Source organism: Ailuropoda melanoleuca, chromosome 14, assembly GCF_002007445.2.
Source record: "Ailuropoda melanoleuca isolate Jingjing chromosome 14, ASM200744v2, whole genome shotgun sequence".
Lineage (NCBI taxonomy): Eukaryota > Metazoa > Chordata > Mammalia > Carnivora > Ursidae > Ailuropoda > Ailuropoda melanoleuca.
Window position 1 is genome coordinate 96675837 of NC_048231.1, and position 72089 is coordinate 96747925.

The 72089-nt window shown below is 39.1% G+C and overlaps 1 protein-coding gene across 1 annotated transcript; it reads right to left on the reverse strand.

Moving 5' to 3' along the window:
- Positions 1–23070: 23070 nt before the first annotated feature.
- DSEL (dermatan sulfate epimerase like) lies at positions 23071–34071 on the reverse strand. The gene is made up of 2 exons (XM_002922053.4): positions 33676–34071; positions 23071–32852 (listed from the first exon to the last, which is right to left on the reverse strand). Exon 2 carries the CDS (start codon positions 31959–31961, stop codon positions 28323–28325), a length of 3639 nt encoding a protein of 1212 aa, XP_002922099.1. The 5' UTR covers positions 31962–32852; positions 33676–34071; the 3' UTR covers positions 23071–28322.
- Between the last annotated feature and the right edge of the window lie 38018 nt (positions 34072–72089).

Below are 72089 nucleotides of genomic sequence, written 5' to 3' on the forward strand. Positions count from 1 at the left end.
TGCTTTTATTTATTTGAGCCTTCTATTTTTTCTTGATAAGTTTAGCTAAAGGTTTGTCAATTTTGCTTATCTTTCAGAGATGGTATTAGTATTAGTATACTTGTAACTTAGCCCTGTTAATCTTTTCTATTGTTTACTATTCTCTCATTTATTTCTATACAAATCTTTTATTATTTTCTTCCATCTAATACATTTGGGTTTAATTTCTTCTTTTTCTAGTTCCTTGAGATGTAATGTTAGGCTGTTTACTTGAGATCTTTCTTTTTTTTTTTCTTAATGTAGTCACTTATAGCTATAACCTTCCTTTTACAACTGTTTTTGATGCATCTATTAAGTTTTTGTATGTTGTGTTCCAGTTCGTTTGTCTCAAGATATATTTTTATATCCTTTCTTAAATTACTTCTTTGATCAATTGGCATTTCAGTATTGTGTAGTTTGATTTCCATGTATTTGTGAATTTTCCAGCTTTCCTCCTCTTATTGACTTCTCTTGAAATCAATAGGTGGGCGGAGTCACTGGCTGGTACCAAGCAGGAATGCCGTCCACCATGATCTGAATACTGGTTTCTCTGAAGTCCCACCCTTCTTGTCTCTTTCCCTGATTAACATTTATCGAGCCCCACAGATCTTTCAGTGATCTCGGCAAGGCAAAACCTGAGTGAGCCTCCTGGGAAGCAGTTCACAATGCAGGGAAGCTGGATACGTATCTTGGGCTCTCTTTTGCCAGCGGACAACCTACAGCTAGGGAGCCCCACCTGGTGTAACAATGTGCCAGCCTTGGGGATGGTGATGAGGTCGGGGTGTGGCCTCTCCTCTTACCCACTTGTAATGCTTTCCTCTCCATCTCCCGAGTCCAGAGAGGTGCTGCAGCTTCACCCCCAGGTTCTGAGTGTTTCATAATGGTATCTTGTCGACAAATCATTGCTAGTGGTTCTTCCTGTGTGAGGGACTGCAGTCAGGAATGTCCTATGTCACCATCTGCCTTGAGGACTGATGTGTGATGCACTGTGGTAGAGATTAGGGACACCAATCTGGGTAAGGGTCGTTCTTGTCCTATGCAGCCTGCTGCCTTACCACTTGCTCTGCATAAGAAGGAGCTGAATTTCCTGAAGGAGAAGCTGGGGGCAGTTCTGTTGGCAGAGCCAGAGCTGGAGCCAGAGCCAGAACACCTGTTTTTGGTATTGCAGCTGCCACCAAAGGCTACCATAGTTTTTCATGAACTTTTAGCACAAAACCAATATCATTCATTAAAAAAAAAAAAAAGAATACTTTTACTGCTGGTTGCAGAAGTTCAATCAGCCTCCTGTTAATATTTGAAAGTAAGTTATCTACAATGCCTTATAAAATAATATTTCATTGATTGTGAGACATATCATAATTACAATAGCAAGTAACCGAGGTTCATCTTTACTGAAAAACTTGGGTAAAATAATACTTGAACAATAATGATCTGGGCTCAGGAGAGGATGTATACATCATGAATCCTCTAAATTATTCAATTTGGAAGTTACTCTATCATTTCTATGAAAGATAATAAAGAACTAGGAACAAAAGAGGCAAAGTTAATGATGAGACCTGGGATTTATCCTTTTTTTGCATTAATTGTCCCAGTTCTTTACTGAAAGTGTGAGAATAAATACCAAGGATGCTTGTGTAAGTGGAGTCTGTCCGAATAGGATTGAGTCTCCATGCTGAATGGTCCCTATAAACTTCGGAGTACATATCATTAGCATATCAAAAATCTTCCAAATTGTTTGGAAGATTTTTTTTTTCTCTTATTGCAGGTTTTCTCTGGAAGGGGCTAGTAAGGAGTGTATCCTGGCATATGAGTTTTATTTCAAGGTTATTGAAGAATCACAGGAGTGCAGTCAAATGGAAAACTGATGAATAATACCCAGAGGGCACTTCTTAGCAAGAGAACCCCATAGTTTCAAGACACTTGAAAAATGATAAGGAAACATTTTAAATCTAGTCTGTTGCTAGTGAGAATAAAAATATTTTTTGACAGACAACCAACTCTTTTATCCAAGTTTAACTATAAATTGTAGATTTGTAACCTTCCAATTCACAATGAATAGCTATCATTTTGCAGTAATAAACTGTCATGTTCCAGAAATATTTAGTCTTTAAAACGGATTTGTTGCCAAAAATAATATAAAATAAAATATATTTAAGACTATTTAGATATGCATGTATTTTTGTTTAATAGTAAGTATTTGGGTGATTTTCAAGATGTTTTTACATACCAATTTTACAAATGACAATGTATCATTTGGAAAGATCCCTCTGTAACCTAGGTATTATTTTTTGTATAGCCAGACTGGGTGATGGCAAAGATTCCTTCCAACTCTAAATTTATTTCTTTCCAGTTGAACACTTTGTTATTGACTGTTATCTAGAAATTAAAAACACCCAACCTCATAAAGTACCCTTAAGATACACTAACTCATAAATATAAACAAAATAATATACATGAAAATGTGAATAAACATGTACTCATCAACCAGCTAAAGAAAACAAATATTATTTTATTTTATCTTTGGAGACCCTTGTGTGGATCTAAGAAAGTTAGTCTTACATTCAGTGTGTAAGACAGCCAGAAAAACGGCATGCTTACCCTTTTGAGGGATGACAAGATAGATGTCATGCCTACAACTGAATTGAGAAAATTAGAAAGAGAGAGAAGTACAGGAAAGAAAACCATGGGAGAGCAGGACCAAATTCTGCATGTAAACTCTGGCCAAATTTCTGGCAGATCCAAAGACTAGGATGGTACATAAGGGCATGCCAGATAAGGCCAAAGGAACTAAAGGCGTATTTCAGCCACTGTTGACAACAGAGAGGCAGAATTTGTGGTACCCATTTAGTCAAGCTAACCTTTTAAAATAAAGGTTTAAATACCCATGTGAATTTACTCCTAGAATAGGAGGGAAAATATATCTGAAGATCAGTGGACAAAATTTCTCTCAGTTTGATGAAAGGCATACATTTACAGATTTAAGAAGTTCATCAATGTCAAGCAGAATAAATACAAATAAAACAACCCACAGGCAAATCATAATAAACTGTTGACAATCAAGCCAAAAAAAACCTTTCAAAGTAGAGATTTAAAATGAACACTTTAAAAGTACATGGGGGAAATTGTATGAACGATTGATGACCTTTCATCAAAATCAATAGAAACCAGAAGATACATTTCAAAATTTCTTTCAAATATCCTTCAAAAATTAAAGGAAAATGAAAATATTTTCCAGTGGGAGAAAGAGTGAGAGAATGCTTTCTCAGCAGTTTTGTACTAGAAGTTTTAAGGAAGTCGTTCAGGCTGAAGGGAATAGGAAGGATATACATTATATGAGCAAATGATGTAATTGACAATTATAAAATATTTCACCTAACAATATCAGCATATTCATTCTTTCCAAGTGCACAAAGTACAGTTAACAAGATAGACCATATTCTAGGCTTGAAATGATACTAAGCATCTTATCTACCCACAATGAAATAAGATTATAATAAAAGAAATAAAAGAAAGGAAACCTCTAAATATTTGAAAACTAAATGCACACTTCTAACTGTCCTATGATTAGATAATGAGTAATAATTAAAGAATAAAAAATTCTAAAGGCTTATAATCATTTACTCCTAGCCATGTCTGGTTCTGCTGCAGTGTACCCCTCTTAAAAGCAGGAGTGACATAGAATACCAAGAATTAAAAGTGTCTCTGAAGAGAATTCACCACAATCCCATTCATTGTCATCACCATCTGGTCTAAGGCAAAAGCTAGGACTCTAGGAGAATCCTACCATTAAGGACCGAATATGAAATAATAAATCACGAGTGACATGGTTGGCAATGATATTTTTGATCTATTTCTTTTTCATTCACAATACCTTAAAACAGCAGTCACCCAGTTCATTTTCAAAGTTTGGTGCTGACTGCTTACTCTGCTTGCTACTGACTATTAGACAGGACAGGGATTGGATTGAGCTGTTCTCTGGCCATTTTATTTTTTTAGCTGTTTCTTGGAATAATCTGGATCATGTCCTTAGAATCTTTCACTTTACCTGGTCATAGTTGTCATTTCATAAATGGTCATTAAAGGAAAAGAGGAAGAAAAAGGGAAAAAAAAGGAAAAAAGAAATTAAATATGTTCCTATTTCTGTAAATTATAAAAAGAAAACTTCACAAAATCAGTCTAATTAAGCTTTAAATTGTGTCCTCTGAAATATGTTTTAAATTAATGAATTAGATTTATTTGGAACTTAATTTGAGCTGGAAGCATTGAATGAAAGGCTATTCACATCTTTTAGGTTTTAAATATCTACTGCCATTTATTATTCATGAAAATTCTGTGAACAGCAGCAGTATGTAAAAGCATTTATTTTATTTAAAAAAATAAAATCATCTGTTTTCAAAATAATTTATTGTTTTGGGGCAAAAAGTCTGATTTCAAGTTGTCATAACTTTTGAGATTGAACAGTTATTCATTTGCTTAATAGCCATTTTAACTCAGTTTCTAAAATTTGTATTTAATCCTCTGAGAATACCTTTTTGGGGGGAATACTTTGATATGTTTTTCTTTACGTTTTCAATTAGTTTCTTCCATTATTTTAAAACAATTATTCTAATAACATCACAGATAAGCATAAGGAAAAATAAAAACATTCATCTGAAATTTCGATACCCAAAGATAACCACTGCTAACATTTGACCCATAATAATCCAGAAGTATGTGTGTATAAAATATGACTGTATAAGTAGATAATTCAAACATAGATGGATATAAACATAAGAGTGAATAATTTGAAATTACTGATATTTAGTCATTGTTGACCTATTAAAATGACCATCTGACATAGTTCAGTCTAATATAGAGATATAAATTTGTTCAATATTAAAATAAGATTCTTTTATAGTTGTTTCACAATTAATTAATAAAAATTATCACAAGGATTTTTCTAGTAAGCTACTATATATCTTCATTGATCTTTCTTTCCCCTTTAGGAAGTTTCAATGTCTTGTTATGATAAAGGACACTTGTAATGAATATACTTAATATATACATCTTTCACGTTTCTTTTTTGTTTTCCTACGGAATAAGATGCTTGAAATGGGAATTCTGGGCCAAAAGGCAACATGTGGTGGTGAAAGGGAAGATCTTTAAAATACCTAGCATAGAGCCAAGTTGCTTTTAACAAAGAATATATACTTATATTTCCAAAGTTATAGCTGGTACTTTACTTTTTGCTATAGCCATCAAAATGGGTGTTCTTTTTCTTGCTCTATAAATTAAGATATAATATTGATTTCTTCTTAATTTGAATTTATCAAATTAATAATGGCATTGATGGTGTTAATATTTCTTGGTCAGTTGTATTTTTTGACTTTCTGGGTTGCTCTTTATCCAGGCAGAAGATGCATTCTATTCCCACACTGTGTAAATCAAGAAATAAACCAAAGAAACACAGTTTTAGCATAACTGTAGTGTTAATATAAATTGGTGCCTATTTGCTTGAGACAAGGAAGCTTCTGTGGGTTGAGGAAAGGAAGTCCCTCACCTATGGTTTGGGACACCAAGCTAGTCACTATGATGACTGATTTCTTTACTGAAGGACCCAGGACATCTGTGAAAACACAGTGACCTATACCAATCCTTCTTTTTCAAAACTTGAAAGTAGAGAGACCTTGATATTTGGTTCAGCGTGACCGCCAAAACTACTGTGTGTGCAAAAAAGGGCAAGAAAATACCAGAAATAAGATTACCGTGAGAGGGGATTTAGACTGGTGATTCAGGCTCAACAGTAGTGCCTGGTATTTTTGTTTTTGTTGTTCAGGGTTGAGGAGGGATGGATGGGTGGTTTCTGCATGATATCTACCTAACCTAGCCAGCTTTTCTAGACCCAATAACAGTGGTCCAGTAAATTGTGCTTTTGAGACTATAATTAAGAAAAAGGAGAGAGAGTGAAAGCAAAATGAATTGGATTTTTGTGCAAGGGTCAACAATGTGAACTGCACAGAAACAGTGTAAGCATGCAATTCTAGCCCCTGGAGACAAGCGTCAGTTGTTGGGTTGGGCAGGACCAGTCATCTGTAATGACACTTTATACCAGTGAGAAGCAGGGAAAGTTTTGGCCACATGGGATTATAGCTCTTTCATCCTTTTATGTTTGGAAGTAGTCCTGAAACCTTTTGATTAAATCCCAAGGAATTTTGAGACATCTTTTCCTGTATTTAGTAGTGGGAGAATAGTACTTAAGGGGAAATAATTTGAAGCTTAAACTATGAATTGTAAAATAAAAGGAAAGTAACAGGATTTGTACTTAGAATTGGTGAAACAAATTATCTGCTTTAAGCATGTCTTAACGCTTTTAAGTTCTCTTTTAAAGTTGCGATAAATCATTTTTTGCCTACAGATACACAGATCTTTTTCTACATTAAAGACTTTAACTCTTTACTTGTTTATAGTGAAATTGTGTTTTCTAATTTGGTGCTCCTTTTTAATGCTCTTATTGTTATTTTTTTTTTTTTTTGACATAGAGAAGATTTAAAAATATTCATGCAAATCTCTTGGTCTTTTCTTATCTGGTTTCTGTCTTTGATATTGTGATTAGTTAGTCCTGCCCTCTTTGCCCACAATATTATATGAACAATTATTTCCTCTTTGTCATTTCAAATGCCTGTGTTTACACTGCTATCATTAATGCACCTGAAACATATTTTAGGGTACTTGGGGAAAAAATAAGATTGGTTCCTATTACAGACAATACACCTCACCCTCTAATTACTGAATTGGATGTCCTGACAACAACGACTTCAAAAAGCCATTGAGAAAGATAAACTTGCAATATACCTAAAGAAATTAGCAATTAGGTCAATAGTTAGAATTAATATTACTGGGCCTACATTTACCTACTAACTGAAAATTAGATTCAAGTTAGATCCCAGTTCAGAACACTTTATCTTTATAAACCTGAAAGTAAAAGGACACGGTCAGATGTTAACAGAAGCTGATTCTCAGTGAGGGATTTTTGGCTGTTCTTCAAATTTGTCTATGCTTTCAAAACTTTCTGTAAAGAATACATTTTTTAAAATCGGAACTCCCCTCTCAATGCCTCATTGAAAATAAAGAATATTACTCTTAAAAAGTGCTGAAAAATGAAGGAAAGGGTAAGTTACACACAAACATCTTCATAAGGTATAGAAACAAAGAGCCGGGCAGAATCTCTGGTGATGTTCCTTGAGTCAGGGGGCACTCAGGTGCCCAGAAGTGGGGTGGCCGTGGAAGCCATTTTCCGGGCAGAGATCTCTGGAAGATCGAAGAGTCAGATAGTAGAGAAAAGAACTTGAGATACAGTTGATCCTTGGTATTTGCAGATTCTGTCTTGGCAAACTTGTTTACTCTCTAATCAATGATCATGACGCGTGTCGTATGTGGATATGAACAGACGGGCAAAAGATCGGAGTCGCCTCATGTGCGCCCCGCTGAGGTTCAAGGTGGGGCTGTGTCTTGTTTCGGCTCCCCTACCGTGAACAAGTGTACTAGTGCTCTTCACCCCAACAACCCCAAGACTATGCCGTTATTCCTCTTTGGCTAGACTCTAAAACCAAGTGATACTGTTCAAATCTATTTCCGACCCTTCTCCGGCTCCTGAAAACTTGGCGCTGTGCTCTCGGGAACTCAGCACGTATTTTCCTCCGCATCCCCCTTGTCTCCTCTGCACGTGCCTTTTCCTCTCTTGTCCCCGCTATAAAACTTGGCTAACCCCAGAAGGCATTTCTTCTTTGAATTTCATTCAAGGGTTGTCTATGCTCTCTTTCGCTCTCCTCCTGCCTGGTTGGAAGGTGCCCTAGATTTTATTGTAAGCAGTAATTTCCATGTTTTGGTCATTTCAGTTCCAAGGATCTCGGTCTTAAAGCATTGCTTCCTACTTTACCAGTGAGTTTGTTCCTGATAAAAGTCTCTGGTGCCACTAGACTCTAGGGTCCTTTATAACCCTGTGTCCTAAATCTCACTTCCTCATGAGTCTCTCCCCCTACAATCCACCCCCACACACAACCTCACCTCATTCTTTTATCCCGTCACTTCACTGTGACACTGCCACTTTCTGGTCAGTCCGGCGTTCCAGTGTTTTTCACACTTGCATGGGTGCAGCTGCACAAGGCTGAGAGAAACTGTGTGTCTAAATGCAGGGCCATTCCTGTCAAGGGGGTCCTGAGGGCTGCGGGCAATGGTGCGACACTTCCCCTCCCACCGTCTTTATGCTCTCATCTCCTACATGACCATGTTATACCTTCTATCGCCTCCAACCTCTAATACCTCTTCCCCCATACCATTCTCAGCCATCGATCTTGCTACCGATTTCACAAAGGAAACAGAAATAGCCAAAGAGTTTACTGGGATAATGGATTCAAAGTGCTGTTAACCTAGGACTGTGTGCGCAACAAACCTATGTGAGTGAGTGACAAAAAAAGACAAATTTTTAGGCCAACAAAAATTGAGAAAAATATTAAAATACACTTAAAATGGAAAAAGAATAGATACAGATGAAAAACTTTGACAGATGCCACAGAAAGGGAAAAAAGTAAATACATGGATAATTATAAACAAATACTGCATATTTACTTTTCATTTTGCTATAAGCCTCAAAATAATAGAAATAGGATACGTTGCTTCTAAACCAGTAAAAGGGACAATTGTTTCAAAATAATTCAAGAAAGAAGAAAATTAAAAAGGAATATAGTAAATAGAGGTATAAACAGAAAGTACATACTAATTATGTTAAATAAATCCAAGCAGATGAATAATCACAATGAAATCAAAAGATTAAACACTTGAGATAACAAAAATAATGATTTTTAGAATAAGAATAAAAATCCAATTACATTCTATTTACGAGATGTATTTTAAAAATATAAGGCCGCGGGCCTGGGTGGCTGAGTTGGTTAAGCATCTGACTCTTGGATTCAGCTCAGGTCGTGATCTCAAGGTCTTGAGATCAAGCCCTGCCCGGGGTCTGGGCATGGAGCCTGCTTAAGATCCTCTCTCTCTTTGCCCCTCCCCCCATGCTCTCTCTCAATAAATAAATAAATGGCCAAAAATGTTTTAAAACATCAAGATGAAAATTACATGACAGGCTAATACTAAACAAAGGGGAAGCTTGTTATCTAGTATCATCCAAAAAACACTGTTTAAACCAAAAGCAATGCTAGAGAAAAGAGGGTCACTATATTAAGGCTCTAGTCATAAAATGTATAATAAATACTAAATATAACATGCATATGCCTTTAATGGAATAAAGCTTTTATAGTAATTGAAAGATTGGGAAAAACTGATATGGATACACGTTTGAATAAGAAAATTGTCAAGTCAGAGCCTGCAGATTTTCAGAATATCTTACCCAAGTGGAGAATATCCACTATTTTTACACAACACATAGACCATTTATAAAAATTTACCAGATACCAGTCCATATCCAGGCAGAGAGCCTTACATTTGACAGAATTAGTGCCCTACAGTTCATAGTTTCCGACTGCAATGTACTGAAGATAAAAAGTGACAGCAAGAGGTAACTTAGAGAAACTCTATAAATACACGAGTACGCATGGTTGTAGAAGAGATCACACTGGGATTCAGAAAATACTTAGAAGGGATAATGGGAAAACTACACCTTAAAATGTGTGAATACAACCAATATGATTTGACAGGTAAATTGGTAGTCTTTGATTAACATAATAAAAAGAATAAATATTTTTAAATGAAAATCAAAAACAACTCTGAGCCTCCAGAAGCTGGCCTGCTGCCATCGGTGAGGTCTGGTGTCCTCCTGTTGACCATAAATTATTTCAAAGAGCAGAGCAACTCTGTGACCAAGACAGATCAAGACAAAAACAAGACCACTCCATAACTCTGTCTGGAGCCAGAAAAAACATGAATATTTTTCAAACCATAGAATACTATACGCATCCCTCTCTTCTAGCTAATAGGAGTGACATCTATTTCTTAACTAATTACAGAGTTGGCCTCTAGTTTTCCCTCTTTCTAGATAAGATTTATTCAGATACCTAATCATAGAATTACCCCACTTCCTGGCAACAGCTAATTTAGAGAAAAGTTGTACTATTTCCATCCCTTTTAGTCTAATAAACAATAAATCCTCTTTGTTCCTGGTGGTTTTTGGGTGGTCGGCAAAGTCATATGATTAAAGATACAAAACAGAACAATAACAGCAAATTAGAGAAAATAAATAAAATAGTTTAAAGGGAATATGTGAAATCAAGAGCCAGAATTATGCAATATCAAATAAACATAAAATAATAAGCCAAAGACAAACAGCCAAAAGTTAGTCTTTGAAAAGACTTATATAAAAGGCAAGCCCTGATAAAGGAACAAAATAAACAAGGCACACATACTAGGAATGGAAAAAATTTGTGTGGGGGCTGGATAATTGGAGAGAAGCAGCAGAATGCATTTTGAGCAAATTTAGGTCAATATATGTGAACATTTAAAAGGACAAATTCTTCTGTCCAAAATAGGCTTCAAAATAAACACATGACCTCAATAAAATAAGCCCAAACCAACAGTTGTATACATAGTCAAAATGTTTCCACAAAGAAAACACAATGACCAGTTGGTTTTACAAATAAGTTCTAACATTCTCAGTGTTAGACCATTTCAATCCTAGGCAAACTCTTCCAGAGAATATAAAAATAGGACATCCTCAATTTATTTTATGTGACAAGTAAGCCGACTTCAAAATTAGATAAGTACAGTGTGAGAAAATCACAATTACAAGTGTTGATGTCAACATTGTAACTTAAATATTGACACAATCTAGCAACATATAGAAATATAATGAATCATTCCCAGGCTGGTTTTATCCTTACGAATCAAGTTTGGTTTAATCTCAAAAGAAAAAAAAAAAAAGATATTTTCACATATGTGTACTCCATTAACAGATAAAGGTGAAGAAACACGTGGCTATCAAAATAAATGCAAGAAAAGCACTGAATAAACCTCATCATGCACTGATGATAAAAGGTCATTTCTCAAACTAGGAATAGAAGGGAACACCACAAAGTGAGAAGGTGAATCTTCCATGTGCTCAGTGGTGAAGTGCAAAAGCATTCCGTCCACATTAGGAACAGTGCAAGAACATTCACTATGACTAAATCCATTTAGTATTTTATAAGAGGCCCTAACAAATGCACTAAGGGCATTAAAAAGTTATAAGAAGGAAGGGAATAAAATTCTCATTAATTACACATTACACAACCCCCTATGTAAGTATTTTGAAAGAATTTACAGGTACATTATTAAATTTGTAGGAGGATTTAATAAGTTCCCTGATACAATAGAAATACACAAACATCAATTGCATTTTCTGTATACTAGCAGCAGTTAGGATTTATGATTAAAAATAAATATCGGAAGGAGGAGGTTAAGATGGCGGAGGAGTAGGGGACCCCTTTTTCAGCCGGTCCCCTGAGTTGAGCTGGATAGGTACCAGGACCAGCAGGAATATCCACGGAATCAGCCTGAGACGCAGGAAGATACATCTGGATCTCTACAAATGAACATCTCCAGCGCTGAGTATCGAGGTACGAAGCGGGGAGCCGTGAAACCGCGCACAGATATCGGAAGCTAAACAGAAGGGGGAGGGAGCCGCCGTGTCAGGGCGCCGGGAAGCGGTAGCCACCTGCAAGGGGGAGCGGACAGACCGCGGACCCGCACGCTTGAGACAGCAGGCTGAGAAGGGAGCTCCGGGAGCGCACGCGGGACGGCTGGCGGTTGGCGGGCCACCTGCACGGGGGAGCAGGCGGACTCGCGGACGGCACCCGCGAGACAACAGACTTAGAACGCGAGCTCCAGGAGCGCGCGCGCAGGGCGGCTGGCGGGCCACCTGCACCGGGGAGCGGGCGGACCGCGGACCCGCACTCTGGAAACGGCAGACTGAGTCCGTGAGCCGGGAGCGTGCACCACCAAGCATCTCACGGAGCTCCGGAGCTCCGGTGTGCTCACTGGATCGAGGCTGAGACCGGGAGCTCCGGGAGCGTCCGCGGGGCGGCTGGCGGCTGGAGGGCCACCTGCACGGGGGAGCAGGCGGACTCGCGGTCAGCACCCGTGAGACACCAGACTGAGACGGGGAGCTCCGGGAGCCCGCGCGGGGCGGCTGGCGGCTGGCGGGGTTGGAAACACAAAGGACAGAGACGTGCCGGCCCTGGAAGTGAGGGCTGGGACGCCGGGTGTGGGGCGCACAGCCCGGGATGCTGCAGGGTTGAGCAGCACCAACAGAAACAGAGTTAAAGTGGCCAGAACATCAGTGGAGAACGATCCGCGATCCCTCTGTTCTGAGACAGAGGCTGAATTTCAGCCGCTGCTGCTCTCTCAGAAGAGGCATAGCAAACCGCCAGGGAAAGCCGCCAGAGAACAAAAGCCCGGAAATACCGGCTCACAGGGTGCCCATCCCCATCCCCCCTCGCAAGGGACACAGAGACTCTACCCAAACAGGGTTTTCTGAGTACCGGCAGGCAGGCCCCTCCCCCAGAAGGCAGGCTGAAAAATCAAGAAGCCCACAACCCGGAGCGCCTGAGTGGCGCAGTCACCAAGCACCTGTCTTCGGATTAGGGTGTGATCACAACGCTCCGTAAGGAGTCCTTCATCGGGCTTCTCCACCGGGAACCTGCTTCTTCCTCTCCCACTCCTCTGCTTGGGTTCCCTTTCTTGCTGACTGTCTCTCTCTCTCTCAAATAAATAAATAAACTCTTTAAGGAAGAAGCCCACATCCCTAAGATCTCTATAAAACAAGGGCGCACGGCCTGGGTCCCAGTCAACACTTGGGCTCTGGACAACCCTGCAATCTCTCTTCATCAGAATGACGAGAAGGAGAAGTCCCCCCCAGCAAAGAAAAGATAATGAGTCTGTGGCCTCTGCCACAGAATTGGCCTCGGCCACAGAATTAATACATATGGATGTATCCCAATTATCAGAAATGGAATTCAGAGCAACAATGGTCAAGATGATGAGTAAACTTGAAAAAAGCATCAGAGAAAGCGTTGCTGAGAATATAGAATCCCTAAGGGCAGAAATGAGAGCGAATCTGACAGAAATTAAAAACTCAGTGGGCCAAATACAGTCAAAACTAGAGGCTCTGACGGCCAGGGTCACCGAGGCAGAGGAACGCGTTAGCGAATTGGAGGATGGGTTAGTAGAAGAAAAAACGAAAATAGAAGCTGGTCTTAAAAAAATCCACGCCCACGAATGTAGATTACGGGAGATTACTGACTCTATGAAACGATCCAATGTCAGAATCATCGGCATCCCTGAAGGGGTGGAGAAAAACAGAGGTCTAGAAGAGATATTTGAACAAATTGTAGCTGAAAACTTCCCTAATCTAGCAAGGGAAACAAGCATTCGTGTCCAAGAGGCAGAGAGGACCCCATCCAAGCTCAACCAGGACAAACCTACGCCACGGCATGTCATAGTGCAATTCGCAAATATTAGATCCAAGGATACAGTATTGAAAGCGGCCAGGGCAAAGAAATTTCTCACGTACCAAGGCAAAGGTATCAGGATTACGTCAGACCTGTCTACAGAGACCTGGAATGAGAGAAAGGCTTGGGGGGGCATTTTTAAAGCTCTTTCAGAGAAAAACATGCAGCCAAGGATCCTTTATCCAGCAAAGCTGTCATTCAGAATTGATGGAGAAATAAAGACGTTCCAAAATCGCCAATCATTAACCAATTTCGTAACCACGAAACCAGCCCTACAGGAGATATTAAGGGGGGCTCTATAAAGGTAAAAAGGCCCCAAGAGTGATACAGAGCAGCAAGTCACAACCGATACAAAGACTTTAAAGAGAAATGGCATCATTAAAATCATATCTGTCAATAATCTCTATCAATCTAAATGGCTTAAACTCTCCCATAAAACGCCACAGGGTTGCAGATTGGATAAAAAGACATGACCCATCCATTTGCTGTCTACAAGAGACTCATTTTGAACCCAAAGATGCATTCAGACTTAGAGTAAGGGGATGGAGTACCATCTTCCACGCAAATGGACCTCAAAAGAAAGCTGGAGTAGCAATTCTCATATCAGATAGACTGGATTTTAAACTAGAGGCCATAGAGAGAGATACAGAAGGGCACTATATTATTCTTAAAGGAAGTATTCAACAAGTGGATATGACAATTATTAATATATATGCCCCCAACAGGGGAGCAGCAAGATACACAAGCCAACTCTTAACCAAAATAAAGAGACATATAGATAAGAACACAGTAATAGTAGGGGACCTCAACACCCCACTATCAGAAATAGACAGAACACCCTGGCAAAAACTAAGCAAAGAATCAAAGGCTTTGAATGCCATACTCGACGAGTTGGACCTCATAGATATATATAGAACACTACACCCCAGAACCAAAGAATACTCATTCTATTCAAATGCCCATGGAACATTCTCAAGAATAGATCATGCTCTGGGACACAAAACAGGTCTCAGCCAATACCAAAAGATTGAAATTATCCCCTGCATATTCTCAGACCACAACGCTCTGAAATTGGAACTCAACCACAAGGAAAAACCTGGAAGAAACTCAAACACTTGGAGGCTAAGAACCATCCTGCTCAAGAATGACTCGATAAACCAGGAAATCAAAAAACAAATTAAACAATTTATGGAGACCAACGAGAATGAATACACAACGGTCCAAAACCTATGGGATACTGCAAAGGCAGTCCTAAGGGGGAAATACATAGCCATCCAAGCCTCACTCAAAAGAATAGAAAAATCTAAAATGCAGTTTCTATATTCTCACCTCAAGAAACTGGAACAGCAACAGAGGGACAGGCCTAACCCACTGACAAGGAAGGAGTTGACCAAGATTAGAGCAGAAATCAATGAATTAGAGACCAGAACCACAGTAGAGCAGATCAACAGGACTAGAAGCTGGTTCTTTGAGAGAATCCATAAAATTGATAGACCACTGGCAAAACTTGTCCAAAAACAAAGAGAAAGGACTGAGATTATTAAAATTATGACTGAAAAGGGAGAGGTCACGACCAGCACCATTGAAATTGCAAGGATTATTAGAAACTTTTATCAACAGCTATATGCCAAAAAACTAAACAATCTGGAAGAGATGGAGGCCTTCCTGGAAACCTATAAACTACCAAGACTGAAACAGGAAGAAATAGATTTCTTAAATAGGCCAATTAACTATGAAGAAATTGAGTCAGTGATAAACAACCTTCCAAATAATAAAACTCCAGGCCCAGACGGTTTTCCTGGGGAATTCTACCAAACATTCAAAGAAGAAATAATACCTATTCTCCTAAAGCTATTTCAAAAAATAGAAACAGAAGGAAAGCTACCAAACTCATTCTATGAGGCTAATATTACCTTGATCCCCAAACCAGGCAAAGACCCCCTCAAAAAGGAGAATTACAGACCGATTTCTCTAATGAATATGGATGCCAAAATCCTCAACAAGATCCTTGCTAATAGAATCCAACAGTACATTAAAAGGATTATCCATCATGACCAAGTGGGATTCATACCTGGGATGCAAGCATGGTTCAACACTCGCAAATCAATCAATGTGATACATCATATCAACAAGAAAAGACTCAAGAACCATATGATCCTCTCAATTGATGCAGAAAAAGCATTTGACAAAATACAGCATCCTTTCCTGATTAAAACCCTTCAGAGTGTAGGAATAGAGGGTACATTTCTCAATCTCATAAAAGCCATCTATGAAAAGCCTACTGCAAGCATTATTCTCAATGGGGAAAAGCTGGAAGCCTTTCCCTTAAGATCAGGAACACGACAAGGATGCCCACTCTCGCCACTATTATTCAACATAGTACTAGAAGTCCTTGCAACAGCAATCAGAAGACAAAAAGGGATCAAAGGTATCCAAATCGGCAAAGAAGAAGTCAAACTGTCTCTCTTTGCAGATGACATGATACTCTATATGGAAAACCCAAAGGAATCCACTCCCAAACTATTAGAAGTTATAGAACAATTCAGTAAGGTGGCAGGATACAAAATCAATGCCCAGAAATCAGTTGCATTTCTATACACGAATAACGAGACTGAAGAAAGAGAAATTAGGGAATCCATCCCATTTACAATAACACCAAAAACCATGCGTTACCTTGGAATTAACTTAACCAGAGACGTAAAGGACCTATATGCTAGAAACTATAGATCACTTTTGAAAGATATTGAGGAAGACATAAAAAGATGGAAAAATATTCCATGCTCATGGATTGGAAGAATTAACATAGTTAAAATGTCCATACTACCCAGAGCAATCTACACTTTCAATGCTATCCCGATCAAAATACCGAGGACATTTTTCAAAGAACTGGAACAAATAGTCCTTAAATTTGTATGGAACCAGAAAAGGCCCCGAATCTCCAAGGAACTGTTGAAAAGGAAAAACAAAGCTGGGGGCATCACAATGCCGGATTTCGAGCTGTACTACAAAGCTGTGATCACAAAGACAGCATGGTACTGGCACAAAAACAGACACATCGACCAATGGAACAGAATAGAGAACCCAGAAATGGACCCTCGGCTCTTTGGGCAACTAATCTTTGATAAAGCAGGAAAAAACATCCGGTGGAAAAAAGACAGTCTCTTCAATAAATGGTGCTGGGAAAATTGGACAGCTACATGCAAAAGAATGAAACTTGACCACTCTCTCACACCATACACAAAAATAAACTCCAAATGGATGAAAGACCTCAATGTGAGACAGGAATCCATCAAAATTCTAGAGGAGAACATAGGCAACAACTTCTATGACATCGGCCAGAGCAACCTTTTTCACGACACATCTCCAAAGGCAAGAGAAATAAAAGATAAAATGAACTTATGGGACTTTATCAGGATAAAGAGCTTCTGCACAGCCAAGGAAACAGTCAAAAAAACTAAGAGACAGCCCACGGAATGGGAGAATATATTTGCAAAGGACACCACAGATAAAGGACTGGTATCCAAGATCTACAAAGAACTTCTCAAACTCAATACACGAGAAACAAATAAACAAATCATAAAATGGGCAGAAGATATGAACAGACACTTTTCCAATGAAGACATACAAATGGCTAACAGACACATGAAAAAATGTTCAAAATCATTAGCCATCAGGGAAATTCAAATCAAAACCACACTGAGATACCACCTTACGCCAGTTAGAATGGCAAAGATAGACAAGGCAAGAAACAACAATTGTTGGAGAGGATGTGGAGAAAGGGGATCCCTCCTACATTGTTGGTGGGAATGCAAGTTGGTACAGCCACTCTGGAAAACAGTGTGGAGGTCCCTTAAAAAGTTAAAAATTGAACTACCCTATGACCCAGCCATTGCACTACTGGGTGTTTACCCCAAAGATACAGACGTAGTAAAGAGAAGGGCCATATGCACCCCAATGTTCATAGCTGCATTGTCCACAATAGCCAAATCATGGAAGGAGCCGAGATGCCCTTCAACAGATGACTGGATTAAGAAGCTGTGGTCCATATATACAATGGAATATTACTCAGCTATCAGAAAGAACGAATTCTCAACATTTGCTGCAACATGGACGGCACTGGAGGAGATAATGCTAAGTGAAATAAGTCAAGCAGAGAAAGACAATTATCATATGATTTCTCTCATCTATGGAACATAAGAACTAGGAGGATCGGTAGGGGAAGAAAGGGATAAAGAAAAGGGGGGTAATCAGAGGGGGGAATGAAACATGAGAGACTATGGACTATGGGAAACAAACTGGGGACTTCAGAGGGGAGGGGGTGGGGGAAGGGGATGGACTGGTGGTGGGTAGTAAGGAGGGCACGTATTGCATGGTGCACTGGGTGTTATACGCAACTAATGAAGCATCAATTTACATCAGAATCAGGGGATGTACTGTATGGTGATTAACATAATATAATAAAATAAAATTAATTATAAAAAAAATAAAAAAAAATAAATAAATATCATTCACTGCAATAACAATCTATAAAGTGCTCAGACTGAAATCTATCAAAAGATTAACAAATGTAGTATTATATAAAGGAGAAATATCATGCTCCTGGATAGGAGAATTAAGAGGTGAATTCTCCAATATTGATGTAATGCACTTACAATTAACATGTATTGTTCTTTGTTTGTTTTGAGGAACTGTGCAAATTAATTCTAAAATGCATATGGAGGGAAAAGAAAATAAAAAGACTTTCTTGCCAGATCTCAGGCTAACAAAAAGACAATAGTAATTAAGACAGTGTGGTATTATCATTGGCGTAATCAAATTTGCCTGCAGAATGAGATAGCTCAGAAATAGACTCGCACGAAACATAAGGACCTGATGTGTGGTAGAAATGGCATCAAAAGATGGTGGGAAAGAAAAGGTTATTCAATCTTTTCAGTCTAGGACAGCAGATTACTTATATGGGGGAAAAAAATAAAACCTCAGAATCAACACAACAATTAATGTAAAGCAGATTAAATATTTAAATATAAGACAAGATCTGTGGCAAATGGACTCTAAAATGGCTCCCAATTATTGCATCTCCTGGTTTTCATGTCCCTGTGTACTCCCTTTCCTTAGGCTGCGGGTGGGACCTGTGCCTGGGCTCCTAACCAAAACTGGAAAGGTGTCACTTGGATGAATATGCTATGTGGTTAGCACTTTCCCTACTGATGCTCTCTCATCCTGTCTTTTGTGAAGGAAACTGACATACGGATAACTCCATATGGTAAATGACTGAGGACGGTCTCCAGCCAACAGCCAGAGAAGAAAGGAGGCTTTTAGTCCAACAACCCACAAGGAACTGACCCCTGCCAAGATCCGTGTGAGCTCGGAAGCCCGTGCTTCTCCAGGTGAGTCCCAGGTGTGAGGCCCGTCCTAAGCAGCACCTTGCTTGCAGCTCTGTGAGAGACCCTGAGCAAAGACCCAGGTAAGCCATGTCTGAATCCCTGACCCACGGAAACTGTGAGACAGTAAATACATTGTTCTAAGTCATTATGTTTGTGGTAATATTGTTTTGCAGCAATAGATAATGATTAAAAAATTAAAATGCTCAGAATAAAATAGAGGAGAACAATTTCAGTGCTAAGACCTTGGAGAAGACTCTTTAATACAATGCAAAAAAGGTACATATAATAGAGAAAAAACACTGACATATTTTTGTACATTCAAATGAAGAACACTTGTGTATCAAAACACATCCCAAAAGTTATAGTACAAGGATCATGAGAATATAAACTGAAAAGCTAGTCACAACACAGACAACCAAAAAAGGGTTAGTATTATTAATATATGGTAAACTCCATTGAGTCAATAAGAGAAAAGAATGAACTCAATAGAAAAATGGATAGAAGACATGAGCATGGATTTCATTTCACAAAAGAAGAACCACAAATGGAAATAGGAAAAGAGTACTGTCTACGTGCGTGTTCCCACACACACCAGGTGCATGTGCTAAATGTAATTAATAATCAAAGGACTGCAAATAAAAACAAAAAAGTGACACCCTTCACTCCCATCTTTGTCTTTCCACATCCAGAAAAAAAAAATGTGACTCCTTTTCACCCCACCAGGACAGGAAAATATTTAAAAGTTTTGAAAATGTCAAGTATAGGAGAAAACTTGGAGCCACAGAAACTTTTCTATAATGGCTAGTGTCAAATTATACAGACTAGAAAAATACTAACTTGGCACCATCTAGAATAGTTAAGGATGTGCTTTCAGTCCTACACACACACACACACACACACACACACACACACACACACACCCCAGGAAGAAGGTTGGTGTGGGGGTGGTTGGAAAGGTTTGGGTACAAACAAAACACAGCAACAAAATTCTTACATAGGTGCATTATCGAGCATCCACCTTCAAACAACAATATGCATTAGACACACAAAATTTTGAGTAAAGAAAAGCAAATTGCATAAAAATATATGCAGTTACTGTTTACTTAATGTTTGAAACCATGCAAAAATATACATTATGTTGACAAGGATAGACACATATGTGGAACTATAAAGAAAAGCAAGGAAATAGTAAACACAAACACCACAAACCCAGGATAGATGTTCCCTCTGGGATCACTGTTGGGAGAAGAATGTGATAATGGAAAGTCAGATGGAAGACTTAACCACTAGGATAAATTGTGGGAGACAGGTACACTCTTACTCATTTTATTAATTTCTTTTGTATCAAATATCCTTTGTGCCATATTGTAGAGTATGCGAGCATATAAATTCTTGTTCTTCAGTTCCAGCTCTGGCCACAGAAACTCATCAATAACGTAGAGGAGGGCTTCCAACTTCTCGGATAGGGTCAACACAACTTTTCAGTGTCAACATATTACTGTAAGCTATTTTGCATAGCCATAATGCCTACAATTTGGTAAGTGGGGGAAGTAGAGTTGGCATGTGCAAGAATCAACACAAGAGCGATTTCTAATTTGCATACAGTGAACCATACTTAGTAAGAGTGTAGAGCAAATACCCAAGGAAAACTAATCACAGAAATGGAATTCCTGTCTATCAGTGGTATGAACCCAACTGCCATAGGTCTGTGGCAGTTGGATCCAATACAGAGGGGCATTCTCTTTTGCACTCATTGCTGGAAGGCTGGGTTTCCAGCTGGAGGCTCTGGAATTTGCCCCTGGGTCCCAGTGTATAGCCGTGGAAGCAAGAAAGCATCTGAGCTTACAAAGCATCAACTGTAGGATAAGGTACCTCAACCCAAGAATATGTGCGAATGACATGTGATTTAACAGAAAAAAAAATATTCTACACAGATCAGATAATTGTATATTGATGCAGTCCTTGTTAAGTATGGTGTTAAGATGAACAGTCATCATATATGTAATTTGGATATGGTACCTCCAGTTGGCTTCCAATTACATCATCATAGTTTATGGAGTAAATGCAGCGTTCACATATAGTCTTAAATACCTCAGCTTTCATGCTCATTTCACAATAAATAAGTGGAAAAAATAAAATAGAAAAAATAAAGTGGTTACTATAAAGAAGATCACAATTATGTATCTATTGAATGAAGGTATGGGCATAAAGTTACACTTAATGTTATACAAATGGCACTTGTAATATGGAACATAATTTCGATAGCATCATACCTAAATTAAAAATGGTCCCTATCTCAATGAAAATCAGAATATGATATGCTCTGGGGAAAAAACAACAAACATGGCTCTGAAATGACAAAGACATGGAAGCTGAAGTAGGTGAAAGCTGCAATAAAATTTTTTCTTGAAATGTGAACATAAAACACTGCTTCCAATTAATGTATTAAATGTATAATTGTTATTTCACGTTTGTGTGACTCAATTGGCTAGATGCTACTTTAAATACTAAACCAAAATAAAAAGACCAGAGACTTGTAGGTGATCACAAAGAGGAAATAAGTACTGTTCCATTATTTTTTACATGTGATTTTATTTAATCCATGCATCGACTCTAGGAAAGTTTTACAGAGGAGGAAATGGAGATTTAAAATTAAGAAAGTTGCCCAAAACCTCACAGCTGGTCAGTATTTACTGACCTAGGGCTTTGTATTCAGGTTTTTTTCCTAATTCCAAAGCTCATATAATATATAAAAGTGTTATATAAATGTAACATTTTAACAGAAATGGCCCTCTTCAAATTAAGCAAGAAAATGGGGGGAGGGGAAGTACAAACAAGGCCTGTGGAAGACCCCCAGGGGTCGTCTGTTAGTTATTCAGGAAAAACCTTATGCCTCTGATGGTAATGGAACTCTGCCAGGTTGTTATATGTGTATACAAGCATGTTCTTTTCTACTCATGTGTTCAACAATGGGATATTCTTGAGTTTTATAATTCGTGTTGGGTAGAAGACAAAGTCATAAATGAATGTGTGTGCCATTCAGTTTATTTTGGTAAATCTGGACAAAGAACCACAAGCATGTTGGCGCTCATAAGCTCGCTGTAACATGCTGCGTACTGTTAACATTGAACTAGCCACAGGGCTCAGGTTAATGTCTGATAATGAAAAGTAAAACCACCTGACTTGTATTAACTGCATTCTTTTTATGCATTTGTCTTTTTATGGGTATCTTACAAAAGCAATTTCATCACTCCTTGGTTGTATTACTGTGTTCTTTCACATATAAATAAATCGCCCCTTCAAAGTTTTGTGAAATATCACACTAAGGCATCAAATTAAAAAGGCTTAATATACTTAAAATAGCCATATTTTAAAATTTCATGTACTTTAAACAAATCTACAATAAAATTAATCCTTTGGAACAAAGTGAAGGAATAAATGAATACATAATTAAAACAATAAATAAATACCAGAAAAACTGGGCAATATTCTTTTACTGTAGTACAACAAGGGTTTAGAGCATTATTTGCATCATGCAATAAATAAGGTAAGAAGTCTGTTATGCATTGTGCACAGAGGGGGGCCAGATTTAATGCAGGGATTACAGAGTTTAGAGTTTATATTGTTCATGTTCTAAATGAGGAAAGTACAGTGATCAGGAGTCAAATTGGTTTCCAAAAAAAAAAAAGATAAAGAATGAAGAGCATCACAGATGTCACCTGTGTGTGAAAGTTTGCTTCCTTAAACTATTAAGAACAATGTATATATCCAAACCAGAGAGGAAGACAACATATGGGAAAACATCACATATCTCAGACATTTGAAAACCTGAAACATGTAAGTAGAATTTAACATCAGTGTTAATACACTTCAAAGAAAACTACGTTTGATCTTAAGAAAGCGCAATGTAAAAATAGTTTAAAGAAATAAAACAGAAAGAGCAATCGCAGTATATTATGAAAAAGATTTGCTCAAATTATAATTTATCTCTTTTCTCAAGTTTTAACTACAATAAGATTTCAAAGAGATTTTTAAATAGTTCATGGAATAATTAACACAATTGTTATAGGAGTGATTCTTCTTGCACACCTTACTTTCTATGTTCTAAGTCCCCTCCTCCCTCCCCCCCTTCCTTCCTTTTTTCTCTTTCCCTCCCTTCCTGTTGGTATTATTCACATGGTGGAGGAAAGACCAGATTTTTTTTTCCTAAAGTGAATTCTATTTGGCTATATTTGATTGTAGTCACAGATTTGACGCGAGTAGGCACTGCCATTTGGTGCAGACTCTTTTGAGCTAGAAACATTGTGAAATGCAAAATGTGTTTCTTTCTAGTCCCCACCAGACTGTCAGTGCCATAGATTTTTCTCCTTATTGCATTCCCAGTATTGATAGCTGTGCCTGGCACTCTGGGTCTGGAGGCACTCAGAGAGGAGGGACAGGGAAAGATGCTATTGGCCAGCTGGACTCTGGATGAAAAACATGGTGTTATCTTTCTGTCATTACTAGCAATGATCTGTATGCACACCAGTCAGACCATAGTCACATTTTCTTTTATCTTCCAAACATCTCTTGATATTCACCTACCACCAAATTTCTTAGTGTTGGGCTAGTTGAGTCAGTGGGAATGGGGAGAGAGTAAGTGTTGGTTTTGTTCCATTTGCACTACCCCTTTGGAAAAGCTACTTATTAATGGGATGTCCTATGACAACCAGAGCCAAAACCTACTTCAGAAAAAAAAAAATAGGTGGTGATCTCCATCCAAGTTTACCAAGCATAACTTCTCTAGCTCAATAAATGACTCTCTTTCCTCACAACCACCATTTCAGAAATAAACAAACCATGTCTCCTGCAAAACAGACAATAGTTTTTGGTGTCTTTCCTTGGGTGGTAATCACTAACTGGCATGCCCCCCTTCTCCACTTCTTGATGAATTCCTATCCACTTTGAGGTCTGGAAAGACTGCTAACTCCTCACACAGCAGGGTCAGTCAACTGATTTTTCTGTTCTTCCCTCACACTAGTCAGTATCTCAATAGTAGATACCAAAAAAGCATAGTGAATAAATGAACTGATGTATTGTAAATCCACTAAAAATTCCCTTACAAAAATGTATTTCCTATAGAGATAATAGGGGTTTCAAATTTATTTGTAAAGTAAGTACCGTATAGAATTGTTGTGAGGATTATCACGAGACATATAAAAACCTTATGATTCAATGGGTAACACATTGGACTAATTCACTGTAGATCCTTCTCTTTAAAAATAAAAGTTTTCCCTGTGCCAATGCTGTGCACCAAACTTAGAGGGTCCCAAGTAACCTTCTTTACGAGTAACGTGTCATGCAGCACGACGATCTTACCGATGGCAGCAGGGACTAGAGCACAGGTGCCTAGCACAGGGGATGTTCTTGCCATTTAGTAAGTGGGATGATGTATGCAGAAGACTGAAATGAGTCCAAGTCAGAGACAGAACTGAGATTAAGTTAGGGGGAGAGAGGCTAACTCATCACTGAAGGGAGCAAATTTTGTAGCTGAAATTCTTAGGCTGAATGTCAGTATTCAGTGTGCCCCCCATTTCAAGTGCCTGCCTTCTCAGCTCCACATAAAATCCTCAGTTACCTGAAGATCCAAAGAGAGCTATTACAAAATTATCCCAACAATAGCCAAGTTGCTTTTAGCATTTTATTTATTAATAGTGGAGTCTTGTTATACATATAGTTCCAATAAGCTAGTTTATGATCTTCAGTCTATCTTTTCTCTCACACTAACTGTGTAAGTGTGAAAGAAAAACAAAACAAAAACAAAAATGAAACTCTCTATGGTTCGGAAGCCTTAGCTGAACCATCTTTGGAAACAGAATTAAATATGTATACGTTATGTGGACTAAATAAATGCAAGCTCATATAAATTATAGCTCAAGCATCTACAAATTAGAGAATGTTAGAATCTATTGTTCGAAGTTCCTATCATCCTTTGTGCAAAACTTCAGTAATTTGGTTCTTACAATATTATTTGAATTTTTCTGCCAACATGAAGGGAATAATGACACCGGTCAGATAATGGAAGAAATTGCCTTAGCAAACATTTTTTTTTTACACATTAGACATGCTTTAGCTAACATTTAAATAAGCAGTAAATAGCCCACATATTAAATTCCTTGACATATCCTATATTAGGCATCCTTACCTCTGGATATGGTATTTATGTACTTTAATGCCTTCTATTTACATTTTTCCTAAATTAATCAGTGAATATTTTTCTAATTATCATCAGTTAATCAAGACAATCAAACACACTGATTTAAAACCACTGCTAATGTCTACTCACAGATTAATTGGATATCCTTTACATATCAAGAATGGCTGGGATCTTCAATGATGCACCCAAAAGTGCTAATAAACAATGTTAATCAAAAGTAAGTGGCAAAGGGATAACATTTCCACAAAAGGAAAATTTTTAAGATGCACTAGTGTGGGCGGAGGGGAGCTGCTGCTTTGAATACATTTGCTGAAGGTTTTGTGGCAAGTCGTCTGCCATTGCCTAGGAGTTGAACATCCTGTTCTTATCAGGCATTTACTAATTCTTTCCTGTTGGTTTAAAAAGACAACCAATCAAATGCCTAATAGTTGGGGTCTAGAGCTAATACGTATTTTTTTTTTAATTTAAGACCTTTATTAACAGGCGCTTGCCTAATATGTACATTTTCTTGTCATTTGCTTAAAACTTGTGACTCTGGGTTTCTATCAATTAAATTTAAGCATATTCATAAATTCATCTTGCTTGTCCTGAAGAAAATCTCCCCCTTCCTATCCTCTCCAGAAATTCATTACAGTAAACTCAATTCTAGATATGGCCTTTTTCTTTCATCCTAAGTAATTTGCATTTTTTCAAACTTTTGAGAACCATATCACCACTGCATTTGTTACTCTTGTCAGCACAATTGTCTTTTTTATTTCCAGACTTAAATTCTATTATTTTAATAACAGTTTTTATCCCAATTAGGCCTAAGTTTAGGGAATTTAATAAAGAAAGGGGTTAATTTTACAGATAGGACAGGTGTTTCCTTTAGAAGTGTCACATAGTGACAATCATCCCTTTAATCATTTTCCAAGATGACAAGAATAAGATGAAGTGTGGAGGCTCTTTGAATTTTTCAGAAGCTAACAGCCTAAGGATGCAGGACCCGATGTTCTGGGAGTTAGTCACGTCAGGTGTTATGGTTAATAAGGCAAGGGGTCCCAAGCATGAACATCTGCATGCAGACCCAACAGCTGGGTCGTCCTTCACCCATAACATTCCTCATGGGGGAATCTGCAAGTAGAGGTCTCTTCCAGCAGACCTTCCCTTGGGGTGGGGGTGGGTGAGTACAGTGCCAGGGAAATTCATCTTGGCATTGCTGTGTGGGGGTGAACGTTAGGACACACTGTGAAGATCACTTTGGTAAATATGTCCCTTTCTTGAGCTATCAGTAACATGTTCGCATGCTCATTCACACAACTCTCTTTTTTGTTTTCCCCACCTCTCCTCCATTTCTTCCACATTCGCCACCTGCTGCTCTGCTTCCCCGTGGGGGGGGGGCGGGTTTCCACAATGTTAAAAGTCAGTGGTACAGTGCGTGCAATTCTTACGTTGGTCAGACCTGCTATTACTGCCAACCCAAAGCCTTTTGATTTGATCTGATTTGAGATCACGCATCCTGGGAATTGAAAGCAAACACTGAGACAATGACCAGTAATGGAAAGAGTGTTGTCATCCATGTAGCAATTTTACATGCTTGTTGATAACCCTGAGACAAGTAGAATAACCTTCCTTGAGAATACGGGGTAGATTCAGGTCATCGGCTGCCCTCTCAACCTATATTAACACCACACGATTTCATTCATTTGGACACTGCAGAGAGAAAGCAGGGAGAGCGGTGGGAAGGAAGTAGGTCTAGGGAGGAGGAGCAGTCTGCATTCACACTCTTATGGAAGAAAAATGACAGCCAAGTTAGGTTTAGCTGGAATGTAACATACCCACAGCTTTATCACTCTGGAGGCACATTTTGACATAATAACAAACTACTGAGAAAGAACCACTTTTATCTAGGTCAGGATGACAGACTCCCAAGTGTTCGAGAGCTTGGGGAAACTGCAGTTTGAAACGTCAGGGAGACTGCAATCCATACAGATTTTCATCAGGTCTTGACACTGCCTAATGGTTTTCATCCAATGCATTGTAATTACTCCACTGGCTTATAATGGCATAGCATTTTGATTTCAGAGCCTACCAAAATAAAATGAACCACATTTTATGACGACTACATTTATAATAAGATGCAGATGGTAAAGGAAACAGATGCCTCTGACATCATCTCCCATTTGCCTTTAACTTTTGCAGACACTGGCAGTCTGTAAACTCATTCAAAGGGATGCAGGCGAAGTCAGGCAGTTTTCCAATTCGGTTTCCAGTCTAAAAAAACACTGGCAGCAAGCGTGGCACTGCCTTCTCTGAGTCATACAGTGATAATTCCACAAAAAGAAATTTGATTCTAAGTGTCAGGCTTTAATGCAAAATTAATCATCAGGAGGAAAAGTCCCCACAAATGTCCGGGACTTCAACAATTAGTAACAATGGATTGTTTTGCATGACAGTGACAGAAAAGACAGGGTGGGTGAGTGGTGTGATGGGAACAGCTGTAGCTTCAAGGAGGCAAGAAAGAGAGTTTTAAACAGACAAGTAAGTCTAAAATACTCTACCAGCCCTTGGTACCCAGATTGTTCAAAGACTGACTCCTTATTACTTCTAAGTAAAAAACTTTAAAGAGGCCTTTCAGGTCACTGTTGCGGACCTCAAAAAAAATGTTCATTCTGTATTTCCATCTGTATTTTCCAGAAGGAATTCTATAGTTCTGATAGGAGCTTTCACCATTTTCCCCAGTGGTATCACTGAACATTATACACGGGGGGAAAAAAAAAAAAACCTTTTTTTTTTTTTTTTGGTGCAAGATAAATGTGTTAGAAGATCTTTTAAAAAAGATAAGGAACTTTTGTAGTCCATCTTGAAAGCAAGAGATGCTTGGGCAAAGCAGCAATTGAAAGGCCTTTAGCAGTGTTTGAGGTTCCAAGATAGATCAGCACAGTTACAGACGAGGGAGATGGCTAGACAAAAACCTGTAAAATCTTCTTACCTCCGGACCGCCATCATATAACTTCAACTACGCCTCTGTAGCAGGAACATTTCCGCAGAAAAAAAAATTCAGAAACAAAGGCAAGGAAAGTAGTGACATAAAAATAAATCCTGCTAGGCCAAATATGGTGCCTATTTTTAAAATAATCTCTGTGCAAGTAACAAACTGAAAACGCGCGCGCACGCACACACACACACACACAGTACAAGAATAAACAAACTCTTCACATCCACAAACCAGGTTGCAAAGTATTAGTGCAAATTCCTGCTGACCGGCAGCATTTAGTCCATAAACTTTGGATATCCTAGACGCTCCATCAGTGTCCAGCAGATGTTCTCAATCAGTTTAATTTCATCTCTAGGCAAGTTCTGTTTCCAAACATTAGTATTAGTTGGTGATATTTCCCCTTCATAGGGAAGATAGAAAAGGTTTGTGGAGGTGGCAAACAATATTTGGTTTAAACTAGCAGGAGACAAAGGTATCCCAAGAAAGGCAAAAATCCTTTCAGTGGTTTTCTGAGGAAAATGTACAATATCTTCAAACTTGATTAGCTGGTAGCTGGTAGGCAGCAAATCTGTGTTTATTCTCAGGGCTGCTGCTGTGTTTGCTAGCCACAAATGAGACAACAGGGAGACTGCACTGGACTTGGATTTTGATAATTCTTTCCTCAATGATTCATACTCGACAGCATAGCCTGAATTTAAGTTACATTTGCCTTTACCTCCCTCTACTTTAAACAATTTAGCTAAGTGCTCTGGTACATTTTTCAAAGAGTAGAGACTTGGTTTACTACTGTACAGCATTGAATAAATCCATGCCCGAGGGTCCCTTACTATGTACAATGCCCTCATAGAAGCTCCTAAAACTTCTTGGAAAAAATGAAGCTTTAAGGTCCAGCTCCCGCTGCTTAAGCTGAGCACAGGACGCGCGCTTGGGTAATAGACCAGGTGTCTCCTCAAAGCCCTAATGTATTCGGCATCTCTATCAAAGGTGCCTTTCATTCTACTTTTTTGTTCTGGCAAAGACTCTCTCCTTTTCAATTTTCTTTTTTTGTCCTTATTTGCTGTAAAATATTGGGCCAGTTTACCCCTACTGGGTTCATGCAGATGGATGTTTTGCAAATGTAGTTTCGTGTCTTGAACTAAGGACTGCAACCAGCCTCGGAGTAAACGGAAATGCACACTGTGGATATCTGATGCCTTCCATTCACAGGCATCTACAAATGAGCCAATTTCAAATTCGGTTTCAGGAATATCGATGTAGGTTGTAGGAACTCTGATGTAGAGAAAATCACTACTGTTGAAAAAAAGTTGTTTGAGAATTTCAGCTCCTGAACCAGGAAGTGAGGTAATGACGACATCAGGAAGATCGAGGTGGTGCCCTTCGGAAGACAAAGACTTTGGGCTTGCCTCAGCCTCTGTCTTTGCCCATTTTGCACAGAGGGGCTGCGTGCAAGTGCTCCACACATCCAGCAGCTCAATAAACCACAAGGCAATAACAAGGATTAGGATCCACCGCATTAGTTTTCTAAAAGAAAGGTAAAACCGCCACTGAAAGGTTAAAACCACCAAGCTAATGCACAAAATCAACCCAACTGCTATATTAAATTTAAATCCAAAGGGGAAAATAACCCTATCTTGTCTTATGGGCTTTGCTATTGCTTGAGTGCCCAAACCAAATCGGGTTACTTGGCTCTGGTCAGCCACATTGGCAAAGCCACCAAAACCCAGGTAATCGAATCTTGTCTTCAGGTTATGGTAGTCAGTTACAACGGACACAACATGTTCAGTATTATTGACATTGAGAGAAATCTGAAGTCCAGAATTGGAATCATCAATAAATCTGCAGCTGGAAACATTGACATATGGCCCATAAAAGACATAGGCAATTCTTGTGATTGTGGATTCCATCTGAAATGTAACATTAACAAATTGAGTCCACCGTTTCTTAAATTCAGCAGCTTGCTCTGCTTCTTGTATACTAGCAGTGGGACTATTGCCACGATGATCAAACCAGAACATTCTGTAGTGGGCATCCCACACATCCATCATGGCGCCATTGTACCTGTTCATAAACCTATACGGGATGTACTTAAAATCAATGTCCAGATTATGAAAGAAGGCACTGACAGATTTTATTGGGGAATTGTCTTGCCTCTCAACGTGATCAACAACTAGCAAAGTTTGAGAATTTAAGAGAAGCAAAGCACGGTACACACTTTTCAGCTTCATTGCTGAAGAGTAAGCAGACACAGCTTCCCCACTCACAAATATCATTTCTCCATGTTGAGAGGCAGTAATGATTTCCCCTGCCGCATCACCAGCCTCCTCACCGGTCCACTTGAGCCACTGTGCACATTCTCCCAGTTGACCTTCCCAGGGCTTATTACACTGGCTTGTGGGTGATGGAGCAAACACCAGTACGTTGTTAAGGTAGCTCAGCTTGGGTCCATAGAGAGCTTCAGAAACAAATACTTGCCCATTGGGGGCAAAAGTAAATGAGTTCTGATCTGGATGTTCATGTCCTGGGTTAAAGCTTCTCCACCCATCAATCCAGGAGTATGGCTGAAAGTGAACTATGTCATACACTGCTCGCCCCCCTAGCTTCCCAGATTTAAAAGACACAAAGGTATTGGTCTGTGAATATGGCAACCCAGCCCCATAGGTGACAACACCCCAGTTAGGGAATGTGTGCATTTTTGCAGTACCATATTCAGCAGGAGGCTGTGGGGTGAGCTGGGGATCATACCAGATGAACTCAGTATGAAGAGTACTCCACCTCTGGGCAGTGGAGGGGACCATTGGTCCATCTTTAGGTCGGTGCCTTCTAATTTGCTGAGCTAACCAATTCCCAGCTCCATTCTTTAAGATAAACTTATCTAAAAAAACTAACTGGCTCTCTGGACCATAAAACCAATTATAATTGGAATCTGCTATACCCACAGTTCTTTGGAAGCCTGGTAAAAGGGTGGCATAATAGAACCAAAAGTGCATTTTTAACCAGTTATTATCCAAGTTGTTGATATTAAAATGACGCTGGGCTAGAAAGACATACTGTGTGACTGATTTAGCTGTGTAGCTTCCATAGGCCACACCTTCATCCAAGGAACCATCAACAATGTGATTCAACAGAAACATTGTCTTTTCCATCACATCTACTACAACCTGTTTCCATATATTTGCTTTAGATCCTTTATCTACCCCAGTCACCAAAGCCCCGGTGAGTAATGCTATCATGTTCGTAGCTTGGTGATTATGGAGAAGTTGTTTGCCCCATGAACGGACCTTGGAATACTCATACATTTCCTCAGTAACAGCCCATATTTTTTCCAGGTATTTTTGTCTTCGATGATCATCTAGTAAGTTATACAAAAAATCAAAGGCAGTGGCAAAACCCGTTAAGGAATGGCCAACTGGAACCTCATCCCCTGGTGCATTCTCAACTAGCCAGTCTTTGTAGCCAACCATCCTGTCCATATATTCCAAGACAAACTCAAAGGCAACTTTGTCTTCTGGACATAACAAACAGTACAATGCTAAAGGAGGCAGATTGTTACCATAAATTTCATTCCACTTGGCAGCAAAATCAGCATGCTTGGGTGGAGGTAGGTAGTACGTGGGGTTGGACAGCATAACAGTTACTGCACTTCTGATAGCTCTAAAGAGATGCAGATGGCTTGTACGAGACTTTTGTCTCATTGCCTGGATTTCTCCAGCATCAAAATATAAACTTGGATGAAGCATACTTTTCTTCGGCTTTTGATTCGGTTTGAAGTCTTGCACTTTCTGCGTCTTAAACGGATCTATATCATCTGTGAAAACTGCCCAGTCAGAGTAATTGCTTACAGATTCCTCAAAAGTAGAGAAAGCAAACATCACTGATGCTAAAAATAAGAAATGTCCTGTAAACATTAACGCCATGATCCATCGGGGAGTTCCCTTCCTTAGGCATGCATGTCAAACACAGTGCTCAATGTATTTCCCATCTGCCTAGGATAAAACATACATTTAAGGCCTTGATAACACAAAGACTGTAAATCATATATGCTGTGAAATCCAGCTAACATTCAGTTCATTCAAAGCAAGTTGGGCTGCCAAAAAAAGAAAACTTACACTGTCTATCTGTGTCCCTGACACAGATTTGCTTCCAATAAAACTTCAAGGAATGTTAAAACCTCTAATGTTTCCATAGCACACAGCAAACAGTGAAATCGTCAAACATATTATGAATTCAAGATTTCCTTCCTTTACATAAATCTATCTAACATGAAGAGTCAAAACACACATTGGAAAAAAAGAAAAAGAAAAAGAATAAGCACTCCAGAATCCGAATTAAAAAGTTGTTCCTAGGATAGGAAACCATCTCTAGTGATAAAATCACCCACATGTGGGATGCTTCTGTCTGTGTTTGCCCAAAGGAGTCGATGATGTACTGAAATTCTTGAAGTCGACTTGGTTGTTACTTCCACTTTTTACACTTTTGCTTTGAAAATTTTTTCTTCTTCCATTTTTGAGAAAAGAACACCCTCAACAAGTGTTCAAAGTCCTATTTGGTTTTTAAAAATCAAAATCTCTGCTCTCATTTCAAGTCTGTTTTGTTCAGGCTTACTTATTCATCGCCCATTATGAGCCAGAGAAAGTATTTTCATGTCTTCTTTTATCAGCTTCATCTGTACAACTATAAAAATCTAATCTCTTCAGCCACCTAGGTACTTCTTTTCCAATCATGAAGTAACCACCAACTGGGAAAGAAAACTCCCCTCTCACCAAAAGTGACGGTTCTTTTCTGTTCCTTTTTCATGACACTCCTTTCTGGAGGAAAAACAAAAAGAAATTCTCTGAGGCTACAGATATTCTGGGAGTGGACATGAACTGATGACTTAAATGTTCTACAATCTCTTGACAGAAATTTTAGAATCACGATAAAATCTGTAATTGAATACAATCTAAGTTAGCTCAAGTGATTCTTTTTTTCTTATACTTTTAAATGCACATATTCGGATAACAATGAATGGTGGCAGATGACAAGTAGCTGCAAGATTCAACTTTCCGGCAGCATTTATTTTAACTGTGGCTTGCTTTACTCATTTAACGTGTTTTTTATTCAAGTGCGGTTAACAGAGAGACGAGAGATGAGTCCTGTCATTCTTGTTTTGGCCGCAAAGGACTCAGGGACAAAAGACAGGAGTTGAAAGGACCTTTTCTGATTCCGGTTGAGGGATCAGCTTTTATGGGATCAAAAGGTGCCTTTGTATGGGAAACTGCTGAGACCAGTCACGTTTCTCAAAGGAGAAATCATGACAATGCGTAGGAGCAAGCAACGGCGCTCCAACCTCACGACTGTAGCCTCGTCTTCCATCCTTACAGGAGGCCACCAGAGGGAGCTCACACCCAGACTAAGGTGCAGCGTCGCCTCTGCCCGTCTTCGGTTTTGAAGAACCTAACCAAGTTTCAGTCTTGGACAAGTCTCTTCTCCGTAGGAAACATTAACGCCAGAGTTTCCTGAACCGCTCCGCCTGTTGCATTTTTTTCGTTCGCTTCCTACGAACGTGCCGCCCCCATCCTCCGCTCCCCACCCTCGACCTCTGGCTGTGATTTGGGGACAAGCGACCCCTAAATGGCCAAGTCCTCTTACCTTCTGCAGATGTGGACGGGGTCTCCCGGCAGCGCTGGGCCCCAGTAAGGAGGAGGTGTTGAGTTCGAGAAAACTGCTCCGCACAGGGAGCCGGGCCGCGCCGTCCCCCGCAGAGCTCCCCGCGCTCGGGGCAGGGCACCCCCCCGCGCTCCAACAGGCTGCGGCCCCGTTCAGGTCCCCCGCCCCGCGCCGCGAGGACACGCCCGCCCTCGGGTAATGCCGGGACGCTCCGGGCAGCCCCGCACCGCGGGAGACACTTGCCCGCGCGATGGGCGCTCTCGCGGGCGCCGAGTCCAGCGGAAAGCTGGCGTCCCCAGGCCGCGATGCCGCCGCGGCCGCCGCTCCTCCGTGCCAGCTCCGGCCGCGCGGCCCGGGGAGGGCAAGAGACGGCGACGCGGGCCGGGGGCGGGTCCAGGGACCCGCCGAGCGCCCCATCCCGGGATCCAAAAGCGAGTCGATGGGTGTCCCGCCGTGCGAGTTCCGGGCTGCGGTGGGGAATCCGAGCCGGAGGAGGGGGAAATTTAGAAATGCAATTGTCTGAAGACCTCGCCCCGCTGCCTGGGTCCTGCTGATATTTACCCTTTGGTTATGTGGGGGGGGATAGAGGGAGCAGGACTGGTGAGCTGGGGCCGGGAGGGAGACAGGAGTTTCTGGGCCTGATTACAAATGCTAGCAGAAGCGGGGACAGGCGGGATAACGCTGTGGGATGTCAGGAATTACCCTTAGGAAGAGCAGTGGATGAGGAGAGAAGGAATGAGAGGCAGCCTTGGTTGAGGTTGCTGTCATTTAGAAAGGCAAAATCAATATAGCAGATTAATGTGAGAATGACTTCAGGAGCACAGATGCTAAAGATCAGAGGAAAACAAAAAGGCTAATCAGTTTTATTGATTTAAATAATTTATCCGGCAGTATAAATATGAGACGGTGTGGGGCAAAGAAGGGGAAGGAATCTCTTTCTCATTAAAGAAATGAAAACCGAAATTCAATAAAGACCCACAAAGAGTGTGCCTCAGTTAACTATGACACCTGTGTGCAATTCCAGGGTTCAGATATGCTCGAGCAGCTGTGAATCCTGTTGTATTCGACATACGGGATTTCTCACAGATATCTAAAATTATGCTTCCGTGTGAGCCAACCCAGGGTCTGACCTCAACTATCACAGGAACCTAGTAAACATAGGAATCCAGGGAAACATCAAGCCTCACAAACGAACAAGCCCATCTCCAGTTGGGGATTGGTAACACCTTCATTTCCCTCCAACTCCTTTCGGGTTTGGTAAAACAAACAGATTCATCCATCAAAAAATGAGCGCCTTGCTTAGATCACTTCTTGGTAGGACTAAATGGTAGACCATTACTAACAGAATAAATCTCAAATAATTTATCTTGGAGATGAAATGTGGCTTTTACCTCTTTACTCTCCTACTTGTCCTCTTGGGAGCCCTACCACCCCCGCCCCCACCCCAGTCCAAATGGCCAAACTTGCTTTTGCTTTGGCACCCCCATAAATATGCTTATCTCATTCTTTTCCCTGTGGTGTCCTCTGCCTAGCTAACCCGTCATTAGCAGTCTCTCAATCCTTTCTGTAAGCCCTGCATCTGTGTTTGAAATGAGTTGGACCTTTAACAGTTGGTCTCCCATAGAGCATCGCCTCTGCCTCTGAGGTTCATTCTCAGACAAGGGTTCTCCTCTCAACTCCAAAGACAGAAATTCCTGCAAATGTCTGGCTTGTCCCCCATGTGACCCAGAGTGGCTTCCAGCCTCATTATGGGAGAGAGTAGAGTTGGTGGAAAGAGGAGCCTAAATGCAGAGATTCCTTTAATTTTTTCCAAAAGGGAGCTCTGGAAACTGCCAAGGAATTAATGTTAGTAAACATAGTGAATAAATATGCCGACCATCTCTCAAAACAAAACATGTGGACGGGAGTTCTTTCATTCTGTGGATCCAAATTTCTTCATGATGCTAGGGCAAAGCAAATCATGGAGAATTATTATGCACTCTAATATCTGCTAGGCGAATATTTTAACTTCTGTACAATTTTTTTCAAGTTTATTTACATCAGTATGATCATTTTCATTTTGTAGATGAAGGAATTACGTAGAGACATTGTGGTCTTTCAGTCTCACCCCACGCATCTGCACTGAAGCAGGATGCACCTAACTTCTCAGTATTTTCAGATGAGTTTTCAGGCTAATTCACTTTCAACAGGGCACCATCTCCCAGTTGTGAGTGTGTTGAGATAAATAAGAACTATAGCTAAACAATTCAAATCACTGGCAGAAATGGTGGTAGGTAAATGGCACTATGAAAAATAAATAGAGTCTTGTTTCCTGTGAACTAAAAATGGATGGCTCCTATTATTGCTTCTTCCACGCATGAAGATGGTACAAAGTTAGTTAATTATAAATAATGCATCCAACCATAGAAGAGATGAGCTCTATGTTACGTTATTGCACATTAAAAACCTTTATGAGTGTGGCAAGAGACACATATGCCAACAGATGCTAAATTCAGAATCCTGGAGCAGTATCTTATTTTAATATAAGTGGAGAACAGTATAGTCTATCACTCTGGGAATTTCCCGCTATATAAAAGTTTCTTAAATCTACATGAGCTTTTGCTCGCGATTTCAAAGAATTTATGAAAATTTGTTTTATTTATTGGAATCTTCCAGCCCTATCCCCAGCCGCCCTACTTACAACAGAGATGACGCTTCTGTACTAGATTCCCCAGGGCAGGAGCCAGTCTGCTTTCCTTCCTTCCTTCCTTCCTTCCTTCCTTCCTTCCTTCCTTTCCTTCTTTTTTTTTTTTTTTTATTCTCATCACCTAACCCAGATCCCAGCACTTTGTCTTAAGTGTGTGTTGAATGTGGAACATGAATTATCACCTTCATTTTATGGCAGAAGAAAAAAAGTCATAAACGTCTACAGTGGGTTGCTGAGTTCTGAGCAGAATCAGAAACTCTTTTTCTCCAACTGTGCTGAGAAGCTTGTTACGGCACAATCAGTAGTTGGAGCTTTCTTGGGGTGACTTAATTCAAATGAAAACTAAGACTGGGAAGTTGGCCAACATTTTAAGGAGAATTTCTGCAAGAATTTTATATCTTAAGATAGGTAAATTCCAAATTCTGAGCCTTAGAACATAAGGTAAATACTACATCGCCTTACAGGAAGATAAAATGCAGGCAGTAAAACAAGCCAAGACACTACACAAAGTCCCTTGACTGAAATCTTATTTGTGCACGATCTATTATTCTGGTGGACTCTTAATAATTGGGGCAAAGATATGCAAGAAGCAATTGCTGTGCCTTCAGCAATTGACCACACGCAGATCCCCAATGTGCGGGCTTGCTCAGAAAGCAGGCATTCGAGTCCGGGGATGACTTTGTTATTCTTCCTTAGCATAGCCCTTCCTTGAGATGGCTTTGGCTGTGAGAGCTCAGATGCAGATTTCTTGAACCACTTACCAAGGCCAGATGCATATTTTATTGATCCATGAGCACTGTTAGAACTAGCGTTTTCCCCAGAGTTCGGAGAGATAGCAGCTGTGATTGTATAGAAACCGACACCAAACTTAAGCTGCAAATTTTATTGCACAATTGGCCAGCAGTAATAGGCCACACCAATAATAAAGACAAAACCACAGATTTAGAGCAGGCAGTAGAATCTAGAAATAGTCTTTCTGCAATTGCTTTGAATACAAAACATCTCAAAATGATGGGGAATGTGCCTGCAGAGTTGCTAATGAAGATGGGACTGTGTGTGCCCTGCGTTTGTTTATCTGGCTGTACAAGAGTCTGTATGACAGTAACTGGATTTATAAAAATTCAAAAATACCACAGCCACATTCTGAGGAAAGAAGTTTCCCCATAAGTCCACTAATACCCTGCACTCAGAAATGGTAGGCTTCCTTGCTACCACATCTGCGTACATACCGTCTTGCTTTTACTGTGAAAGAAGATTTTAGGCAAAGTGAAGCTTACAAGGGGAGCACAAGATGGGGCTGTTTCCCTCTCCCTTCCCCCTCTCTCAGAACAGTCGTTCTCGACCTGGGGCAAATCTGATGGTGTCTGGAGAAATTTTTGATGGTCATTGTTGGGGGACAAAGGACCGGTGGCAATCAGTGGAGAGAGGCCAGGGATGCTATTAGACATCCTACAATGCACAGCCCTGCCCCTGACCCCAAATAAAGCACTAATCCAGCCCAGAATGTTGATACTACTGAGTTTGAGAAACCTCGTCCTGGTCCACTGACTCCAAAAAGTACGTGCATATTATTGGTAGTTGTTCAAATGAAGTCTAAAATTATACCCCGGACTTCCTATCATCTCTCGGCAGTTAGTTCCAGAGCCAGCTGTTACCCAGTGGTTCACACATGTCTATTTCCCAGATACTGGGTCTGTTTCTCTTCGCTTGACCCAAAACACCCCTAAGCCCAGCTATCTCACCTCAAGAAAGAGCCTGGGCTGGACTTCCAGGCAGAAGTGGCAGTAAGTCAATTACTACCAAACAGTAAGGGGAAGATGTGGCTTTAGTGTTGTGAGAAATGCCCTTCGGCTGTTAAAACATCATATCCCTTCGCACACACAGGCACCTACGCATGCGCACATGCACGCCCCAAGCACCTTCATTATTATCTGAAATATTTCCTCCAGGACAGTGCTTTCAAATTAAAATTCTTGAACCCCTATAGGCCAGAAAGACCAGGGTGTTGCTTAAAACGCCAGTTTTTCAAATCTGTCCCAGCCCTCATGGATTCAGAATCTCTGGGTCTATGACCCACGAATCCCACTGTTCAAATGCTGCGAGGTGCACACCAAACTTTGAGAGTCGCTGCTCTGAGACAAGAATTCTCATTCTTTTCTTGTCCACACACCCAGGGGAATATCTCTGAGGGTTTATTTGAATCTGTAACCGACCCATCCCCAGGCTGACAGGAGCACAGGGTTTAACCAGGGGTAAGAGTTGGTGTTGCGTAACAGCCCAGAGACAGGGACGTAAGTATTCTGCAGCTAGCTTGATTATTTTACATGCTAATTGTTTATTCACACATGAATGAGTGAAGTAAATATAAGGTATAAGATGGGTAAGGGAGAAAAAGTAAGACATGTGGAAACAGTGGGACTTGTTTTGCACATTTTGGGGGCAAATTCATTAAATGAAAGGTAGCAGAGAAGTTCGTCTTGGGTCGGTGAGTGGCCAACTTGCAATTCTTTACAGATTCCCCAGAAAACAGTGAAAGTTTAGCTGTGAGCAGAAGGAGCAGGTCGTGCTTGTATGATGTCAGCCGGTAACCTTCCCTGGTAGCTGTCAGCTTGTCAGATCCAGTCGCCATGTTTCCCAGTAGACGTCCTCACTGGAAAGCCACTGGGAAGTAAGGCTTTTCTCACATCCAAGGCCAGGAGACTCCTCTCTCTGCTTTTGAGCCTTTGCTTCATTCTTCAATTTTTACCAGCTCTGTCATGGGGATAGGACTAAATATGGCCGTCCCTCCGCACAAGTCTATAGCGCCTCAATTCTATCATCAGGAAGAAATAAATTATCCTTTTTGAACTGCAGATTCAAAGTCTTAGGAAAGAAAAGATGACTGCACGGCATGGTCAGGGTCACATCATGACTCACACAGTAATGGAAAGAAGTTCAGGGTTAAGTAGTTCAAACATTGCTACGGGGGCTGACATTTGTGGGTTTGGGGTATCAGTCATCATCAGAGAACAGAGCAGGCTCATATCGAAAAAGTATCTACTGTAAAGTCACATATCAGAGGGTCGTGCTTCTCCTGAGAGGCATAGAGAAAACAGTGGATTTGGTGGTGGGTAGTGGAGGTGGGAGAGTTTGACGTGGGGCGGAGATAGCAGGAGGGAGGGTGGGAGGTTGGCATAAGTGGTTCACAAATGTCCACCAGCTGCATAATGCAAGCTGACTCCTCTTTCTCACCCTCTTTGAAAATTATTTCTTTGGTAGGATTTATTAAATTTGCCTACTTATAGAAATCCCCTAGAAGTGCTCATTAAAAATACACAATATGAAATCCTACCTTAGAATGATGGGTGGGGAAGGGGATGCAAGGGATTCATATTTTTAAATGCCACTTTGATCATGCAAAACTGGCAAATTACCCTCAGAGAGCTAACCTTTTTAAAATATTGCCAGCCACTTACAATAGAACATAAATTAGTTTCCAATCCAGAGAGCAGTTTGATGGAGGATAAAAGGTGTATGTGAGTGAAGTTAGAGAGCTGTGTTGTCCATAGTAGCCAGTCACTGCATGTGGTTACTTAAATTAAAATTCATTAAAATGAAATAAAATAAAAAATGTCATCCCTTAATTGCACTGTCCACATTTCAGACATTTAATAACACTTGTGATTAGTAGCTATAATTTTAAATAGCACAGATCAGAGCACTTTCTTTGTTGCAGAAAGTTATCTCGGATAACGCTATAGAGAAAGGAAGGAAGAGGGAGAAAGATGTTATAATATTTATAGCAGAAGTCCCCAGCCATAGGCCTATGCAGAGTTAGTACCTAGTGATCATAATGTTGAAGATGATATTGATATATTAATGACAGTGGTAACAATGACGCTCACTGAGCATGTGTTGTGTGACCCTTCAAACAGCCGACACGCTAACCATAGCACCACACCGTCTTACTGGGTGACGTATGTGGGTGAAGTCAGCAAGTTGATTGCTGTCATATGGAATCTAGGGCCCCAAGTAGCCAGATAGTCTGATTTTTGCAAAGAAAGCCAGAAATCTGGATTTATACATGAAATAGCCTGATTTTTTTAATGGCTTAATTTTTTTTGAAAAAACCATGAAGGCCAAATAAAATATGAATGCAAGATGAATTCAGATCATACAGACAAGGTTTTGACTTTTGATTTAGAAGCTGGATGCACTGAAAATTAATTTCCTGATTTTATCTTTGTTAGACCAATTCTATCCCAGGAAATCAACTTTCCTTTTAATGCGGGAGAGAAAAGTGCTGTTCTTTCTCTTAAGTGATCTACTGCTACGGCCCCTGTCAGTCTGGAACAGTCAAAGATTGATGATGTATTAGAATAATAGTATTTATATCTGCAGAAATGTACTAAGCTTTATTTCCTGCACTTATTCAACAAACATTCACTAAGGGCTCAATAATGCACTGTGCCAGGCACTGTTGGGGGAGAACCTCTATGGGAAAATAATTACTGGCCAAATGGAGCTTATCTAATCTTATGCACAGAAAAGTCATAATGAAAAGGCATAATAGTTAGGAATTATTACTTCAATTGTTTTCTGAATTTTAATCATTACCTCATAGGGTTTAAATATCTTTGAGGGATCCTCTGTATCTCGCTCACTGTCCATTATTTTCAAAAGCACATTTAAATTGATGAGGACGGAGGAATTAGTAATGACTTAGGAACTGGGAAAATGCATAAAAATCAAAACGTTGTGAGAAATCTCTAGGATGTTTGCACTTTTTCAGAGCTGCCCCCCTTCTGTTATAACACCTGGAGCGCTGCCAGGCACCGAGCAAGCTGGCTGACTACTGCAGAAAGGAATCCTGGATCCTCTCTTGCTGACCTGTTTCCAGACTTTCCAGCACAGCTAGCCAGAGATTTCCTATAGACAATGAGGGAATTCAAAAACAACAAATGTGGTAGTTCAGTTATTTATCTAGGGACCGCTGGGGATGAGACTGAGCCATTCCCTGGCAGCTGGCCGCCACACAGGCCATCGAAAAGGCTCAGGAAGAAAGAATGGGGCCATCCCGCTGACACATGCCTCACCCCGGGCCAGAGCTTTCTATCAGAGGATTCAGTCAAACCCAAAAAGCAAGATGAAAATCATCTCTCTTGTTAGCGATCATTTTACACATAAAAAATTGGAAAAAGAGATGGACAGAACCCTGTTTTCCTAAGTCTTTGATGATGAGGGCCACCAAGGGCACTTGGTAATTGCTTGTGCTGGGAATGCTGATTCAGGCCCTGGGATGAAATCAGAAATTTGGAGTTCCCGGTCTGTACATCAAGTGATTGTTATCACCAGACAGGTAGGTTAAAAAGTGATTCTCTCCCTGTAACAGCCTAACTTTTGAGTGAGGTGGCCTGGGTTTGAGTCCATGCTCTAAGGCTCTATTTGAGACATTGGGCTAGTTATATAACTTTTCTGAATATAGATATCTTCATCTGTAGAAATGGGGCTGGAAATTTACTACTGCAAAGGACAGTGGTGACGTTTAAGTGAGAAGAGTCAGGCAGGCCTTAGTCCAGAGCTTGGGTATCACTCAAGGAAGGCTCTCTTTGGTTAAAAAGCAATTTTACATAATTTGTCCCATTTAATTTGTTTAACAATCATGTGAACGATATGTGATTCACTCAATTTTGTATGCAGGCATATCTCATTTTATCACTCTTTGCTTTATTGTGCTTCACAGCTATGCATTTTTTTTTTACAAATCGGAGGTTCAAGACTTCAGTGGAGGAAGTCACTGCCAATGGGGCAGGGCTAGCAAGAGATGAGAATCGGAAGTGAAGCCTGAAGATGGGACCGAATTGCTATAACCTTGTGACAAAACTTGAACAGAGGAGGACTTGCTTCTCATGCACAAGCAAAGAAATTAGTTCTCAAGAGAGAATCTACTTTTGGTGAAGACACTGTGAAGAGTGTTGAAATGACAGCAAAGGACATAGGAGAGTCTATAAACTTCGTTGATAAAGCAGAGCCAGGGTTTGAGAGGATTGACCCCAATTTTGAAAGTTCTACTGTGGGTGAAAAGTTATCAAACAGCATTGCATGCTGCAGAGAAAGTGTTCGTGAAAGGGAGAGTTAATTGATGTGGCCAACGTCATGGCTGTGTTATTTTAAGAAACTGCCATGGTCATCCCAAACTTTAGCAACCACCACCCTGATCAGCCAGCAGCCACGAGCATTGAGGCAGGACCCTCTGTCAGCAGACGATTATGACTTGCTGAAAGCTCAGATGATGTGTAGCAATTTTTAGTAATAAAGTATTTTTTAATTAAGGCATGTGCATTTTTTTAGACGTCATGCTATTGCACACTTAATAGACTACAGTATAATGTAAGCATAACTTCTATGTGCACTGGGAAATCAGTCAATTCACTTGATTGACTTTACTGAGGTATTTGCTTTATTAGGGTGTGTGGACCCAAACCCTCAATATATGTGAGGTCTGCCTGTATTAAAAAATGGAAGAAAAATTCAGGGTAGAAAATATCATCTCTTAGGATAATGTGACAAAAATAGTACACTGCTGTCTAGCAACTTGCTTTCTGAATTTATCTAATTTTAAAGACCGAGAGTATTTTAAGGACACAGCTAATCCACTTCCCTCATTTTACAGGTAAAGAATCTGAGGCCCAGTGAAATAAAATAATTTGTTCAATGTGTGTGAGAGAGAGAACAACAGCTCGGGTTTTTTAATGCAGATCTGCTATTGCATTGTTGAAAATGTGATTTATCTTTAAATAAGTCCAATGATACATATTTTAGATTTGTTTCTGCTGATATTAAATTAACTCCTAAAAAACCATCCTATATGCTTCTTAAAATAAAGCAGTATTTCAAGGAATTATCTGGTCTACATCTGTACCAAAATTCTTTCAGGAACCTTTTAAAAACCTGAATTTCTGTGTCCATTAGAGATTCTTTTGGAATCAGAATCTTGGTGGGTCATGAGAATTTGCATTTTTATCAAGTTTACCAATAACATTTGAGAACTGGCTGATTAAACTATTACGTCCTTGAGACCAGAAATTGTGCTTTNTTTTTTTTTTTTTTTTTTTTTTTTTTGTATTCCCATCTGTTCCAGCCAGAATTTTAGGCAGGCAATTTTCACTCAGTTAACGCTTATTGACTTGAACTGTGGTGAAATCAAATTATGGCAAAATGTTTTGATTATATAAAAATCTGTGAAGCACATGTATAGATGAATCATTTCCAAAGATCTCATTTATAAAATTTTATCTGAATTAGAAACATAATTCTCTTGCCAGATATATTCCTCTTTGTGGAGAATATATATATATATATGAGAAAGAGAGATTGGAGAAATTTCTCCTTCAGAGAAATGGAGTCTGGTTTAATAGAGAGGGGGTTAAAGCCCAAATATCAGGCCAATTTTGAAGAATGTTAGCTTGGATATTGCCATCCATCGCTGCATAACAAATTATCCCAAAACCTGGCAGCTGAAAGCAAACAAACGTTTCTTTTCTCAGACAATTTCTGAGGATTAACAACCAGGAGCAGTTTAAGGAGATGGTTCTAGCCAGGGTTTCTCAAGAGGCGGCAGTCAGGATGTCTCTGTTTTAACCACATTCCACTGAGTGAGGGAGGGTGAGGCCCGCTCAGATCAAGACAGAGGAGTGGGAAAGGGTTTTTTTAATTTAATTTATTTTTTTAGATTTTATTTTTTTTATTTATTTGCCAGAGAGAGAGAGAGCACAAGCAGGGGGAGTGGCAGGCAGAGGGAGAAGCGATGTGGGACTCAATCCCAGGACCCTGGGATCACAACCTGAGCCTAAGGCAGACGCTTAACAAACTGAGCCACCCAGGCATCCCTGGAAAGGGTTTTAGACTTGTATTACTCCCAGCTCCCTGAGGAGAACACAGTATGTCAGCCAAGGCCACTCAGGGGAGGCACCAGGCCGAATCACAGGGCAGATGGAGACAGAACTGAGGGCAAAGCCCTTCATTGTGCTTTTTGAGGGAAGAAACGAGTGACACAGGGTTAGCCAGTTTCAGATTGGCCAGTTTCAATAATTTCCCTGGGTTCTGGGCATTGGAGCTGTCCCTGGTTATCTGGTAGCTGTCCCTGGCATGATTAAGGTGGGTGTATAGTGTTCCAGAGTGTGAGATCCCGATAAGGGAGTAGTTGGAGTGTAGACATAGTCAGCCACTCAAGAAAGGGATTGACTGGCCTCTAGCCAGGACCTCAAAACTGACTCAAGATAGCAATTTTTTTTAATGTTATTAGAGTGGGCTAGGGCTGGCAGTCTTCTGACTTCAATGGGGCTCACAGGGCTACTCTCAAGAGGGCTCACCCTGTGGCTGTTGGCACGGAGTTTCCATCCCTCACTGGAGGATGGCCCGAAGTCTCAGTTGCTCATTGCACGGACTTCTCCACAAGGTGACTTGATTTTCTTAACAATACGGCAGCTAAAGTCCCCCAGGGGAAGTGAGTCAAGAATAAGAGGAGAAAGGAATTACGTGTTGGTCAGTATTATGATTCCATTTATTTTTTGGTTTTGTTTTGGGGTTTTTTTGGTATAAAAGTCATGGTTGCAGAAAAAAAAGGTGACTTCTTTTAATAATTTTCCTAAGTGATCAAACTCCAGAACACTATGGCTCGTCATTATATCAAAACAGCCATTAAAACAAAACAAACAAACAAAAAAAAAAGTGTGTATACTGATTTTCCCAAACACATTTTCACATTTATTCATTCATTTATTCAACAACTATTAATGGAGTTCCTGTCACGTGCCCAGCCCTGTGGTAAACACCGCTGCATAATAGGAAGAAGAGAGATGTGGTCCTAGTTGTCACTGAGTTTACATTCTGGTGCAGGAGAAAAGGTTCCATTGAAATATTAGGGCTAATGTGTAAAACTGAATTACAAGGAAACATTTGCATGGTACTGTGAAAGTGGACAAAGAACACAGAACAATAGTAAAGAAATCTTTCTGGAGAAAGTAGCGATTACTCTTTGGGCTGGATTCTGAACAGTGAGCTGTGAAGGCAATGAGGAAATCAGACCCTCCCTAATCGGTCGAACTTTACATCAGATATTTTAAAAGTTAAGCAATCTCAACTAACAAAGAGATCCTCCTAGGTCGTTTACTATCTCAGACAAATAACATTACCCTTTAGAAGACCTTCAATATTTCACTCCCTTGTCCCATTTATAACTGCTTTATAAATTTAAAGGTCTCAGGGGCACCGGGGTGGCTCAGTCAGTTAAGCATCTGGCTTCAGCTCAGGTCAGGATCTCAGGGTCCTGGGATTGAGTCCCACATTGGGCGCTCTCCTCATGGGGATCCTGCTTCTCACTCTTCCTCAGGGCTGCCCCTACTTGTGCTCTCTCCCTCCCTCTCTCTCAAATAAATAAATAAAATCTTTTAAAAAAATCTGAAGTTTTTTGTCAATAAATACCATGACTTTTTTTTTCGATATATTATCAGAATTTCTCACTTTTGCTTCCTGAGTGCTATGGGGTGTGTCCTTGCCTGGGGCCACAAGGAAAATACAGGGAATCTTGGTTACACATACATGTTTGTGAAAACCTGTGTACTTAGGACTGTCAGCCCAGTCCCTGTATAGGTGAGCTCACCAATACTTTCCTTGCACTGCAACTACTGTATGTCATAAAGGCTTAAAAAAAAAAAAAACAAACAAACAAACACTGAATCTGTGTTGTGTTTCCATGGCAGTGAACAGAGGAAAAGATGTGTTTCTTGTGGATGAAATAGCAGGTGTAAATGGCTGTAGTAAAAGGAAGCAAGCATATAAGAAAAACAGAAAGAACTGTTTGGATAGGAGAAAAGCTTAGGACTGTGTGATGTGGAAGGAAGTGTGGAGATGTATAAAGCAGAAAAACCGAGTAAGGTTCAAGGTAGGGTAACTCTCAATCCCATTCTGCCCAGGGCTGTCCTGGCTCACATTCACTCCCTCAGCGTTCATTATGAATAGTGCCCTCGTCAGCCTTGAAAGGCTTCTCCTTAGGTGATACATTTTATTTTTATTTTTTAAAGGTGTTATTTATTTGAGAGAGAAAGAGAGGGAGAGAGCACAAGTGGGGAGAGGGACAGATAGACAGGTGGACTCCCCACTGAATGTGGAGCCTGCTGTGGGACTCCATCCCAGGACCCCAGGATTATGACCTGAGCAGAAGGCAGACATTTAACCGACTGAGCCACCCAGGCGCCCTCGATAATACATTTTATGATCACACTCTCTGTGTTAAAAATTTTGGTCTTTATCTTAATAATGATAGGAAGACTTTAAGACTTTTGAACAGGGAGTTACATGAATATCAGATTTGTCTTTTGCACATATTTCTCTGACCATAGGGAGTAGAACAAAATAGCAAGCGGTCATAGAGTGTCCAGGGAGACAGTGAGGCTCTTACTGCAGTTCTGGCTACATACGGTAGCTGAAGCTAGACCAGTGGCAGTGAAGATGGACAGAAGACGTGGGCTGTCACCTCTGCCTTTCAGTCCTTCTTGGTCAACTGGCTTTTCCTTTTTCTACGACTAATGTAAGCCTTTCTCATTCTTTCCTCGACTGGGACCTCACTCCAACTTCCAGACAGCTTCCTCCTTACCCTCAGCAGAAGTTATGTCGTCTTCCTTGGCGGTTAAAACAAATACGCTGGTTCTCCCTCACGGGTTAGCGTGAGATTTACCCGCTACCCGCAGCTGCACGAAGCCTGTCTTCTCAGATTACCGTGTGGGAGGGATCCGCTTTTGATCGGGGTCCTGCGAATTATCCTCTCTCCTAGCGCCGCACTTAACGTCGGTTTTCTCACTTCTCACTTGCTTATAATTCCAATCCATTCTGGTTTTTTCTCTTGCCGTTTCCTGAAAGGGCTCGCTCTGAGGACACCAATCACACTATGTCGCTAAATCCGACAGACCTTCCCCAGGTCACATCTTACCTGATCTCCCAGTGGCATTTGATGTTGTTGTGCAAGGTCTCATCTTGGAACAATCACCTACACGGGCAACTGGACACCGATCCCCGCTACCTCTTCAGCAGCCGCTACGTGCAGAAGTGCTCCAAGCTCCTGGACCATCTACTCTTCTTACTCTATCCTTCCCACTTGTATAACCTTGTACGTGATTACGTCTTTAATGGCCATCCATAGATTGTTAATTTCCCACATTTATGTAGCCAGGTCAAGGTAACCAAATGTTTTCTTAGTAGTACCAATTGCATGTCTTGAAAGCGAACCAAAATTCACAAGACAAGCTCGAATTTGTGAATGCTTCCTGCCCCAACCTGGTCATCTTCCATCACTTGTATGTTAGAGAGTGGCCCAACATGTAGTCACATAAGTCAGAATGGCACTTATCTCTCCTGCCTCCATCTCCCATAGGTTATCTGGCACCCATTTCTGTCAATTCTATTCCCTGAATATTTAAAGTAATGGCATTTGCTTTATTTTCTTATCTCTACAGAAGGAGCGAGTTGTGTGGATACAGTTGTCGACAAAGCAGATCATAAAGTCAATCTAAGGTTAGATTAGACCTTGAACACATACAAGGAGACTGGTATTTGCAGCAGTGCTACGTACATCATTAACCGAGCTGCACACAGAAGGAATTATGAACATGGCACACTTACAGACTGATGTTCTGGTATAGATTTTTAAAATGGCCTTAGAGAAATAGCTGCACACGTGAGCTGGAGGAAGAGGAAGTGTTTCCAGAAACAAGATTCTTTCCTTTTCTCTCCGCTTCCTCCATCACTCCTACCTCGTCTTCCTTCTTCTGTTTTCCCTTTTTGCATTGACATTTTTTCCCTTTAATTCTAGCTGGTTCAGTACTCAAGGTAGGCGAGGGAACCAAACAAATAAAGCCCCTGTTCCCGTGGAGGCTTATTATACCTTCAAATGGTACAATAAACACACATACAAATAAGCATATAATGTTACATAGTAAGAAATGCTAAGAAAATAAAGCCGATTAAGGAGCAACTGAAGCCCTGGAATGCTAATTTAGAGACCTCTCTAAGGGGTGATGTTGGAGCAGAGACCAAAAGAAGTTGCAGAACAAGGCAAGAGAATGTCAGGCCAAGGGATCAGCCAGTGCCCTGGCCCAGAGACAGGGCAGTGCTGAGTGGGCTGAGACACAGCAAGGGACCAGTGAGGCTAGGGTGCATTTGGAGGATGTGGGGCATGGGGACTTGAACACGTAAGCAAGCACCACACAGGGCATGGCTTGTGGCTGCTGGGAAGGACACAGGATTATATTCTTGGTGTGATGGGAAGTTATGAAGGTATTTTGAGCAGGAACTGGAAAGTTCTGAACTGTGTTTTCAAAGAATTTCTCTGACAGGCAATAAGTTAGGGTGAAACAAAATTGACACCAGGAAAATGAGAGCAGCTGTAGAAATCAGTAACTTTATGTAATGGAAAGTTTCCAAGTATGACTATAGGTAGAGAAGATTAGAAGTTTATTGGGATGTGGTGCTCAAGGAGCCATAGAAGTTTCATCCCAGTGGATGTGTGCAGGAATTGGGTTGGAATATTCCACAAATCAGGAAGAATCACTGTGAGAAACTTGAGGACAATAGGAGAGAAAGAACGTGATAGCACTGAACAGCACATTCTACAGGGAAGGTGTTTTTCAAGCACAGGAGGTACAATCATAGAGCCAATGGTAGATTTTACATGAAGCTGAGATCAGAGGCATACTCAGCAATGGCATTTCCAAACTGAAAAAAAGAAAAAAGAGAGAGAGAGAGATTTAAATGATGAGCAATGTTGAAATATGAGGAGTACTGCCTCTTTAGAACATACACTTCCTAGGGGAGGGGGATGAAGAGACAGAGTTGGGACCATTTATTTAGATGCGAAGAGCTGAGTCACTGGTTAAAAATAACTCCAGTTATGTTACTGTTTTATTAAGTGCATTTGCTAAATTTTTACATCACATAGTATATTTAAATTAGATTAAATTTTAGGGTTTTTTTCCTTTAAAAATGAAAATATAATCCTATGCAAAAGATCCTTGATAAAGGATGTTGCAAATTTAGCAAAACATTATACTTAGAACATCAAAATTAATTCAACTGTTTCTCTAAAGAAGAGAGAAGCATTTAGTTTAGCAACTGCTCCATAAACAATGCTACTTCTAGAAAATGAAGTTCACCTTATGTAGATTAGCTTTTATTATTTCCCTTCAAGTCAATTTTAATACCATCTTTAACATCATTTAAAGTCAGCATTTACATTTTTTGTACATTTACTATTTACTCTCCTGTCATTAATTAGTATACCATGTAAAGGGATAGGAATACGAATTTAACAGGAAGATTTGAGGAGCACCAAAGTTTTCTTAACTTGTGTAAAGGAAGTTGCTCTGCTCCACAGTAAATTATCATTACAGTCACTGCCAGAACCTAGCAACTCATGTTCTGAGAGCCGATCAGGATTCTGATTTAGAGAGCATGCTAATGAGAGTTTCTCCATGCTGAGGTCACCAGGATGGAATGAAAGGTCATAGTAAATTCTAAATTTTGAAATTATTTTTCACATATCTCTTGTTTGTATTTTTTGTGGAAGTACAAAGAACATTTACCATGGCAAGAACTTTACACCAACAGGAAACCATTTCTTTTGAACTATGCTGTTAGTTACAGACTTCCTACATCTCATGAAAAGCAATGCACTTCTTGAAATGAAGATATATTCTTCTCCTTCTATCTTTGAACTGTTCTTCTGTGTTAAAAAGCAATTTGAAATCAGGCTTTAAAAGCTTCTTAAATGTATAATTTAAAATGCAAGTCTTGGAGCACCTGGGTAGCTCAGTTGGTTAGACAGCTGACTCTTGATCTCTGGTCTTGATCTCAGGGTTGTAAGTCTAAGCCCCACGTCAGGCTCCATGCTGGATATAGAATTGACTTTTATTTATTTTTTTTAAGATTTTTTATTTATTTATTCGACAGAGATAGAGACGGCCAGCGAGAGAGGGAACACAAGCAGGGGGAGTGGGAGAGGAAGAAGCAGGCTCATAGTGGAGGAGCCTGATGTGGGGCTCAATCCCATAACGCTGGGATCACGCCCTGAGTTGAAGGCAGACGCTTAACCGCTGTGCCACCCAGGCGCCCCAGAATTGACTTTTAAAAAAATATGCAAGTCTTAGAGAATTTTAAAAATGGATCCAAATGGCTACCTTTTTTTCATTCATTTAATTGACTTAATTTCTATTATTCTTTCCATTCCATTCCATCTTTACCCAAAGATAAAGATTCCATTATCTTTGCATTTCATCCTTGTGCTATGAATATTGTTCAATGTACATTTAATTTGGACTTACTTTTGCTTCCTAAGTATGTATTATTTTTTAAACATGAAACCCAGTATACTTCAATAACTTCAAATATTTCATCTCAGTTTTTTAAGTTATTGTTTAATTTTTTTTTTTTTTGAAAGAGAGAGAAAGAAAGAACACATGTGCACAAGGAGTGACGGACAGAGGAAGAGGAAGTGAGAGAATCTTAAGCAGGCTCCACACAAGCCTGTGAAGGACTCATTCTCAGGACCCTGAGATCATGACCTGAGCCAATCAAGAATCAGCCCCTTAACTGACTGGGACACTCAGGTGTCACATTACCATTTAAATTTTTAAAGCCTTTTGTATTGTATAATCAAAAGACTGCAAAAAAAAAAAAAAACCTGCAATAAAGGAAAAAAACCCCTGTAATTTCCTCATTTTCTACAAATATATTCTTGTTTTTCTATATAGTATATGTGTGGCTAAAGCAGACACTCTTCCTTTTCTATATAAAATACTTGTTAATTTGTAATCTAACTGAATCACATGATCGATATATTGTTGATTTAATTACAAACACTGCTTTTGTTAGGACCTAAGGCTTTCGGACATCAATGGAATTAGATACATTGAAAAAAGCCAAGTGTATTAACAAAAAATAAAATAATTCTTCAGGGACCCTTGAAGAAAATTTCACCCACACATATTTTCTTTTTAACATTAACTAAAACTCTTTACTTTTCAGACTATCGGCTTATGCCGAAACCATATAGATTATTTGGAAGCTAAAGGAAAGAACTTCATGTAAGTAGATTTAGTTTTAAAAAAAGTGCTTCCATATAACTCCACCAATTGGCTGGTATAATATGACTATGGTCCTCCACTTTTCACACATAATGAACTTAAAAAGAAAATAGTTTAAAATAACATTTACAAAATAAGAACCGTGTACATGTTATATTTTACCTAACAGCCAAAAATAAAATTAAATGCCTATAAATATTTTGTATTTAACCTGTTGTTAAATAATATAGGGATATTTTTTAAATAAATAGTTTTATATCATTATTATTTGGAATCTTTTGCTTTATAGAAAATGGTTGACATATTCAAGTTACCTCAAATGCTAAGACCTTAGTTATAGGATATATGAAAATACAAAAGTAAAGACAGTATTTAACAAAAAAAAATATTTTATTAACTTTATAAGCTCCCCAGGAAATTATAATTTTGTTCAAGACATCTTGAAGGCGTAGAACTTAGATATATTGACAATTCTGACCCCACTTACTGGTTTTCTGACAGTATTATTCTGCTTCCATGGCTCTTGATCCTAGCAACTAACTCAATCTCTCTACAATGGCGCATACTAAATGAATTCTTAACTCAGTCCCTCTACAATGGCGCATACTAAATGAACTCCCCAACCACTGGATTTCACTGACTTATTCTGTATGGGGGACTTTGAGAGCACTGACTACGTATGGCGGTTCCAGTCTTGCTGTCCAGTCTGCTGGGACTAAGTGGGCAGAGTTGTGCTGTCAAAAGCATGACTCGTTTGAGAACTTTCTTGGAAAGGGCCTGGATATGCACATTTCTTGTTCGTTTGAGAACTTTCTTGGAAAGGGCCTGGATATGCACATTTCTTGTAAGACATGTATCATACACTAGTTCTAGCACTTTTCCTGAGCTTTGATCCTAAAACTGTTGAACAGGAAAGGGGCCTTCGTGATAATATAAGCTAACCCCCTATTTTGTACTGGGGACATGATTACTGTTCCCCTCGCTTATTCCACTATTTTAGAGAATTCCAAAATTCTAAACTATTAGTATTCCAAATACAACCCTTGCAATGTAAACAATAAAAAAAAAAGATCATGAAATATAGAGAACTTCAGGAATAATAGCAACAGTAGACTTTCAACTTAAGCAGTTTGAAGAAATTAAGAAAAATACGCTCATACATGACGTAAACATGACATCACAGTTAGCATTCAGTAAGAGTAGCAGCACAGGAAGGAAGGACTCAAACCTGTGGGAAAAAACCATCAGGCTCAGCTTAAGGCAAGTGTGCTTCTGGACAAAGCACTGGACTCCTCCTAATGCTATATATAGCTTTGCCCGATTAATGCTTTTAGGATAATAGAGGTGAGTCTATTATAGGAAATTGTTCCTTTGGAGCTAATTGAATTAGAAAGGGAGGTCACACTAATTATTATGATTTATGAGATTCTAGAATCATTGTGAAGATGGTATTTTTTTTTTTACAATAGATCCATTTCTTAACAAGGCAAATCAATTTGCTGAGTGAGATTGAAGAAGGAATGGGAAAAGAGATGAATTGCCATCTGATTTACATATGTGCTATTTCTTTCCTTCTTTCATTTCTTGTTTAAATAATGCCAGAACATCCTTTTGAAAGAAGAAAAAGAATGAAGAACATATTGGCAATTTTGCATCAACAATGTTAACTTGTGTTTTTGTTTGTTCGTCTGTTTTGTTTAGCATTTTTCCCCACCAAATTGACCAGCTGTGGGTTTCTTTCTTTTTTTTTTTTGTATTCTAGAGAAATTGTCTATATAGCAACATATATTCTAGCCAGATCAGTTCAAACAAAGCGCCAGTCCATGCAGATGTCTGAAGTGGTGGTAAGAGAACTGTGGCTGAGTTAATTTAACAAATATTTATTGCTTGCCTAAGATGTTCCAAACAATGGAGTAGATTTGTTATCAACAGACTTAGAGATTCCCTAAATGTGAAAGTCATGGTTACTGTCCTTGAAAAAGTTACAATTTATTCAAGAAAAGGAAATACAAAAAAATTAACACAACATGTGGAAATAGTGTATGTTACCAAACTAGACCCAAAGTAATGAGTTAACCATTGTGCTTTGGGATTTAATTTAGGTATTATACATGAGGAAGAAGGATGCAATGATAGTAAATGCAAACACTGAAATTAGGGGCAGCTTTTCAGCATTTATAAGCACAATAATACCATTTACCAAATGACCAGTTCATGGATAAAATCTATAATTGTTGTCAGAGAAATTTAAAAAAACACAGCCCCAAAGTGAAAATCATTCTTAACGACAGAGTATGGATTAGCCAAAGAAATTTATAGATAATGGAAAAAATAATGAAAATTTATCATTTTGGAAAAAAAGAAATTGAAGAAGCATGACATTCACTTATTTGCTCCATTTTCATTCATGTAATGTTGCTAAAGTACTTTAGAGAACTCATATACTTTCAGGGGTCAAATAATTAAGTGTTCTAAGTAATAAGAACACATATAATTGTGTTCCCTTTCAAATACTCTGCTGGCCAAACAGAACAGGCAATCTCTGACCCGTGGGCAGACAATTTTTGTCCTCGGATTTATAATCTAGAAAGTTAAATAATATAAATGTTATAAAAAAGCAAATCTAACAAAAGGTCATATGCAAAGATTCTACTTGTTTTATTAATGGCAATAAACAAAGGGAAGGCTTATACTGGGGAGTGTAAGGAATTTTAGAAAAAGTGGAAATCGAAAGCCTTCATACACATGTTTACAATGATGTCAGATTGTGTGTTGAAAAACGTCACAGTACGGACATGAGATGAAGTACAAATGTCTAACTCGCTGCCTCTTGATGCTTTATTAAAGTCCTGAAATCAGAATTAAAAAAAAAAACCCACAAGATCAAGAGAATTAAAGAAAAGATAAGAAAAATACAGTTTTGAGATCTGGAAAATAGATGTCTTACCGTATCTGAGAAGGCGATCGCTTAACTGGCAGTGGACGAGCTGAGAACAAATCGTGTTTCCACGGCTGAATCCTAAAAGTACCGAGAATCTGAGGCAGAAGTATCTGACTTCCTTGTTTAAGATGTTGGTTAGCTGTTTAAGAAAGTCTTAGTTGAAAGTGTTCAGGAAACAACCTTAGCCAAGGAGGAATTCGATTTGGAATAAGACACTTCTACAAAATGGAACAAAACCCAGTCAGTTCAGTTCTACAGGGAGTCAGACTGTGCTTTGCCCCAATGAAGGCAAAACGACTAATGACATTTAAGTAAAAATATTTTGAATTTTAATATGTCCCTGTCATACACCTGTCTAAAACTATTATAGGTCACTTGTATAATTTGCTAAAGTTTCAACAATTCTACGGGTATTAATAACTGGATTATGGATGAATTTCCTTTGCATGCATGCAAAGATAGATTGGCTTATGATTGAGAAGGTTTTTGGATCCCAGATCAGGGTTTGTATTCTGTAGATGGTCAGGAGCCCAAAGCTGAAGAACGTGTTTGGATGTTCTCTCTGGGCCGTTTGTATATAGAGCTGGTATCTACACAAATGCTTCAGCACAAAGCACCGTGTTGGAGTAAGTTGAATATAACTTCAGCAATCAGGAGCCATTCTGTTCTCATGTGACACCTGTGTGCTTGTGGTAATGTGTCTTAATTTTGAAGATAAAGATACTAAGATTCTGAAATTTTATTTATCTAATATCAATTAATTTTATGGTTCGCCTGGAATTTGATACTTTAAGAGGAAGATAAAGACTACTTTTTTTTTTTTAAAGATTTTATTTATTTATGTGACAGAGAGACAGCCAGCGAGAGAGGGAACACAGCAGGGGAGTGGGAGAGGAAGAAGCAGGCTCTTAGCAGAGGAGCCCGATGTGGGGCTCGATCCCAGAACGCAGGGATCACACCCTGAGCCGAAGGCAGACGCTTAACGACTGAGCCACCCAGGCTCCCCGATAGAGACTACTTTTTTTTAATCAAAACACTAACTCTGAAAATGTCTTCTGCATATTTGTGTAAAATTTTGTATCTACTAAGCACTTTGACATCAAGTCACACAACAATGCCCTAAGGTAACAAGGGCAGGAATTTTTCTTCCCATTTCACAGATACCGAACCTGAAACTCTGGGTCTGAGGTCAAAGTCACACCCACAGTGCAAAACAGCACCAGGACTAGGTGACCTTTATATTACTTAGCACTACCTTGTTATATAACCCTTACATGTGGAATGTCACATTTTCTCTCCAGGTATGGAAAGCATGCTATCTTTAGAGAAATCCTTAAAATTTCCTTATGCTTAGATTTTGGTGGGGAGATACACACCCAACATAGCAATTGCAGTGGAGCCCTGGAGAAGAAAAACACGATAGTGCGGGGAAGTCAGAGGTAGCCTCCTGAGGGAGGTGAGAGGCCTTGAGTCTGGAGGAATGCACAGGATTTAGCCAGGAGAATTGGTGAGGGCAATGCAGACAGAGGGACTCGTGTGGACATCACTACTGAGCCCCGAAGCTGCTTGTACTTTTGAGGAAACACAGGTCATTTGCTGAGACTGGATTTCCCTATGTGAGAAGAGTTAGTCAGAAGGCTAAAATGATAGAAATAGTCAGAAGCATGTAGGATCTTCCCACCAGCACTTCTCAAACTTACATATGTATCGCCATCACTCAAAGAGCTTGCTAGAACACAGGCCCAACTACCCCGGACCGCGTGCAGTTCCAGGTAAAGACACTGTATAAGTTGTTTCTGAGTTGGTTGAGGAGGGACTTCTTACAAGCCCCCAGTTGACCCACGTGCTGCCTTTCCATGGGCAACACTGCTTTGCATCATGCTAAGAAACAGAGACTTTGTCCCATAGATCAGGGGTCCTCAAACTGGACACACATCACAATGTGGGCTTCCTAAAACCCATGTTGCTGGGCCCAGCTCCCAGGGTTTCCGCTTTGAATCTGGGGTGGGGCTGGGAAATTTGCATAGCTGACAGATTCACAGTGATCCTGATAACTGCTGATATCAGAAACACACTTTGAGAACGATTGCTACGTTCAGGATGCCAGACTTGGAATGATTTTTAGCCTGTTAATATTTTAGATATTTCTCTCTGGCTTCAGGGTGGAGATCAGTGTGGATGACAAAAAGAATGTACTGAACAGGGAATTTTAGAAGCCCCAGACACATAAGGAAAGCTAGTATCTTGTCATTAGTAGTGAAGGGGACAGCATATATTCAATAAAAAAATTAAGATGTGGGATTCTCCCACAGGGAAAGGGATGACACAAATCAAAATCCTAGACTCTGGCAAAGATAAGAAGGCAAAACATTAGGCATACTAAGTGAAGAATATAATGTTAGAGGAAGAGGTGGTTTCTGGGGAAAAAATAAAACTTGTTTGGTGGTAATATATGAAAAGATTATATATATGCATATATATCATGCTCATTCAAATATTTCTGTAATTTCAAAGAATGTATAAAATATCTAGTTTTGCTGTTCCTATTTATCAGAAGAAAGCATTTATACCCTTTGGTTTTTTTTTTTAACTTTGAAAAAAGTCTTTTTTAAATATTTTGAGTATGTTTATGTGTAAGATAATTAAAATAGGTAAAATGCATTCTTGAGAAGAACGTACTTTATTGAAAAACTGTGTCTTTGTGGATCATTAAGGTGAAGGTCTGGGAGACAAAAAGCACGTGGTAAGGGAGACTGATTCAGTCCCCTCGGTGTGCGGATTAATGCGCATCAGTGGTAACCTCCTGGCAATGCCTCCAAAGTGGATCGAAGCACTACGGTAAAGGCTGGGAGACAAATTTTGCCAAAAGCCGCTTTGGTTCTTTTGTTTCCCCCGTTACTGGGCAGCCGCTCTGTTACTGTTCTCTACAAAATGCATCACGCTGTGGAGACATGAAGGGCGTCAGTCCCCTGTTGACATTGGCAGAAAGAAAGATTTTTGTTCAGGAATGTGTTTTCTGTCTCTCTGTGTTTCTTTCTTTCCACGGCCTAGGCCTCCCTCCCTCCTATTGTATGCTAGAGAAAGAGAAGTGATAGATACTGAAGGACTTAAAAATAGATATTTAATGTCATTGCTTATACAAAGTTAACAAAGTAGTTTTTTTTATATCTTAAATATCTGACCTTTAAAAATTAAATTTGCATAGCTATTGCTGAATAAATTGTTGGGGTGGAGTACGTTCCCAGTGTGTGCGTGCGTGTGTGTGTGCACATGCACGAGTGTCTTAACAAAAAGATTCCTGAAAGAGTGTGATTCCATTTTCCAGAATTCTGTCTTCTGGTACATTGGTTCCCCGGATCTGCAAAGCCGTGAACAAGACTTGGGACCACGGCCAGCTGCTCTCCCTAGATAAAATGTCTACCTTGTCTCTCTTTAACTATAACAGAGTTTACAATTTTAATTCCCCTGGCAGTGTTTTTCTGTATGTAATTTCCACAGAAACTTAAATAGAAGGAAATATTAAAATTGTAATATTTATTCTTAACTTCAATCTTCAAAATAAGGCTTAAATGTGTTTGTACGAAGTCTTTGAGATCCACTGGCATTAATGATGTCTAAGACGAAACAATAATGCGTCTACTAGAAAAGCAGGTTTTCCTAGAGAATACTTCTTATATCTGTTAAAAAGTTCAATAATGCTTTTGAGAAATATTTACTTTTTCTACCCATAAAAAAATACAGCCAAATGCTATTGGATGCTCAGTGAAATTTCTTTTGGCGATGGAATATGAAAGTAAGAGGAAGATTTATTAGCCATCATTTCGATGAGTATCTATCGTGCATCTACCCCACGTGCCTCGTGTCAAGCTGAAGTAGAAAATGACTCATGTTTAAAGTTATAGGACGTGAAGTGCAGCATCCCTTGATAAAAAACACCTATGAAGTTTCATGGGAAACTGAATATTCTAATTTTATTCTAGAAAAGCCTCACTAACTTTGACTAAATTGACTCATTAATTTAAACTAACAATATGACTGAATATTTTTCACTGTTGAATGGAACAGACTTTGGATTAAATAATTCTAATAATTCAGTCACATATACCAAGCAATATAAATTAGGTTATATTTACTATATACATACATATATATATAGTACATATATTATATATTACTATATATAGTTATTATTGGAATGTCCATTATAACACTACCCAACTGGAATATTGCATTACTGATTATTTTCTGATGTTTCAGTATTGCCAAATGGTTTTTATATTGGTTTAGCAATATTTAAATAAGAATTAAATGGATTGAATGAGAAAATATGGCCCATTTTGAATTACCTAACAGATTTAATTTGAAAAATATTTTTGGAAATCAGATTAGCCAGTTTTATATTTGAAATACATACTTTAGGGGTGCCTGGGTGGCTCAGTCGTTAAGCATCTGCCTTTGGTTCAGGTCATGATACTAAGGTCCCGGGATCGAGCCCTGTATCAGTCTCCCTGCTCAGCAGGGATCCTGCTTCTCCCTCTGCCTCTGCCTGCTGCTCCCTTTACTTGTGCTCTCTATCTGTCAAATAAATAATCTTTTAAAAAAATAACAAAATACATACTTCTATTGTATATAAAATTATGTCATTAATCAACTGTACTTTATAATGACACTTCACTATTATAATTATAATAGTTAAATTGTGAATATCAAAATTAAGTGGAGTATGCATTACCTAAACACAATTTATACTTTATAGAATTTGAATGGAGGAGAGTTTGCAAAAAATTAATCTTGCGTATCCCCATAACACTGAAGGCACGGATCTAAAATATTTCTGATGAAAACACTTTTTTACAGCTCTTTTGACCTGCCAAATTCTTAATCTGAAAAAAAAAGAATGAGTTTCAAAAATATGAAAACCCGATAGCTAAAACTGATTATCAGTTTCAACATGCTTGTTGATACTCTGATGCCTTGAGTAAGCAAATAACTTCTTCCTTGTGTCAATTTGGTAGCAATTTCTCTCCTGTGGAAAATGGCTGTGCCTCGCCGGCTCTGCCATAATTGAGTCTGCAGGGATTCTGGTGTTCTCAGCACCCTACAGAATCTTGTACTGATCCACTATCGTACATCATCTTGACCCGGAGTGCATAAAATCGGAAATTTCAGGAACTTGTCAGTNCGATAGCTAAAACTGATTATCAGTTTCAACATGCTTGTTGATACTCTGATGCCTTGAGTAAGCAAATAACTTGTTCCTTGTGTCAATTTGGTAGCAATTTCTCTCCTGTGGAAAATGGCTGTGCCTCGCCGGCTCTGCCATAATTGAGTCTGCAGGGATTCTGGTGTTCTCAGCACCCTACAGAATCTTGTACTGATCCACTATCGTACATCATCTTGACCCGGAGTGCATAAAATCGGAAATTTCAGGAACTTGTCAGTGTCTAGCCTCCAAAGTTAAAGACAGGATGCAAATTCTTATAATCCTCACCATTTATAATGATGCATGAAGATTGGTAGCTCACACTAAACCTTGGAGAAACATTATATCACCATTTGGATGTCCTGCTTCAATCCCTTTATCAAGGCGTTTAGAAAGACTCATCTATGAATGAACGTAAGAGAAACAGAAGGTTCTTTAGCTAGTGCAGGCTGCAATGCAAGCAGTTCGGGCACTTCGTCCCCTTACACCGGCAGACCCAATGTTTCTTGGGGTATCTGCAGCTGCTGAGCGTGCTATAGGGAACCTGTGACAAAGTAATAGGTTTGCTGCTACACTGTGGGGCTAGAGAAGATTATGTCTTTAAATCAAAGAATCCTAGGAATGCCTCTTATTTTTGCTATGTTCAGTGGTAAGAGGTAATGTAAGAGGTCAGCAACCTTTGCAGAGCAACCATGCACTCAGATCCCCCAGGGATGAAGGGTCCAGGAAATGGAAGCATGGAATGGTTGGTGGAAGAATTAAATTACAAACAACAACTACGATTTTCTGATAAACCCATTGAAGAAATAAACCATGACACTTCCTGCCCATTTTTTCCCTCTTTTCTTTGCTGTGTGTTACACGTACATATGCACGTTCTAATATCCTCCCCACTCTTTTCCCCTAATTATTATATGTAAGGTTAAATTTTCAAATTTCTTTCATGTTATAGGATATCAAAGTGCTAACATGATAGAACTAGATGAGGGAGAAACAATTAGAAATCTGAACTTGAAGCGGATCCACGGGCTGATGAGATGTGAGGCTCTTCATTTTGGTAAGAAAATGCACTTCTTTTCATTCTTGTAAGTGAAATTATATTTTCCTAGTAGTCCATACTATTGAAATCAAAGATTAAACTTTCTGGAACCATGCTGATATTATTTAAAAGTGAAAAAAAATACCTGAAGTCTCACAGGGAAAAATAAAATTTAGATATTTAACAGACGCAAACGTCATGGTATTCCACAATGCGATGGGAGGGAAACGGCCATACGTGACCCCAAGTGAGTTATTTAACGTCCCTCAGCCACACTTCTCTCAACCATAAATATAAATGGATCTATCAATAAATACGGTAATTATGTCTGGTAAAGTACAAGCAGAAGTGCTTAGCAATGATCCTGGAAACAGTGTGCATTCTATAAATGTTCGTCCCTTATCATACCCCTTAGGATTAATTAATAATTTATACCTCTACTGCAGTTGGTTAATTGGCATGAATGATAGGCCAACATAGAGAATATATGAGTAAAAGAGAACATGAGATAACATTTCTTCTGATCACCTACAAAAGGGATAGTGTATCCTGAATGCAAAAAAGACACTGTATATGAAGTCTTGGTTTTCCTAGTGAACTGTATCAATTTTGGCAAGTCATGTTATTTCATAGGTCTTACTTTCCTCTTCTGAGAAGGGAACTACTTGGGTCATCTGAAGCCAAAGTCTCTTTTAGCTTTATGGAATTATATTTATTAGTAATAAATATATATTTCTCTATATTTACTTGGATTGACTTCTTAGAATGTGAAGGTTATAATTTAATTCTTATGTTTGTTTTGTATTCTTAAAACCTGATTTTTGTTTTATAAAATTTAAAAAATCAAATTTATATAATGTAGCTCAGAAGTAAGTAATCCATCTATTCTGTGTTATTTGGAGCTAGCCTGAATTTAAAAAAATTTAAGAGTCTTCATTTTTCCTACTTTTTATATAGAGTAATGCCGTCATATGGTCCTTTTATAATGATTTCTTCAAGTTCCTTGCACAATGAAATCAATAGAAATATGATAGTTTCTGTTCTGTCCTGAGAAACCAAGTAGCTTACTCATTCAGCACATGTTTTAAGAGTAACCCTGCAATATTTACCCTGCCTTAGAACTGGGGGGACAGCCTTGCTTTCTTCTTTATCAAGTAAAAGAAAGCTAGCTGCAAAGTACTTTAACTTTTTGTCTAACCTCTTTTAAAACCCTGTCTGCATCTGTCCTATCCTTATGTCGTTTCCTCTGGTCCCAGAGCATCTTCCTGTCAAGACAAATCATTATATGCGGCTTGCTCAATCACATCTCTGGAATTTCATTGGTTACTTCTTTCTCTAGTGGGACACAGTGGTGAGTTTGTTAAGAACTCAGTTTCAAAGTCAGTCTCCACTACTAGCTGTGCGAACTTGGGCATTATTTAGAATTCTGTTTTCTCAGCTGTAAAATATAATAAAAATATAATTTCCCTGATATGGCATTTGGTGAGCATTAAATGAGAGACTTCTAAAGCATTTAGAAGATGGCATCAATAAATCTTGGCTATCAGTCTGTCCTTGACCCGTCCTTCTCTACCAGGTCTGTAACCTGAATGGGTACACATGGAGGTTTCTTTCACTGTAAAAATGATGTCACTTTGCTTTTCCTTTTTTATTTGGACACTGCCTTAAGTCGTTCCTTTTATTCCCATCTATGAAAAGTTTACATTTACTGGCTTCACCCAATCTACCATGAAATCCAACTGATTTTACCGCCCATTTCTAAAATGAATCCTCTCCGCTCTATGTCCCTGCTCTAACTCGTGCTTTTATTATCTGTCACCTAGTCTAGGCCAAGAGGCTGCTTTGAAATAGAAGTGCAATTTTATCCTAAAAAAATAAATAATTTAGTAAAAGAAAAAAAGAGTCACAAGAGAATGAAGATATGGCCAAACGCATCTACAATGATGTAGATTTAATTTATAATTAAAAAGTTAGCACTTTATATTACAAGTTTTGATGACCTCTATTATTGTAAATTTTGNTTATCCTAAAAAAATAAATAATTTAGTAAAAGAAAAAAAGAGTCACAAGAGAATGAAGATATGGCCAAACGCGTCTACAATGATGTAGATTTAATTTATAATTAAAAAATTAGCACTTTATATTACAAGTTTTGATGACCTCTATTATTGTAAATTTTAAAAAAAGAAATGTTATGACAGATTCAAGTACTGGAAATCATTCCATCTTAAAAACTGCTTATTTAGTAAACCAGGAGTCACCATGGATGATCTGATAAGACTCTTCATTAGGGAGACACGGTGCTTCCAAACATTTTAATGCAATCTGCCCTTAGAACTAGCAATATTTATGGGGTGCCTGGGTGGCTCAGTCGTTAAGCATCTGCCTTCGGCTCAGAGTGTGATCCTGGTGTTCTGGGATCAAGCCCCACATCGGGCTCCTCCGCTGGGAGCCTGCTTCTTCCTCTCCTGTGTCCCCTCCCCTGCTTGTGTTCCCTCTCTCGCTGGCTGTCTCTCTCTCTGTCAAATAAATAAATAAAATCTTTAAAAAAAAAAGAAAAAAAGAACTAGCAATATTTATACTATTTTTATTTTTCTTCATTAAATAATATTTATTCATTTCATAAACAGACCATTTATTTGGTAACAAAATATGCTTTTGTAACTCTTTACCATAGCATATTGTAGTGAAGTCAAAAAATGGCTGGAATTCACCAGAGGAAGATAAACAGATGAATAAATTGTGATCTTATTAATAGTTCTCCGGTAAAGAATAATTTTAATTTATCTAGAAGGTGTATCTTTTATAATAACTGCTTCAATGTCAGATGTATGTTTGGATTTTTAGGTCTTGCATTTTATTCAAATGTCTTAGAATCATCCTTTTATTGCTGTTTGTTTGCTCACACATACGCACACACAAATTCTTAAAGTTAGTGCTCTATATCCACTGACTGTTTTTCCCCAGCCATGCAGTAAGCCTTGAAATATAAATTTATCTTCCAACAGACTTGTAAAATGGCTCTGCTGTATTAGATTAAGTTTTAAATTCTCCTGTCTTTCTTGGGTAATATGAAATCATGTCTCCCTGATTTTGTCCTGTCTATCCTCCTATTACTTTTTGATTTCTTGATGTTGGCATATTTGAATATTCCTTATGTTCTCAAAATCAGGGTCAAAGAGAAGACTAACCAATTATTTTCTAACACAAAATTTAATATTTCTAAAATTTAATTCATAATACATCCTACCAACTGCCATATCTTTCCAGGTTTTCAGTAAAATAAGTTCAATCCAGGATTCACACATGAGCACAAAATCCATATGAAATTATTAAACAATAAATTCCCAGTAGCTTCAAGCAAGGATGGAGGGGGAATGAGCCATTTGGATATGTAGGAAATAATCCAGCGTGCGTGGACTTTCACTCCATGCAGAGTCAAGGTCAGGCCCATTTTAGAAGCTGTTCCTGACAAAAAACCAGGAACCATAAAATCATCCCACCCACAAAGAACCACTCAAGGACAATTTTGAGGTAACTGAAGCGAGGACAATAAACAATGCGAAGAAACAAATTGAGGTGTTCAGGGAGATGACAGACTGCTGAGGAATATACAGAACAGAAATCCAAAGCACACTCCAAGTACACAGAAGCGATTCCTCAGTTAGGAGGAACTGGCGGCAATCACTCCAGTGTGAGGATTCCACTTACACTGTACTTTAAAGAAAAGAGGCACTTAGAACTTAAAAATACAGCCGATATTGAATCACTATGTTGTACACCTGAAACTAATATTATATGTCAACTACACTTCAAGAAAAAAATCCTGCTGATGCTAACTGTAAAGTGTATCTGTCAATTATAACTATAGATAGAATTTTCTATAAATAATAACAAATATTATCCTCATTTGGTATTCTTAGTGGGGAAGAACAAAATCGACTCTACCAAGATTAAAAAGCAAGTTTTTGTGAAAGGAAACTGGTGAGTTCACAGAGTTTCCAGAAAAGTCAGAGAATCAGTTTTCATGCTATTCAGTCCAGAACAGTGGAGCCAAAAGCCGTGAACAGTGAGAGGCTGTTCTAGCAAGACACCATCGCTATCACTTGGCATTGACAGGGCTGCAGAACAGCTCCCAAAGAACCAGACGTTGCACCATGGAGCTTGCCCACGTATCAACTGATGTATTTGTGGCCATCCTTCACGCTGCCCCTCTCGACCCAGTTCCCTTTGAGTGCATCTAATTGGGGTAACCTAGACAACATGTCTTCTCACTTCAAGGAAGTGTACAAATTTAGTATTTGGATATCTATTTTGGGAGGGTGGGACACACCCCGTATGAAACTATTACATAAAACAAAATATTGAGGGAAGGTTCAACAAGAGCTGGGCAGTCGAGTGTAACACATGGCTACCTTATTCCTGACACAAGAAAATTGTCATTCTTGTGAAAAGTGCACCAAGTGGATGGAAGTCAACTAGATGTGAACAATGAGAGAAATCAACATAAATTAGACTAGTGGCCGTCAGTTCTCTGTGTGTGGAAAACACAGATTGCTCGGCCCCAGCCCACAGTGTCTGCTTCAGAGGCCTGGGATGTGATGGGAGATTATACAGTTGTAAGAGACTCCCAGGGACCTCGATAATGATTATCCCAGGACCATATTCTGAGAACCACTGGACTTCTAGATCATAAATATTTCCTTCAGTAATACCTGGTTAACATTGACACAAATTCAGTCTTCATCAGTAGTAAAAGCATAATATGAGTTATTAGTAATTTTATATTATTAAAATAAATATACTTAAAGGTGTGCATTTTTTCAAGAATTTGTTTTTAGAGCATTTCTAGGTTCACAGAAAAATTGAAAGAAAAGCGTAGAGATTTCCCAGCTGTCCCTTGCTTCCACCCATGCCCAGCCCCCCATTATCACCATTGGTCACCAGAGTGGCACATTTGTGATGGTGGATAAGCCTACATTGATACATCATTATCATCCAAGTCAGGGGTTTGCCTTCGGGTTCACTCTTGCTCTGGCATGTTCTACAGGTTTTGACAAATGTATAATGACATGTATCCACCATTACAGTATCATTCATAGTAGTTTCACTGCCCTAAACATCCTCTATGCTCCACCTGTTTATCCTTCTCCCACCTCAACCAGAACAATGATCTTTTGACTGTCTCCATAGTTTTCCTTTTCCAGAATGTCCTATAAGAATCATATAGTATGTACCCTTTTCAGACTGACTTATTTTACTCAATAACATACACTTAGTTTCCCCCTGTCTTTTCATGGCTCAACAGCTCTTTTTTTTTTAGTGCTGAATAATATTGCACTACCTGGATGTAGCACAGAGTATCTATTCACCTACTGAAAGACATCTTAGTTTTGACAATTATGCATAAAACTGTAATAAACATCCACGTGCAGGTTTTTGTGTGGATGTAAGTTTTCACCTTTGAGTAAATGCCAAAGAGTGTGGTTGCTGGATCATATAAGAATATATTTAGTTTTGTAAGAAAGCACTGAAATGTCCTCAAAATGGCTATACCATTTTGCATTCCCACCAGCATGAATGAGCGTTCCTGTACATCCTTGTCAGCATTTGGTGTTGTTGGTGTTCCAGATTTTGACCATTTTATCAGGTGTATGGTGGTATCTCATTGCGTGTTAATTTGTATTTCCTGGATGGCATGTAGTGAACCATCTATCATTTTTTAATTAAGCCTCTTGCTATCTATGTGTATTCTGGGATTGAGAGGTCTCTCAAGGAATGCTAAAGGTATACATCTGAACCAGATGTGTCCCATCTGACAGTAGCTTTCAAAATTCAGAAGCATAACAAAAGTAGACAAGGTACATATTTCTATTGGTTACATTAAATATTATAATATAAAACTTCAAAAAAGTTTGTTATTTAGGGTAGATTTTAATAACTCATAAGAGAAATTGGAGCCAACAGGCCCAAGTGTTAATTTTACAGGTCTTATGAATTTTGGAAACCATGTTATTGGGGGAGCGGGAATATTTAAAGACAATGTACCAGGGGCACCTGGGTGGTACGGTTGATTAAGCATCCAACTCTTGGTTTCAGCTTAGGTCATGATCTCAGGGTTGTGAGTTCAAGCCCTGCATCGGGCTCCACACTCAGCATGGAGTCTGCTTGAGATTCTCTCTCCCTCTCTCTCTGACCCTCCCGCTCATGCTCTCTCTCTAAAATAAATAAATAAATCTTATATTTAGAAAAAGACAATTCTGAGATTCTCTAATGAAAATGAAACTTTTCTATTGACACATAATCTTCCTAATAGATACAGAAATCTGTGTCTAGGGACTAAAATGAGGCTATGATATAACGGAATAGAAGTTAACTATTATCTTTATTATCATTTTTCCCCCTCTAGCTTATGCAGTTCAGAAAGAGGAAAACAACCCATTATGGTGAGGATTGCTGCCTATGTTTTGATTGGCATTATCACATATTATTATAATTGCCCTTCCTACTTCCTAAACAGTAATAAAGCTTCAAAGTCACAAAAGACTCTTTCCCAATGAATATAATATTTCCTCTTTTTTCACAGACATTATCTTTCCGACGTTAGTTATTCTGAATTGAGTGCAATTGTTTCAAAGCCAAAAAAAATCCCCCATTGAAAAAAAAAATTGCTCAGTAAATTTTTGAGGTTTAAAAGTTGTTTTGTTCACAAGTTTGAGAGAAACATGCCATTTCTCAAGGCAGAGAATTCTTGATCAATATAGTTCTTACTGGATACATTTGAGTTTTCAATTAGGTACATAGACATAATAAAATATGCATTCATATTACCTATAATGCTGAATTTCTGCACCTTGAGATAATGGTTAGCCCCTGGTGATAATTACACAACAGATGGTTCTTCCTGAAGCAGAACAACACATATCATACAATTTAACCATGAAGAAAATGAAGAGAAGGGTTATAAAAATAAATGGAGATGGGCATCTGATTACGGGACAGGGCAGAATATATGTTGAGTCAGACACAAATAAACATTCATTCCCCCCCTGTAAACTTGGCTGATTTTCATAGCAGCATCACAGGTAACAATTTAAACAAACCTGTCTTGATTGTGTCTGTCATCCTGTGCAATATGTACTTGTGAAAATCCAATATTTTGCTTTACTCTGCTTCTTACAGTTTTCACAGTAAGATTTTAGCTATTTTCGGTTACTTAAGCATGAACAATACCTCTTTGATGGAAGGGACTCAAAAGATATTCGTTTTGTTTACGAGGAAAAGTCAAATGCCCTCTTTATTTTTTTTTTATTATATTCAAGATTTATTTATCTATTTTAGAGAGAGAGAGAGCACGTGCTCAAGTGGGGAGAGGAGCAGAGAGAGAGGGAGAGAGAATCTCAAGCAGACTCCCTGCTAAGCACGGAGCCCAAGGTGGGGCTCAGTCTCATGACCCTGGGATTGTGACCTAAGCCAAAATCAAGAGGCCGTCATTCAGCTGACTGAGTCACCAGGAGCCCCTTAAAATGCCCTATTTTTAACAGCTTTTTTTTTTTTAAAGATTTTATGTATTTATTTGGCAGAGATTGAGAGCACAAGCAGAGGGAGCAACAGGCAGCGGGAGACGGAGAAGCAGGCTCTCTACTGAGGAAGGACCCTGATGTGGGGCTCTGGATCGCAGGGCTCTGGGATTATGACCTGAGCTGAAGGCAGACATTTAACCAGCTGAACCATCTTGGTGCCCCTTTAACAGACTTATTGAGATAGAAGTCGTATGCCATAAGTTTCACTCTTGAAAATGTCCAATTCAGTGCTTTTTGGTGGTGTTATACCCACAGTGTTATACAACCATCGTTACTGTCTGTCATCTCAATACCCCATAAGAGACCTCGTATGCATTAGTAGCCACTTCTCATGTTCCCACGCCCTCTCAACACTTCTCCCCTCCCAGTTTTAGAGAAGCAACCCTATACTTTCTGTTCTATAGATTTGCCTATTTTAGATATTGCATATAAATGGAATGATATACTATTGCTTTCTCGACTAACTTCTTTCGCTTAGCATATTTTTAAAGGTTTATCCATGTCATAGCATATATCAATGCCTCACTTATTTTTATGGCTGAATAACGTGCCCTTGAATGCATAAACAAAATTTTATCTATTCTTTAGCTGCTGGACAGTTTGGGCTATTATGAATAGTACTGCTATGAATATTAGTGTACAAGCTTTTGTGTGGACATACGTTTCAAACTGTCTTGGGGACATAGCTAGAAGTAGAACTGCTGGATCTTACGGGAACTCCAGTTTAAAAGTTTGAGGAAATGCCTTTTTTTTTTTTTTCAAAAGCCTCTGCACTGTTCTAGATTTTCACTCACAGTATGGGAGGGTTCCAATTTCTCCACATCCTCACTAGCACTAGTTACTGACTGTCTTGGATTTTAGCCATCCTCGTGGGTATGAAGTGGTTACTCCTTGTGGTTTTAATTCGATTTCCCTAATGACTAATGATACTGAGCATCTGTCTATGTGCTTATTGTACATGGTGCTTATTTGTATAACTTCTTCAGATGACTGTTATCTTCAAATGTTTTGCACGTTTTTGAGTTAGGGTTTTTTTTTTAATCTTTCTGTTGCTGAGTTGTAAGAGTCCTTTATATATTCTAGATACAAGTCCTTCATCAGATACATGATTGCAAAAATTTTCTCTCATTCCCCATGCTGTCACTGCACTTTCTTGATGGTAAGTCTTTGAAGCAAAAATTTTTTTATTTTGATGAAGCCAAATTATCTTTTCTCTTTCGTTGCCTCTGCCTTTTGGTATTGTTTCTAGGAAATCAATGTCTAACTCAAGTCTGCAAAGATATACTCTTCTGGTTTTTACTGAAAATCGTATCACTTTAGACCTTATCTTTAAATCCGTGATCCATTTTTTGAGTTAATTTTCATGTACATATGTGATAGGGATCCATCTTGATTTTTTTGTTTGTGGCTATCCCATTATCTCAGCACCATTTGTTAAAAGGCTGTTCACATTCCTTATTGAATTGAAAATTGCATGAAGATAGATGAAGTTTAAGGCTTCAAGAGTTTTTATGTAGAGAATAGTGAGGATAGAACCTAAGTAGAAAATATACAATGGCTGTGAATAATCTTGGCTTTTTTGTTCCCAGATCCAATCCTTTCCTCTTCCCTATTATTATTATTATTTAATTCTATTATTATTTATTATTATTATTTTTATATTGCAGCAGGGCTGAGGCTTAGTAGTTGTGTCTTCCAGATTTCCATGGCTAGGTATAGCCAAAGGCAACAACATTAGACCATAAGATGGCAGGAAAGGACCAGCTCCCACTCAGTCCTGGGAGGCATCTCTAGCAGCCATTCTATCTCCTTTATGTTCCAGGTCTTGATGAACAGAAGACCTCTGATTCCAACTTCTTGGTTCTGGTAACACTGAAATTAGTCCCTTAGTTCTAGTAATAGCTTTTCAGCCCAACAACGGCAGCAGCTTTTTGCTTTTGTTAATCTTTAGGTCACTTCCTTGTCCCTATTTTGGAGTTTTAGCTCTTCCATGACCTATCTAAGCAATACCTTATTTTGAAATCCTTCTGCTTGAAAATTTAGAGTCGTTGTCTTTTCTTGTTTATTTCCTGATCATGCTGACCTGCCAAAAGTGAAACAAAGGGCTAAGTTAGAAATGTCACAGGATTTCTTCTCCTTTAGTTCCCGTGGTTCTTGGTCATGCTGCTTCTAAGAATGAAGAGGTAAACCAGATGAAGAGTGGTGGGCGGCAAAACAAAGTTTACTGAGCGATAGTAAAGTTATTGAGTGATAGTGCAAGGCTCCCAAAGAGGGAGAGAAGCCGATGGGGTTGCCACAAGAGTTTCTAAGTCTAGGGATTTTTATGGGCTTGTTGACAGGCTGATTTAATCTCGTCAAACTTCCCTGCACCTATCACCCAATCAGATTTTTGTCATCTACCTATCTCGTGGGAAAGGGTAGAGGGCTCCTTCCTTATAAAATTCTTTTAAGGGTGGTTTCCTTTGCGGGGGGTGGGGGGCGGCATGTCCCTGACTGACTTTCTTCCAACTATCCTTCATCAGAAAGACGTTTCCTCACATGCCTATGTGATTTTTTTTTTATCCCTCTTTGTGTCCCTTATCAAGATGGATCAAGATGGAGCCATACGAATTTTAACTCAGGCTCAGTGGAACTACAGAGTTTGGTATTGATTCTGTCCAGGGTTTAGGGACTGAAATAGTCTACTTAAAGACTAAGGAAACTCATTTCTTTGTCAAGTCCTAGTTCCATTTCAACTTCATCTTTACTTCTTTCATGTTCCTGATACAAGTCTTCTCCTAACCAACAGAACTTCCCGGTACATTTTTCCACTTTGTATGCCAGTTCTGATACCCAACTGCTTTTTAAACCCATTGTTTTTCCCTAGTCCTGGACCTTCATGAAGTTTTCTGTTAGGATAACACTTTACCAGTACTTCTAATTCAACTTGATTTGATTTGATTTGATTTGATTTGATTTGATTTAACTCAATTTGATATACATCTTAATGCATCTAACATATGCCAGGCTTTGTGCTTAGCTCTGGGAAGCAGACAGTTATTGCTCATAAAGGACCCACAAAATAGTGGGAGAGGTAAAGTAAAAATTGCAAAAATATTTTATACTACAGCAAGAATAAATAAATGACCTATGCTATAGAAAAGTCCAAGATTTAGTGAAAGCCACTTGTCCCTTAACAAATAATTATCAATACAGATTTTTACCTCATGATCTAGACAAACTTCCATCCTTTGTAGCTGGTAACACTTCAAATCCTGCAAGCCCTCTCTCTCTTTCTGTATATGTATATGTGTACAGCTACTGTACAAATACATATATAGAGAGATTGTCAAGGCCAGACATAATTAAGAAAGAAATTAAGTCCTATGGAGCCAAGTTAATGATAAAATTCTAAAATCAAGCCCACGTGTGGTACCTATATTTACATTTAACACAGATCTTGCTATGTAGTAATTATGAGCATATTAAACATAGAGATCATAGATCTTTCAAACCTGCTTCATTTGGACAGTTTCATTGGAGGGTGTCTGTTTTTATTCGTTATATTGAATGAATATCTTATGCAAATGATTTATCCTTTTTAATTACTATTAAATTTCTGCTTTCTTCTCTAAGGGTAAATCTCTTCAGGTTAACAAAAATTTTTCAACTTAATAGGGGGCATACGTTATCAACTTGGATGTGCACATTTTTCATGTCAAAATGTACTGACTTTAAAACTTAAGTTGCAACTCTACGTGTCTGTCCTTTATGATATGCATCTTATGTAGATGAGTTTCTACAAGAAATAGCAACTTCATGCACTAGTGATCCAACTTTTGGCTCTTCATT

What these genes read in the sequence shown, in the direction of transcription:
- DSEL (XM_002922053.4), bottom strand. Translation starts at nt 31,961, where the DNA reads ATGGCGTTAATGTTTACAGGACATTTCTTATTTTTAGCATCAGTGATG.